Source organism: Giraffa tippelskirchi, chromosome 10, assembly GCF_054371585.1.
Source record: "Giraffa tippelskirchi isolate mGirTip1 chromosome 10, T2T-mGirTip1v1.2.pri, whole genome shotgun sequence".
Classification (NCBI taxonomy): domain Eukaryota; kingdom Metazoa; phylum Chordata; class Mammalia; order Artiodactyla; family Giraffidae; genus Giraffa; species Giraffa tippelskirchi.
Genome location: NC_137284.1, coordinates 93,920,528 through 93,981,475, shown reverse-complemented (window position 1 = coordinate 93,981,475; position 60,948 = coordinate 93,920,528). Strand labels below are relative to the sequence as shown.

At 39.9% G+C, this 60,948-nt stretch overlaps 1 long non-coding RNA gene across 1 annotated transcript; it reads left to right on the top strand.

Annotated features, from left to right (window-relative positions):
• The first annotated feature begins 9,163 nt into the window (after nt 1-9,163).
• Nucleotides 9,164-38,270, top strand: LOC145524164 (uncharacterized). Its single transcript, XR_014067268.1, has 3 exons — nt 9,164-9,621; nt 14,168-14,298; nt 35,901-38,270. It is a non-coding gene; the product is annotated as an uncharacterized LOC145524164 (long non-coding RNA).
• Nucleotides 38,271-60,948: the final 22,678 nt, after the last annotated feature.

Below are 60,948 nucleotides of genomic sequence, written 5' to 3'. Positions count from 1 at the left end.
TGATAATATAGGCCAAGTGGTTTATATTTTATGTTCCTTCCATAATACAAAAGTTTACTCGAGGAGGTCACTTTGAGTGAGATTTCAAACATTTCAAATATGCAAAGGGAGGTCCAGGATGTAAGGCAAGAAGAATCAGAGGTGAAGTCTTCAAGCCAAAAAGTATTTGGACAGCAGTGAACTAATCAGATCTCTGACCTGGAGGATTTATGAAAGACAGCAATAGGAGATATGGAAAAGACATGGGAAGATAGGCCTGTGGTTCCCAAACTTCTTTCATGTCTCGGTACATGTACATTGTAATGGTATTTGTATGGTATATTGGGTATAGTGGACTAAATGTTTGTGTTCCTCTCCACTCCTGATTTATCTACTGAAATCCTAACCCCCAATGTGATAGAATCAGGAGGTGGGGCCTTTGGGAGATAATTAGGTCATGAGGGTGGTACCCTTATGAATGGAATTTGTGCCCTTGTAAAGGGGACTCCAAAGAATTCTCTTGCTATTTTTCTGCCCTGTGAGGACACAATGAGAAGATAGCAGTCTGCAGACCAGAAGAGGACCCTCACTAGACCCTGACCATGCAACTACTCTCATCTCAAACACCTAACCTTCAGAACTATGAGAAATAAATAAATTTGTTGTTTATGGCTGCCCCATCTATGATATTTTGTTATAGCAGCCAGAACTGACTGTGACATGGGGATAGGGGAAGAGGTTCTTTAATGCATGAGACAGTGTCTGTATTCTCCAGGGACCTTTGAGGCACACTGATTGGGAAGCTGTTATTGGTTATTGTTCCTGGATAGGATGGCTCTCTGACTCAGATGTGTGTGTATCTCTCAACTTGACAAAGCACTGGAATCCATCTTTTCATATTTTTGTAGATCAACCACAGATGGCTTATATAATGATATAATCAATTTAAAGTCATTTTAATCTCATCTAATAATTTACTTCACCTTCATACTTAGCTTTGTTGTCTAGGTACAAATGCTAATCTTTTTAAAAATTTATTTTAAAAACTGTTACACAGTTTTTCAAGGTTATACTCCATTTGCAGTTATTATAAAATATTGGCTAAATTCCCCGTACAATATATCCTTGTAGCCTGGCTTGCACTCAATAGTTTGTATCACCCACTCCCCCACCTCTGTATCCCTACCCACCCCGACGGGTAACCAGTAGTTTGTTCTCTATATCTGTAAATTTGCTTCTTTTTTGTTATATGCACTAGTTTATTGTATTTTTAGATTCCACATATAAGTGATATTATACAATATTTGTCTTTCTCTGCCTGAATTAATAAATGCCAATCTTTATGAAGCTTTTTGATCTGAATCTGATAAAAGAGAAGCATCCTGGTAATGTTGAAGCACTAGTAATCATGAGACCTGGGTTTATTCCCGCTTATTCTCTAGGCCTAATCTATGCTAATACATCTCTTTCAGTTTCCTAATCTACCGAAGAGATAGCAACCATCCTACTGATAGGAAGTCTTTATACATTTTCAATGAAACATAAACTTATATAACTACACTATGTAAGACATTGTGTTGGATGATATAGAGGACAGGCAATTCCAGGTGTCACACATCAATACGATGTACAAAGGAAGAGAAGACAGTAGGCTTGTGTGTGTCTTTTGCAGAGAGGAAAACTTTCCCAGAAGCCTCCTGGGTTCCTTCCTGTCTGTTGGCCCATCTCTCCCTCAGCCAATCACAGGGAAAGGGGACAGAATTACATGAGTAATTTAAGTTAATCCTGCTGGATTCCTGACTGGCAGAGAAAGGTGGACACCAGAACAAGATGTGAAGACTCTGAGGTGTTGGGGAGGATAACAGAAGAGTTTGTCGCAGCCTTGAATGTCATCATGCTATGTGGGTAGAGAGGAATCATTCCAGGATCTGAGAAAAGAAGCCACAGGAAATCAGTCACAGTCAACACAACCCCAAGGATCCACAGCCAGATCCAGGGGTCTGTGGGGACCTTCCTTTCTTATTATCAAAAATTGACCGTTGAGGTCACTCTTCTCAATTTTCTTGTTCAGCTCAACTTAGCAGATATAGTTTAGTCAGCCCTCTGCAAATTTCCAAAAAAGATTTTTCTGTAAATTGAGTTTTAAAGTCCAAATTCCTTAGTGTGATATGTCAGATCCTTTATAATCTATCACTTATGGTCTATGATTGTACTAAGCCATTTTCTGTAAGGAACTTGAGCACCCCTGGAGTTTGGTACCTGCTCAGGTCCTAAACCAATCCCCTGAGGATACCCAGAGAGCACTGGATACAGTTTGCATAACCTCCTCTGGTAGGGCTTTCTAGAATAGGGTTAGGAAAGCTTCTCTCCAAGGCAAACCTTTCAATATCACAGTAATCCAAGTCTATGCCCCAACCACTAATGCTGAAGAAGCTGAACAGTTCTTTGAGAACTTACAAGACTTTCTAGAACTAACACCAAAAAAGATGTCCTTTTCATCATAGAGGACTGGAATGCAAAAGTAGGAAGTCAAGAGATACCTGGAGTAACAGGCAAGTTTGGCCTTGGAGTACAAAATGAAGCAGGGCAAAGGCTAACAGAGTTTTGCCAAGAGAAGGCACTGGCCATAGCTAACACCCTTTTCCAACAACACAAGAGATGACTCTGTACATGGACATCACCAGATGGTCAATACTGAAATCAGACTGATTATATTCTTTGCAGCCAAGGATGGAGAAGCTCTATATAGTCAGCAAGAACAAGACTGGGAGTTTACTGTGGCTCAGATCAAGAACTCCTTATTGCAAAATTCAGACTTAAATTGAAGAAAGTAGGGAAAACCACTAGACCATTCAGGTATGACCTAAATCAAATCCTTTACAATTATACAGTGGAAGTGAGACATAGATTCAAGGGACTAGATCTGATAGACAGAGTGCCTGATGAACTATGGACAGAGGTTTGTGACACTGCACAGGAGGCAGGGATCAAGACCATCCCCAAGAAAAGGAAATGCAAAAAGGCAAAGTGGTTGTCTGAGGAGGCCTTACAAACAGCTGTGAAAAGGAGAGAAGCTAAAGGCAAAGGAGAAAAGGAAAGATATACCTATCTGAATGCAGAGTTCCAAAGAATAGCAAGGAGAGATAAGAAAGCCTTCCTCAGTGATCAATACAAAGAAATGGATGAAAACAATAGAATGAGAAAGACCAGAGAGCTCCTCAAGAATATTATAGATATCAAAGGAACATTTCATGCCAAGATGGGCACAATAAAGGACAGAAATGGTATGGACCTAACAGAAGCAGAAGATATTAAGAAGAGGAGGCAAGAATATACAGAAGAACTATACAAAAAAGATCTTAATGACCCAGATAACCACAATGGTATGATCACTCACCTAGAGCCAGACATCCTGGAGTCTAAAGTCAAGTGGGCCTTAGGAAGCATCCCTTGAACAAAGCTAGTGGAGGTGATGGAATTCAAATCCTAAAAGATGATGCCGTTAAAGTGCTGCACTCAATATTCCAGCAAATTTGAAAAACTCAGCAGTGGTCATAGGACTGGAAAAGATCAGGTTTCATTCTTTTTTTTTTTTTTTTTTATAAATTTATTTATTTTAGTTGGGGGCTAATTACTTTACAATATTGTAATAGTTTTTGCCATACATTGACATGAATCAGCCATGGGTTTACATGTGTTCCCCTTCCTGGACCCCCCACCCACCTCCCTCCCCATCCCATCCTTCTGGATCATCCCATTGCCCCGGCCCTGAGCCCTTGTCACATGCATCGAACATGGAATGGTGTTCTGTTTCACATATGATAATATACATGTTTCAATGCTATTCTCCCAGAACGTCCCACCCTCACCTTCTCCCTCAGAGTCCATAAAATTGTTCCATGCATCTGTGTCTCTTATTCTGTCTCGCATATAGGGTTATCGTTACCATCTTTCAAATTCCATATATATGCATTAGTATACTGTATTGTTGTTTTTCTTTCTGGCTTACTTCACTCTGTATGATGGGCTCCAGTTTCATCCATCTCAGTAGAACCGATTCAAATGTATTTTTTTTAATGGCTGAGTAATATTCCATTGTGTATATGTACCACAGCTTCCTTATCCATTCGTCTGCTGATGGACATCTAGGTTGCTTCCATGTCCTGGCTATTGTAAACAGTGCTGCGATGAACATTGGGGTACACGCGTCTCTTTCAATTCTGGTTTCCTCGGTGTATATGCCCATCAGTGGGATTGCTGGGTCATATGGCAGTTCTATTCCCAGTTTTTTAAGGAATCTCCACACTGTTCTCCATAGTGGCTGTACTAGTTTGCATTCCCACCAACAGTGTAAGAGGGTTCCCTTTTCTCCACACCCTCTCCAGCATTTATTGCTTGTAGACTTTTGGATAGCAGCCATTCTGACTGGTGTGAAATGATACCTCATTGTGGTTTTGATTTGCATTTCTCTAATAATGAGTGATGTTGAGCATCTTTTCATGTGTTTGTTAGCCATCTGTATGTCTTCTTTGGAGAAATGTCTGTTTAGTTCTTTGGCCCATTTTTTGATTGGGTCGTTTATTTTTCGGGAATTCAGCTGCAGAAGTTGCTTGTATATTTTTGAGATTAATTGTTTGTCTGTTGCTTCATTTGCTATTATTTTCTCCCATTCTGAAGGCTGTCTTTTCACCTTGTTTATAGTTTCCTTTGTTGTGCAAAAGCTTTTAATTTTAATTAGGTCCCATTTGTTTATTTTTGCTTTTATTTCCAATATTCTGGGAGGTGGGTCATGGAGGATCCTGCTGTGATTTATGTCGGAGAGTGTTTTGCCTATGTTTTCCTCTAGGAGTTTTATTGTTTCTGGTCTTACGTTTAGATCTTTAATCCATTTTGAGTTTATTTTTGTGTACGGTGTTAGGAAGTGTTCTAGTTTCATTCTTTTACAAGTGGTTGACCAGTTTTCCCAGCACCACTTGTTAAAGAGATTGTCTTTTCTCCATTGTATATTCTTGCCTCCTTTGTCGAAGATAAGGTGTCCATATGTGCGTGGGTTTATCTCTGGGCTTTCTATTTTGTTCCATTGATCTATATTTCTATCTTTGTGCCAGTACCATACTGTCTTGATGACTGTGGCTTTGTAGTAGAGCCTGAAGTCAGGCAGGTTGATTCCTCCAGTTCCATTCTTCTTCCTCAAGATTGCTTTGGCTATTCGAGGTTTCTTATATTTCCATACAAATTGTGAGATGATTTGTTCTAGTTCTGTGAAAAATACCATTGGTAGCTTGATAGGGATTGCATTGAATCTATAGATTGCTTTGGGTAGTATACTCATTTTCACTATATTAATTCTTCCAATCCATGAACACGGTATATTTCTCCATCTGTTTGTGTCCTCTTTGATTTCTTTCATCAGTGTTTTATAGTTTTCTATATATAAGTCTTTTGTTTCTTTAGGTAGATATATTCCTAAGTATTTTATTCTTTTTGATGCAATGGTGAATGGTATTGTTTCCTTAATTTCTCTTTCTGTTTTCTCAATATTGGAGTATAGGAATGCAAGGGATTTCTGTGTGTTTCATTCTAATATCAAAGAAAGGCAATGCCAAAGAATGTTCAAACTACCACACAATTGCACTCGTCTCACATGCTAGCAAAGTAATGCTCATAATTCTCCAAGCAAGGCTTCAATAGTACATGAACTAAGAACTTTCAAATGTTCAAGCTGGATTTAGGAAAGGAAGAGGAACAAGAGATCAAATTGCCAACATCCGTTGGATCATAGCAAAAGTAAGAGAATTCCAGAAAAACGTCTACTTCTGCTTCATTGACTAGGGCTTCCCTGGTGGCTCAGATGGTAAAGCATCTGCCAGTAATGCAGGAGACCTGGGTTTGATTCCTGGGTTGGGAAGATCCCCTGGAGAAGGAAATGGCAACCCATTCCAGTACTCTTGTCTGAAAAATTGCATGGATTGAGGAGCCTGGTAGGCTACAGTCCATGGGGTTGCAAAGAGTCGGACATGACTAAGCAACTTCACTGCTATGCTGCTTCATTGACTATGCCAAAGCCTTTGACTGCGTGGATAACAACAAACTGGAAAATTCTTCAAGAGATGGAAATACCAGACTACCTTACCTGCCTCCTGAGAAATCTGTATGCAGGTCAAGAAGCAACAGTTAGAACCAGACATGGAACAATAGACTGGTTCCAAATTGGGAAAAGTGTACATCAAGGCTGTATATTGTCACCCTGATTATTTAACTTATATGCAGAGTACATCATGCGAAATGCCAGGCTGGAGAAAGCACAAGCTAAAATCAAGATTTCTGGGAGAAATATCAGTAACCTCAGATATACAGATGACACCACCCTTATGGCAGAAAGCAAAGAGGAACTAAAGAATCTTTTGATGAAAGTGAAAGAGGAGAGTGAAAAAGCTGGCTTAAAACTCAACATTCAAAAAACAAAGATCATGGTATCTGGTCCCATCACTTCATGACAAATGGATGGGGAAACAATGGAAACAGCGTGGGACTTTATTTTCTTGGGCTCCAAAATCACTGCAGATGGTGACTGCAGCCATGAAATTAAGACACTGCTCCTTGGAAGAAAACCTATGACAAACCTAGACAGCATTTTAAAAAGCAGAGACATTACTTTATTGACAAAGGTCCGTCTAGTCAAAGCTATGGTTTTTCTAGTAGTCATGTATGGATGTGAGAGTTGGACCATAAAGAAAGCTGAGCACTGAAGAATCGATGCTTTTGAACTGTAGTGTAGAGGAAGACTCTTGAGAGTTCCTTGGACTGCAAGGAGATTAAACCAGTCAATCCTAAGTGAGATAAATCCTGAATATTCATTCGAAGGACTGATGCTGAAGCTGAAACTCCAATACTTTGCCACCTGAAGCAAAGAACTGACTTCTTGGAAAAGACCCTGATGCTGGGAAAGATTGAAGGCAGGAGGAGAAGGGGACGACAGAGGATGAGATGGTTGGATAGCATCACTGACTTGATTAACATGAGTTTGAGCAGGCTCCAGGAGTTGGTGATGGACAGAGAAGCCTGGCATGCTTCAGTCCATGGGGTCGCAAAGAGCAGGACACAAATGAGCGACTGAACTGACAGGCTGACTGAGGAAAGCTTTCCTCCATTAGGGATCACCACAAAAGTAACAGTAGTATCACCACCACCAAGAACAAATTCTTCCATGGCACTTTCCAGGTGTCTTACATTATTCTAAGAACTTTAATTGTTGTTGTTGTTCAGTCGCCTGCCAATGCAGGAACACAGGAGATGTGGGTTTGATCCTTGGGTTGGGAAGATCCCCTGGAGTAGAAAAGGTCAGCCCACTCCAGTATTCTGCCGTGAAAAATCCCATGGACAGCCTGGTGGGCTAAAGTCCAAAGGGTCGTAAAGAGTCAGACATGACTGAGTGAATAAGCACAACCACTTTAATATATTCATTCCCAAGGAGATGCCTCTGAGGAGAAGGGTGTTACTATTATCCCCTCTAGGGTTACTAGGCTGCCTCCTCCATGAGACTGAGTTCTTGGGGACAGTGAATGCTCTGTTTATCACTGAATTCCTCAGGACCTAACACAGTGCTTGGCCAAGCAAGGGCCTCAGTAAATGTGGAATGAATCATTTGTATGAACTATCTATTTTTTGAAAGTCAGTGGATTCCCTTGCATTTAAAGGAAGCAACAGGAATATTGGATGCTACCCCAAAGCCTCCCAGAGCAACCAAAACCCAGGCATCCCCTCCCTCGCATGGAACCACCTAACCCAAAGCCCTGCAGTCTACCACCTCTTAAAACCTCAGCACAGAAATCTTCAGAGGATAATGGTGTGTAGAAATAACGATATGTGCAGGACTTGGGATGGACCCCATTTTGACTAACATTTATTTTCACAAACGACAATGCTCGAGGGGCTCTTTATAGCCCCTCTGGCTGATCCAATGTATTAGGTCTCTTTGTTGTTCCCTTATTAATAGTGAACAGAAATGTAAGACCGAAAACTGCCTGTCCATCCTTGTGAGCAAGAAATCCTCCCATATAATGGATATGAGACCCATCCCTGGGACCCTGCCTTCCAGATTACCTGCAGACTGTCAAGTATTTGTATCTATCTACCTATACCTCTGTCTAGTCACCTATCTATCTCCATCTACTTCTTACACACATTCCATGATCCCGACAGAAACAAGGTTGTTTGTAATAAAGATGGAGTGAAGTTTCGAAGCCAAAGATAGATCCTGCACTCTAGAGATTTTTCCTGTTCAGGGGCAGAGCAGAGTGTCCTGGGAGAGAGGAAGACTTAGTGGACCAGCTTGGATGGAACCTGCTCTCAGATCCCTGATCCTGAGACCCCAGAAGTGACAAAGTACAATAGAAGCTGCTGCTGAGGCCATTACCCTAGAGGTTGTTCCTTCCCAAGCTCAGGATTCTGGCTAAAGTATGGCAGGAATCACATCCCACTAGAAGGAAGCACAGAGGATGCTCTGCCTCCCAGGGGCATGGGCTGGGAGTGGGAAAGAGTTGGGGGGCACTGGGTCTGAGCCAAGTTTTCCCAGGCTGGGGTTCAGCGCATGCATTTCCTTGCTCTGTACTTGGTAGGAATCCTTGTCACCTCCAAAGCTTGGGCCACCTTTGCTGCAGTTACCCATGATGTGGATTTGTTTAGTACTGTGAGAATTTTCGGCAGATCGGAAGCCCTTATGGGTGTATCTCAGCGAGGCTGTGAGTTCCCCTGGGCTGTCCCCTCCTCTCCCTGCCTGCCAGCGCTGGGTTTCTTCTTTTCTTTTCAAGTAGATGCCTGGTCACCCCTCCCCTCTCTCCTTCCTTCCTTTTCTTTTAAAATAGTATCCACTGACTCAAGGAGGAGGGGCTTCTGCGCTGCTGGTAAAGGTCCGTTTTTTGAGGAGGTGCTGGCTATATGGTATGACCAGTTTGTGAACAGTCACCATGCTGTCCGCTCACTGGTCCCTTTTCTGTGTGTGTGTGTTATATGCCAATGAAAGTTCAAAAAATAATATTTACCTAAAATTATTTTTACTTGAAAATGTCTCAAATTTAAGCAACTTCCCCTATTTTCTTAAATTTTTTTTTGTTTGTTTTTTTTCTTCCCTTTTCCTCCCATATTCTTGTAGACTCTTATCTCCATCTAAATCTTGATATTTCAGTTGGAGGCCAGTGCTGAACCATCATGTCTGCTCCTCACAAGCAGTGACCTCTGCCCAAATGCTCCATCTTTATGTAGGAGGGCCATCAGGCTGGGCAGAATGTCATAAAGGAAACATACTTTCATGTGGACTAATTTGGAGGAAAAGGGGTCTCTGATCCAAGCTGCTGTGTGGAATTCTACTTAAATATTCATTGACTTGTGCATTCATTACCATTTATTCATGAGTTCATTTAACATTTGTTATCGAATATCATCTGAGTACTGGCACATGGATCCCTGTCTGCAAGGAGCTTGAAACCTATCAAGCAGAGAAGATGTCTACTTGTCACCATCACACAGCAGGAACATGAGTTGGACCCTCAGAGTCACACAGGGAAAGAAGAATGGGAGTTCAGAGCAGGAGGCAATCTTTTCCAGCTGAGCCTTCCAGAAGGATGGCCTCAATCGGCATGGCAGGTAGAACATGTAAGGCTCACAGGCAAAGGTACAAGAAAGAGCAGTCTAGCAAAAGAAATAATATATAGCAGTTAAAGTTCAGAAGAGTGAAATTTCCTTATTAGTCCGGAAAGGGAGAAGAGGCCGAGAGAGGGTGGGTGGTGACCAAGTCATGGTATTCCTGCCGGGACACTGGCAGGAAGCATTCTGGAGGAGTTGTTGAACCACTGGGAAGAGCCAAGCTGAACAGGGTGGGTGGGAGTAGGGGCAGGATTAGAGTACACCCCTAGGCTTTCTTATTTTGATTGACAGCTTTATTAAAGTTTACTTTGCAAACCATCCTCTTCAGTTTTAACCTTACACATGGTTCTCTAAGGCAAATGCGACCGTCCTGATGTATTCATTAAGGTATGCTGTGTCCTAATTAACACAGGGAAGCCTGGCATGCTGTGCAGTCCATGGGCTCGCAAAGAGTCAGATACAGCTGAGCAACTGAACTGAAATGAAGTGTCCTAATTGCTGTAACAAAATCTCAGTGGTTTCTTTCTTTCTCACATCATAGTCCCAAGCTGGTTGGGTGGGGGAGGTGATATTCTAAGCATTCATTTAGGACACAGCTACTTCCAGTTAGTGTTGCTGCTTTCCTCTTGTGTCTTGAGTCCTCCATTGGGTCTGAGAAGGGCTCACATCTCATGTGCCATATTTCATTGGGCAGAAGTCTGTCACATGACCCACCTTATGCCAAGGGTGATTGGGAAATACAGCCTATCCTTGTGCCCAGGGAGGTTAGTGGGTTGCGGATAAGTTTGGCCAAGACAGCATTACATTTGCAATGACATATTAGGATAGGATTTGATGAGCATGATAAAAAAACTTCAATGCTATTGTGCGTCTAATTTCATGTGTTATACATTATTTCTGTCATGAGATGCTTAGAATATGGCCTGTCAGCTGTAGGCAGTCATTGATGTTGTGATTACATCTCTTTTCTATGTTGTGTGGTTAGTGATAACTGAAGACTTTTACAAAACCAGAAACTGGCAGTTCTCCCTCTTGCTGTCTCCAAATTCCTCTATAATAATTCAGTTCCTCCTTTACTTACTGGGAAATTCTCTTGTAATTACACAGGGCAGCAGTTACACACTAATCCAGCAGTTACGCAGAAAAGAACAGAGAGAGATTAATAGATTGCTAAGGAATTATATTGGCTGACTTTGCCATTGCTGAGAACAACCAAAAAATTCACGTTTGAAGTATTTTGTCCATTTATCCTACTACCCCATCACTGTTAAAGCTTATATCTCATAATAAATGTTTATTTGTATAAACTTCAAAAGGAAAATTATTTTTTACTAAAAGTTTATACGTGTCATTAACAGGGTAGGGGATTGGTGGAAGGTCTGGGTCATGTAGTCGTTTGAAGAGCAGACTGATAGAGGCTCTGCTATCTCCAACATGGGGCTTTTTAGGTTGCCATCAACATCCAGCCAGGAGATGAGCGCATCAGATGGTGCGGGACATATTTGTGGGTTGGACCTGAAAGTGGTAAAGGTCATTTCCATCTACATTTCTTTGATCAGAACTCAGTCATGTAACCACACCTAGCGCAAGGATCTGAGAAAGACAGGCTCTGTAGCAACTCAGCAACTCTCTTCTATGTGGTGTAAGGAGAGTCATCAGTCTGGTGAGCGAGTTGTCTCTGCCATAGTGGGGCTACCAGCTTCTCTTTAAACTTGCATAGAGCACCCTGGGTCTGCCAAAAGGAGATGTACTAGGGATGCTGGCTTTAAGAAACAATGGAGACCTTGAGTGAATACAATGGTCCTAAAAGACCAAAATGCTTTGTTGTTGGACTGACAATATAAGTTTATTGAATTGATACTCTGAATTCCAAACAGGGGGATAGATAAAGTCAACTGTTATGTGGTGCAAAAGTCCAAAGGAGGTAAAATGCAAAATCAGATATGATAGTCATTAGAGCTGGTGACAAACACTCCAGCTGGATGGTAAGACAATACTCCCCACCTGCTTTGAAGTTAGGATGATCACTGATTTGCTTTGACCAATGAAATGTGCGCAGGAGTGTGTCATAAGTTACCATATTTCCTTCCCTGTGCTGTGGAGAACTTGGAAGGACATGTTGAGTTGAAATCTTGTCAGCTTGCCCCTGAAAGACTGGGATGAGCAGAACTCCCCTGGTTACTTGTGATGAGCATGGTGGGTCAAGCTGCTGAAATCTTGAAGTGATTTGTAACTACAGTTCAACCTGGTATGTTCTATTACATCAGGTAAAGGTTCTTCTTGAAAAAAATAGGCTGACATAAGATTTCGCATCAGATTTTAAAAAGTTAAACTTAACTTTATGGGACTGGAAATCTAAAGTTGCTTTGGGTGGAAGATTTTGCTGACATCAACTTTAAGTGACACAAATCAATCATATTTATTCATTAAAATACAATATTCAATTTGAAAATGCTTCAAAAGTGATGCTATAAAATTCATTATTATATAAAAGATCAAAGAGCAAACATTTTATCTAATGTTTAAGGTACACAGTTATAAATACTTGCTAATTTCTTTTTCCAGCTGTTTTAAAGTAAGATAATTATCAGAGGGTTAGATGTAGATTTTAGTAAAAGATTACATGTAATTCTTTTCTGTCTTTTTTCATGCTACTGTTCCTCTTTCCCCTCAGAGATTTTGTGCAGCTTTTCTTAGAACCTCCTCCTTTTTAATGGTATTGAAATAACTAGAATTAATACCAAAAAATCTTTTTCTTCTTTTGCTTCCTCAGTTCTGCTTTGAAAATTCTATGATTACCATATTTAAATTGCCATATCAGTCTATTGCCACCAGTGCCAAGATTTACCATGGATGCCTTATATCCTCTGCCCCAATATGACTCATGATGATCAAAGATGATGACGATACTAAGCTGTGTGCATCCACCTCAGTGTGAGACAGTAGGTCATGAGGCTTTCCTATCTCATAGGACAGCAGGAAGTTCAGCGTTTGGTAGGAAACAGGAGGGGATATACTAGTGTTTCCCAAAGGTCAGACAACATCAGAACTCTCCGGGAGACTTGTTCAAAATATGGATTCTTAGCTTCACTCCTGTCTCCCTGAATCAACACATCCAGAAAAAGAAACTGGGAATATGCATTTTAAACTGTCTCTCCAGTTTGAAGCTGGTGAACAGATGAGTCCATCTCAGCAAAGGCCATAGAGGACGCCGGAGGCTAACACATAGGGCAACCGGCCCTCCCTTCCCTTCCTCCAAAAAAATGTATAGCAAATGCCCCAGAGCCATCCTGCTAATAGGAGAGGAAGTTGATTATTTATTCCTCATTGGTTGAGGGTTGCTCCTGGCCACATAAGTTCTTTGGCATGTCAGGCCTGTGTTATGTTTGGGGTGAGCATGCTCTGGGGTAGAAAGACACAGGCACCTGTGGCTGGAAGCTGTTGGTGTGTGTGTAGGAACTATTTCCTGAAGACCTTGGGGGTGGGCAAGAGTATATGACTGGGTCACTGACAGTGTCTGCTATATCTAAGTTAAATCTCATCTTTTATTGTCACTGTTTTTGCTCTTTTTGGCAAAAAGTTACCTCTTGTTCTGGGCTTATGTTACCAGCTGGAACTGTCTATTTTGATCCCAACTGTATGATCAGTGGTAGCCTGTGATACATTTTGAAAGCCCTGCCTTACAAATTAATTCTAAAGATATCTGTTCATCTTACGTTTCAGAAAACAATGGTTTCAAAAATATCTGACCTATGAGTGATGTAAAGTCTACGTATAGGATGAAGCATAGACAGGACATTTGATGGCCAAGTCAGACTTTGTGATTAGACCTGTCACTAGTGACCAGTGGTGGTCTCAGTCAAATCTAGCACCCTACGCTTATATATTATGTGACAGGCCATCATGCTAATAAAATGGAAATGAACTGAAAGGTAGTTGACTCATTTAAGTAAACATTTAATGAGCCCTTGTTGTGGCTTATAATAAAGAGCACAGTGAAGGTGATTTTAGAATCATAGAATTTTAGAGCTGCTGGGAATTATAAAATATGTACTAGAAGTCTGTTTCCTGTATGGGACTAGGAGCATGGGCTTAGGAACCAGACTCCTTGGATCTAAATCCCAGTTCCAATGCTTGCAAGCCTGCCTTGGGCAATTTACCTTATATTTTTGAGTCTCAGTTTATTTTATATAGTTGTTGTTTAGTTGCTAAGTTGTATCTGACTCTTTTGCGACCCCATGGATGGTAGCCTGCCAGGCTTGTCTGCCTATGAGATTTTCCAGGCAAGACTACTGGAGTGGGTAGCCATTTCCTTTTGCAGGGGATCTTCCTGACTCGGGGATCAAACCCGCATCTCCTGCATTGGCAGGTGAATTCTTTACCACTGAGCCACCTGGGAAACCCTCTATATATTAGTACCTACCTCATAAAATTTTAAGGATTAAGTGAGTGAATGAATATACGTAAAGCTCATAAAACAGTGCCTGGAACATGGTAAAGCAGTAAGTAAATTTTAGCCATTAACTAGTTCTATCCTGTTTTACAGATGAAGGAAATCCAGCCCAGAGATGCCTAGTGACCTTCCCAAAGAGTTGAGACTGGAACTCATGTCTCCTCATTTCCAGAGCAATTTGTTTTCAGTATAAGTTGTAGAATGATGGCAGACAAACTCTAAAGGTGAGATCTTTATTATTATTTGAAAGATAACGTGGATAACATTTTGAGGGCAATTTAAGAAATCATAAATCTAGTATAACATAGTACATCCTATCTGTGAACATTAAATGTAGAAAGAATGAAAAGTAATGCATGGGGATTACCATGATATCAAATTATAATAGAAGCTTCCTGAAAGAGAAGAGCCTGAGCCTAGTGCCTTTAGGAAGCATTGCATTTTGTTGAGAAGATGAACTGGGAAGAAAAGGGCACGATGGCAGCAATGGCCCGGTGTGTGTGAAGCAGCAGCTCATGAGGAGATGAGCTGTGTTGTAAACTGAGTTTCCCACTGGGGGCTTGCAAGCAGGGTTCAGGTGTATGTTCTGTTTGGTCTATGGAGTTTGACAAAAATCTGAGTTGGCTACTTTATCTGTCAAGGTTCTACAGAGAAACAGAACCAAGTATATGTATGTATTATAGATTCTACTTCACTTCTAGCGATCGGTCTATTCAAATTATTTCTTCTTGATTCAGTTTTGGGGGGAATGTATACTTATAGAAAATTGTCCATTTCTTCTAGGCTGCTGAATTTGTTGGCAAATAATTGTTCATAGTGTTCTCTTATGGTTTTTTGTATTTCTGCAGTTTCAGTTGATATTTCTCCTTTTTCATGTATTTTGTTTATTTAAGAATATGTACATATGTGTGTGTTTGTGTGTGTATATATAAAGAGATTGATTGGTTTTTAAGAATTGGTTCATGTGATCATGGGGGTGGTATCTGAAATCTGTAGGGCAGACCGACTGACTGGAAATTCATGAGATTTCCATGTTACATTTTTGAAGCAGAATCCTTCATTCCTCCTCTCCAGGAAATGTAGGTTTTTTGCTCTTAAGGCCTTCCACTGATTGTATGGATCCCTCCCACATTATTGAGAGTAATCTCCTTTGCTTAAAGTCAAGTGATTGTAAATGTTAGCCACATCTACAAAATCTCTTCACAACAACACCTAGACCAGTGTTTGATTAAACAATGGGACACAACAGCCTAGTCAAGCTGACACATAAATTAACCATTACAGCTACAAACATCAAGAGATTTGATTTTATAAGGAAGAGTCAGATTTCTAGCTTGTTTGGAAACTATCTGGCAACTCTGGGCCTGTAAGTTCTTTGGATGAGGCTGAACTTCTGAGTTGCCTCAATCTCCATCCTGTCCATGGGTAATTTGGGCTTGTGTCCTGAACCCTAAGCAGGGTAGAAAAACCTGAGTTTGGTAAAGAAAGACAAGGCTTTGTCATGGGGGACACTGGATCTAAGTTCAGGAGATAATCCCAGGTATTACAGCAGCAAGAGAGGAGCTTAGAGACTTTCAGATCAGTGATCTATCTATGGAGGCTGCTTGGCAAGGGGAAGAGGCAGTGGTGGGAGTGGTAGGATCTGGTTTCTTTGTGTACTTTAATCTAGAAGCTCTCCCTAAATCTGACTTATGCTTGAGGCTGCTCAAAAGTTTGAAAATCACTCCTGAAGATCTGCATGGCCATTTTACAACTGAAGAAACTGTAGCCCAGATTCAGTTTGGTTTTCATGTGACAGGTGATAGAAAGCCTTTGATTGCTTTTTTCTTAAAAATTGCAGTATATTTGATTTACAATGTTGTGTTAGTTTCAGGTATGAAGCGAAACAATTCATATATATATATATATACTCTTTACTAAATTATTACAAGGTATTGAATATAGTTTCCTGTGCTATATAGTAGGACCTTGTTCTCTACCTATTTTGTATATAATAGCTTGTATCTTTTAATTCCAAACCCCTAATGTATCCCTCTCCCCTTTGGTAACCATAAATTTGTTATCTCTATAAAGATAAGAATAGAAATAAAAATATAAGATTATAAGAAAATGAGAAAGATAAGAAAATATAAGAAAATAAGAATACAAGATTATATTCTTATAAGAACAGAAATGTCTATTTCTGTTTTGTAAACAAGTTCATTTGTATCAATTTTTTAGATTCCATATGTAAGTGATATCATATGGTATTTGTCTTTCTCTGACTTACTTTATTTAATATGATAATCTCTAGGTCCACTCATGTTGCTGCAAATGGCATTGTTTCATTCTTTTATGGTTGAATAGTATTCTACTGTATATATATACAGTAGAGACACACACAAACACACAAACATATATGTATATACACCACATCTTCCTTATCTGTTTGTCTATTGATGGGCACTTGGATTACTTCCATGTCCTGGCTGTTGCAAGTATGGCTGCTATGAACATTGTGGTGCATGTATCCTTTTGAATTAGAGTCTTCTCTGGATATATGCCCAGGAGTGGGATTGCTGGAATATATTGTAAGAAAACCTCTGATGACTCTTAAGCATGAAAAGCCATGCCATCATATATAAGGTTCATCTGGCAAGAAATAACTGAAGCAGTGAGAGATTGGGAGCAGGAGGGCTGTGAAGAAACCATCTCACTCTCCATGTTGGAGTACTCACAGTCTAGACCAGGTAGTGGTTCTGAAAATAAAGAGCAGGAGTGGTAATTGGAGACAGGCCAGAGATAAGTAACAAAGGGGTAGGCAGAGGCAAAGGAATCTCCAAGGTATCAAGGTATCATCCTGGTTGAGGATCAGTAAGAAAATGATACTGGTGGCAGGAATTGGAAAACTTGAAAAGGATTCCATTGAAGGGCCAACTTCTTTCATATCACTTACTGTATTTGGGCTGCATGTTGATTTTTGACCGGTCTTAACTGACTTCATCCATTCCATGAAACAAATTAACGTCTTTGTCTCTAAGGATTTGTTGACAGCAGGTGCCAGGCGAAATCTAGTATTTGATGGGAACAACAGAAAATTTTATAATATTATCAGTGTGCTATGTACACTTACACTTTAGATTCTAAAAGATTTATTTAAAGACTTTAAAGTCTTAATGCTTACAGATAAATGATAAACTTTAAATACGTAGAAGATAAGCCTATGTAATATTAAATAACTTAAATTCTCATTAAAGAAAGTGTATGAAATAAATAATGTACATTTAACCTCTGTGATGAATTGTAGAAATAGCTTTAATTAGCTTTGGTGTGGCTGCCTTTATGCTGTTATGTCTATTAACACCTACCATGTGTGAAAGTGTTAGTTGCTCAGCCATGTCTGATTCTTTGCCACCCCATGGATTGTAGCCCACCAGGCTCCTCTGTCCATGGAATTCTCCAGGCAAGAATACTGGAGTGTGTAGCCATTCCCTTCTCCAGGGGATCTTCCCGAGCCAGGGATTGAACCTGAGTCTCCTGCATTGCATGCAGATTCTTTACCATCTGAGCCACCAGGGAAGCCCCAGCACCTACCACAGTGCCCTTCAATTAACAACTTAATTTTAATAAAATTTAATCTTAATGTAATATAATTATAATACAATATGTATTTTATTATTGAACTGGTCTTGTGCTCAATCTGGATTAAACTCAGCCCAATTTCATCCTTAGATAATTCTTAAATAGTCTTTTTCAAAGTGCTTTGTTTATATATATATATAATTCAGTTTATATATATATAATTCAATACAAAGGAATTCTCTAAGTTGACCACTGACCACTTAAACAAGCAGCATCTTTACTAATACATTGTATATATGCCATATTGTATATAGCATATATGTTATATATGCTTATGTTCTGTATAACAACATCATTGAAAGAATATGTAAACTATAAGACCAGTTAGAAGACTATAGGAGAATAGAGAAGCAGACGAGACAAGGATGAGTTTGAGAGGATGAAGACTGAAGACTGGATTTTAGGAGAAGACTACAGTTAGGGACAGAAGAAAAAGGAAAATCTAGCCACTCATAGAAATAAAGAAGAAATACGTAGTGAAACAGGAGAACCTGGTATCAGAGAAACCAAAGGAAAAGAGCTTTCCAGGAGAGGGTAAAGGTAGATGGTAGCTAACAGGTGAGAGGCAGCCAGTGCGAATGAAGGGATCATTGAATTTGGTCAGGACGTGTTTGGTCCTGATGTGGAGAGAACAGTTTCAGGGGCTGATAGTTGTCAAATCGAGATGACAGTGGATAGGTGAGGATGAAAGACATTGGTTGAAATTCAAAGAAAGTTTTGAGCATCTTTAGCCAAGTATTCTCTGCTGGGTCTGTTGAAGAGCCTCATTACCTCAATTAATGACTGATATAAACCTTTTAAGTGTCTATTCATACTCAAAACAAAGACGGCATTTTGTTGTTGTTGTTACATACCCAAGACAGGAGTTCATTAGTCAGGGAGCAGACAGCCTAATGATCTGCCCAGGTAGTTTGTAGTTGTGGTATTATTAAAATGGCTTGGATTAATATCCCCTTTACCACAGATTTATCTGTTCACAGAGACAACAGAGACTGTCAACTACAGAAATAAAATTTTGATCTCTAGATCTATGGATCTAAGAGAAGATCCATAGCAGAAAACAAGCCTGGCAGAAAACAAGGAATCAAGTCATAGAAATTACAGCAAATTCTCTAAATTGTAACTGATGCTAAACAGTATGAGTCACCATGGGACCATTTTAGAAACTCCTTGGGGGACCCCCTCACCACCTCTCCTATCACAAGCTTTCAGCTGTATCTGAATCTGTCGGCCATTCTCTCTCTTGAAAATATCCTGCCTTGGTTCGTCTGACACCAGCTCTTGTCTAGTTCTCTTCCTCTCTGACTGTCCCCAAGTCTCCTGGATTGCTTTTTCTCTGGCAGCCCTATAAAGGGTGCTTTCTCCTCCCAGATACAGTCACCACCTCTCTTCTTTCTTGATGCCTTTTCCTGGAAGATCTCATATCCTCCTATGGCATCACCTGTTTCCTGTCCTCAGGTGATCTCAAATCTACCTGCTCTGTTCGTTTCTCCTAATCTTCATTTTTATATTCCCAGCTGCCTATTCAACAACTCCTTGAAGAGGCTTCCCAGGAACCTTGAATTCAGTATGTCGAAAATCAAACTTGCATCTCTTTACCCAATGCCTCATTCCCCTCCAAACCTATTCTCGTCATGGTTGAAGGCTGTAGCATCTACCCAGCCATTTGAGCTAGGAAACTTGGAGTGATCCCTGGTGTTTTCCTCTGCCTACCTCCCATTTCCCATTTGTCTCTGAATTGTGGCCACTGCCCTTTGACGTTTTTCTATTCATTCATTCATTTGTTCATTCAACAGATGCGTCTATTGTGTGCCAGGTACTGGGGTCACAGCAAGGAACAAGGCAGATAAAGTCCAAGTTCTTAAACAGGCAGTGGACAAATAACTATAAAATGGTAGCTGGTATTAAGCTCTAGGAAGAAAAGTGAAGCAGGGTAAGGAGAGAAAGACTCACAGAAAGGAGTTGCCATTTTAGAAACATTGATTAGAGAAGACTGCTCTGAGGAGGTCACAAAGGAAGAGACATCTGAATAAGAGAGGTAATGATCTCTGTGAGTGACTGGACATAATCTTGCTTTCGCATTCTTAGTGGCCCTGCCTGGATTCAGGCTTCATCACTGCTCCCCTGAGAGTTATTGGGTTCCATGTTTCAAATTTCATATTTCTTGCTCTCCTGTGAACTCTCATTTCTTCCTGGGCCTGGAACATTCACCACATGGTCCAATACATGGAACTCTTTCTAATGATCTGAACATACCACCCTCTTCACCTGCTTAGACTTGCTTTATATGTGTTCTTCCTTTTGCCTGGAATGCCCCCTTCCTAACACCTCTGCTGTCTGCTGCATATCTTTGTAAACAGCCTTAAATCCTTCCTCTTTGTGACCCTATGGACTGTAGCCTGCCAGGCTCCTCTGTCCTTGGGGATTCTCCAGGCAAGAATACTGGAGTGGGTTGCCATGCCATCCTCTACGGGATCTTCCCAACCCAGGGATCGAACACAGGTCTCCTGCATTGCAAGCGAATGCTTTACTGTCTGAGCCGCCAAGGAAGCCCCAAGCAAGGTAAATAAGAATAAATCATTGAATAAAAATTAGCTTTAATTTTTTTCCATTTTTGGGTGACATCTTTGAAATTCCCACAGAAGTTTTATTTTTCCCTCCTCAATACTGCCAAAGCAGTATTCTAGTATTATACTAGAATCGTCTGGAAGGGTGAGCACATTTTTTCTCTAAAGGACAAGTAAATAAATATTTTAGGCTTTGCGGGCCACATGGTATCTGTCAAAATGACTCAGCTCTGCCACTGTAGGTTGAGAGCGGCTGTAGACAATTGTAAATGAATAAGCATAGCTGTGTACCAATAAAAATTTATTTACAAAAACAGGCAGTGAGCTTCAGTTTGCCGACCCCTGATCTATTGTCATCTTGTTTTAGATTGTAATTATTAGTTGATTTTTCTACTTGTACAACTAAATTATGAGTTATTTGAGGATAAGTACCCAGAGACTGTGTATTACTCATTTCGGTGTCCTAGCTTGTGTTTTCCAAAGATGGGCTACCGTGACATCTCCCATCCCCATCTGCTTTTCTGCAGTGTAACCTTCCACTTCCCTTCTAGAGATGAGGTCTCATTCCCCTCCCTTGGATCTGGGGCTTCTTGGGACTTGCTTGTCACCATAGAACATTGTGGAGGTGAAGCAATTTCTGAGCCTCTCATAGCACTAGCTCTGGGGGATCTCCCCCTGGAAGTCTAGCTGCCATTCTGTCAGAAGCTCAGAACACATGGAGTGGCCACCTATGGATGTTCAGCTTGGCAGTTCCAGCTGAGTCCACATTTGAGTCTTCGAAGTTCAGGACCAGACAGGTGAGTCCAGAACTTCCTGGAATTTAAGCGCCCCTCCCCCTTTCATTATTTCCAGTTCCTCAGCTGAGGCACCAGATGTCCTGTTGCAGAGGGGAACTGTGGCCCCCAACTAGCCATAACCAAATTGTAGATTTGTGATGAAATAAATGATTGTTATTTTATTCTCTAAGTTATTTTTTAATAGATATAATTGGCACATTGTGTAAGTTTAAGGTGTACAACATGTTGAATTGTTACATTTATCTATTGCAAAATGTTGATGACTATAAATCAGGTCACATAATTACCATTTCTTTTTTTGTGGTGTGGATGTTTAAGATCTACTGCTTTAGCAACTTTCAAGTAGACAATACAGTATTATTAACTACAATCACCATGCTGTATGTGAGATTCCATTAAGCTTTGAGATGGTCTGTTACATAGCAAAAGATAATTGGAATATAACTCATGCTCTGAAGTTTTGGTTCTATTTTTAACATCAAAGCAATAACAAAATTAAGAACCAGAATGTCATATTGTCTTTGTGTGATTGTTGCCTTAAAATGTTTCTGTTTGTGATATATAGAAGTTTAAGTTAACATTAATGTAAATCCTAGGGACCTTAAACTAACATTTGGAGATGCTTAAACTAAAAATACATTTTCCAGGCAAGGTTGGAAGCCTTCTAACTAGGAGTCTGTCTTCCAAGCAGGTTCCCTCTAGTGGTTGTTTTGTTGTTGTTGTTGTTGTTGTTTTAATAGGATTGCTTGCTCACTCTCTTAGTTTTTTAAAAAATGTGGATCATTTTTAAAGTCCTTATTGAATTTTTTACAATATTACTTCAGATTTACTTTTTTTTTTTTGACTGCAAGGCATATGGGATTTAGCTCCCCTACCAGGAATCAAACCTGCATCCCCTGCCTTGAAAGGTGAAGTCTTAACCCCTGGACCACCAGGGAAATTCCTAGGCATCAAAGCTGTACCACAGGACTTGTTGATTAGCATAGGAGATGTTAGAAATAATATTTCACTGGTGGAATCCACAGTGTAAATAATATGTGGTTAGTTACAAAGACTTAATGGTTCCTACCTCCCTTGATTAAATAAGCCACAAGAATAAACAGGAACAACAGGAAAACATGTTTGGAGTTAGGACCAAAGATCTAGAATACCATTTGTCCTATGTTTCTTACTCAGCGGATGCCATCTGATAACCCTAGGATTATCACTGCCTCTGACTTAGAGGGCCCTCTTCTTGCAGTATGCTAATTGGAGTATGTTATTTAGGACAGAGAACAGGGACTTCTCTTCGAGTTACCAGGTTTTGCTCCTGATTATGAAGCTATTTCTACACAGGGCAACATTTGGTCTGAGATTTCTACTATAACATCCACCCAGTAGTGAGTTTGTAGAGGCAAGTGTCTTCCTTCTAATCTGACAGTTGTTGATTGATTAAATTAGCTTCAGTTGGTTTGCAACACTGAAATGTTGCTATCCCTGTCCTAGAAAGGTGAACTCAACTCCAACTTACATTGGGTTTCAAATTTCAGGAGAAAAGAAAGTTCTTTTTTGTCAGGCAGTGTATCGAATGGGGACAATTGCTGTTGATGATGTGACAGACAATATACTAGGAGGCATTTATGAATCAGCACCATTTCTGATTGTGTCTGTGACTTCCCCTGGAAGATGACACAGCACCACCTTGCCCAGGGTTGAAAATTGTGCCTCATGAATGATGACAGAGAGATTCATGAATAGTATCAGTTAGCACAGAAGAATCTCTTACATACCTTTGAGTGCCATTTTGTTTCACTTCACATGTTACTTGACAACAAATTTTGATTTGCAGACCTAATGGATGTGGAATTGGCATTGATCTTTCAGATGTGCTATTTATTTGAGAGCAGTGTAAGCAAAGAGGGCTACAGAGTGTGTTAATGGCCCTAAAGGAGATGCACTCCAATGTATGTAATTACCCATCAGTCAGCCCATACTGTTAAAAATTTTATTTTATTAAACTGTAGTTGATTTACAATGTGTTAATTTCTTCTGTACAGAAGTGATTCAGTCATACGTATATATACATTATTTTTTTTATTCTTTCCCATTGTGGTTTATCACAGGATATTGAATGTAGTTCCCTTTGCTACACAACAGGATATATAATAAGTTGCATTTGTTAATCCCAAACTCCCAATTCTTTGCTCCCCTATTTCCCCTCCCCCTTGGCAACCACAAGTCTGTTCTGTATGTCTGTGAGTCTGTTTTATAGATAAGTTCATTTGTGTTATATTTTAGATTCTACATATAAGTCATATCATATGATATTTGTTTTTCTCTGTCTGACTTTCTTCACTTAGCATGGTAATCTCTAGGTCCAACCATGTTGCTGCAAATGGTAGTATTTCAATCTTTTTTTATGGCTGAGTAGTATTCCGTTGTATATATGTACCACATCTTCTTTATCCATTCGTCTGTCAGTGGACATTTAGGCTGTTTCCATGTCCTGGTTATTGTGAACACTGCTGCTATGAACATGGGTGTGCGTGTATCTTTTTGAATTATAGTTCTGTCTGGATATATGCCCAGGAGTGGGATAATCAGCCCATCTTTAAGAGGCCTCCCTAGCTGCAAAGAACAGAGGGTCACCTAGTTTGTCACTGCTGGCATCAGTGGCTGCTTCTTCCTTGGATTCACAACTGTATCCTCAAAGTCTGCTGAGGTGTCCCCCAGGCATCTCAGTGGCCCAAAGCTGAACACCTCATTGCTTCTGCTCAAACCTCTTCTTCTTTCTGTGTTCCCTATGTCAATAAATGACACTGACATCTACTCAGAGGCATAAGTCAGAAATCTGGGGCTTCTCTTTGACCCTTCCTGCTTCTCACACACTGCACCTGACCAACCTCACTTTCTGTTGATTCTAACTACAAAATAGCTTTCAGAATACCTCCACTTAATTCTGCCCTGCAGCCACACCCCTGATCCAGGGAGCCCCCCTGTCATGCCTGGATGACCTAATACTACCTGATTTCCTGCATCCTCTTGCAGTAGGATATCATTTGGTTAAAAACATATATTTATTTTACTCCTACATTTTTCCTGTTCCCCTTTCCCCATTTAAGTATGTGTAGTAAAATCTACACTAAATATCTACGCTAATGAATTGGGAGAAGCAGAATCTAAAAAATTCAATAACTTAAACTGTGTGGGTTGAGTTATTTTACGAGTAATGAAACACCTAGGGTGAGTCCAGGTAGCTAGCTGGCCAGGAGTTCTGTGGATCTGCAGGACCATCTTGCTGGTAGTGGTTCATGATAGGTTTCCCATCAGTGTGGACCTTTCTGAGTGTTCTGTGCCCACCTAGGACTTCCAGGACTATACCAGTGGCTGTAGAAATTTCCAGGTCTGTTGCAGAAATCTACCCTCCTCCCTGCTCTCTCATTTGGGGTTGCCTGCCATCTTCCCATCTAGCCTTGCTCTTCCTTCCATGTCATTCCCTCACACGTCCTAGGAATTTTATGATCCGCTTATCCTTGTTTGAGGATGGGGGCTGGACGGAGGACTGAAGTTTATGGTAGTTGTGTTATGGCTGAATTAGGACCACAGAGGGTGGGGGTGAGGACAGCTCCCTGGTCACCCCAGCAATTGGTGGTCAGTCTTTGGACTAGTATCGTTATAGTTTGGTTATATATGATGTTAGGGAAATATGTTGATATTGATATTTACAAACAGTATTAAATTACATGTACATACTCAGTAAAAAACAAAGAAACAAGCAACAAAACCTATAAAACGTGGCTTGGTCAAAGTAATTAGCAACTTGTGAAAACTGCTTACAATTCATACATAATTGCTATGCAACAAAATATTAAATAGACACACCCAGAAAGATTCCAGATGTGCTTTTCTGCACAGTCTTGATAATGCTAAACTCAAGTCACAAATGCACAGTTATCAAAGTTTTTGCGCGTGTTGCCTGATTCTCTGCATAGAATAAATAGAAGTTGCACTCTCTGCAACTATGTTAAATTCTTAGCATTTATGTATCTTCATAGATATTTTGCCCTAGAAAGTTGGATGAGATGTTTGAAAATGGATACTCTGCTGTGGGCCAAACATGTGATGCCCTAGAAGTCCTATTGGAGCCCTTTAAAAGTGGGGGAAGAGATGGAGTGAAGCCAATGAGTGGGCCCAGGGCTACTGAAGAAGAGTAAGAGTCATCCCTATTATCTTAAGGACCAAAAATACCACCATGAGCATGAGTTCACACTAAATCCATGGAAGCAGAGATCACTAAGTGAACAATGTCTCTTGAGGTGTAGACTCTAGAATCAGTTCCTCAGAACTAACCCCAGAGAGAGCAATCCCATGAAGTTGTAATAGTATCGCCAGAGCCAGGACTATGCAGGCCTTGAAAGACGCATACCCAGTAAAATGAGACACTAGCTTTTTGATGATCTTGATTAACATACTTTTGGTGTCAGGAGTGACATAAAGATTTTGCTAAAGTAACAAGATGACTGAAGCTGTGGAGACTATATACCTGAAAACAGAAAGTATAAAAATGGAGGCATTCAGATTTTCTTACTAATTCCAGCTACTGCTTATAAAAACTGTCATCTTTTATTTCCTTGAGTGTTAGTCATGCTTCTAAAAGCGTTACTGGAAACTGCCTGCTGCCTGCATCGCTGCAAAATTCATAGGGCAGGAAAATGGAAACATAAGTGGTTGTCTTTTTTATTATAATTGATTTCAGAAAATTATATTGACCTCTACTCCAAAATGTGGGCCATTATCTATTTCTAAATCTGTCAGTTATGCTTGGGGTTTGACCTTTGACCTGGTGTCCTTTTTTGCCACACGAGTAGAAGAAAATGTATTCTGAGAAAGAGGCAAGCTAAATAAAGGACATTCGTGGAAGCAAACCTGGTGTTTAGATATTTAGATGAAGCACAATTTAATCAAAATTAGTCATGCAGATATGCCCTCATTTTTGCTAATGATATTCTGGAGAATGCAGAGTAAACTTCTTTTACCCACATTTCGACTGAGAAATGAATACATTTGCAGGAAGTTACGAGAAGCAGGCAACATTAAAAGCAAATGCATTTTTTATTTTTCTTTGTTATAATTCTATTTTTTTTTAAAAGAGCAGTGCTTTTCAAATCACAGCATTAATCAAGAGAAGTATAATTCTGCATAGTTAATGGGGGCTGACTCAGCCATTTCTTTTTTCCAGTGCTTATAGTTATTGTTTGTGAAATTACTTTTGAAGCCAAACCCTTTCTAAAATGCCCCAGACTGGACTTCCCTGGCAGTTCAGTGGTTAAGACTGTGCTTCCAATGCAGGGGTCATGGGTTTGATCCCCGGTTAGGGAACTAAGATCCCACATGCCATGCAGCATGGCCAAAAAGAAAATGCCCCACATAATTCATTGTACCATAGATTCATGTGGTAAATATCAGTCCTTTACTGTGGAATCAAGTGAAATGTGGTCAACATTTTTTTTATTATTGCAAACATTTTAAGGAATGATTCGAGTTTGTGTGAAATCTTAGAGTGCACATGTTCAATTACTCAGTGTTTTAGATTTGGTTCCTAAGAAACAGATGCTGAGCTGAGGACTTCCGGGCAAGTAAGCTGGGCTCTCATCCTCCTGTATCAGTCAGTCACTGGCCGTGGGTGCCCAGGGGAGATGTAAGCACCCAGGCACTTAGGTCCTCTGCATGAGGTGGCAAAACAGCTTGGGTAACCCCAGAGCAGTGTTCTGAAGGAGAGTTAGAGGGGTGGGGCTACCATAAGCAAAGGCACATAAAGGGACTCCCAGAAACAATATGAGAGTAAAAGGATATGATCAGGAAGGAGGACCAAAGCTGTCCAATGCACTCAGCTCATGTTTACTGAGCACCTACTATGCTGATCCTGTTCAAAGCTCTGAGGATTCAGCAGAGTATAAGACCGTGGGGCTCCTGTGCTAGTGTGGAAGACAGACACTACCATAAGTAAGGTAATATAACAGGGGTAACATAACAGTAACATGACTCATGTTACGAAGACTATAAAGCAGGGCAAGAGAATAGACAGGGATTAGGGATGCTAGATCCAATATGGTAATCAGGGTAAGTTAAATAAACACACTATATACAAAATGTACTTAAGTTTCTATGGGTCTGTCCTTCAGGGAAGTACTGGCATTGTGTATTGTTTCTTCCTAGCCATGGGAACTCTTTTCACATGGAGCTCAGAGAAGGGAAGTAAGGCTCCTATTTGAATAAAACTATCACAATAGGTATTCTTGACATAGGAACAATAAACATAGAGTAAAAGGCCTTAAAAATTTTCCCTTGGCATTTATTCCTAAATTCTGAAGTCACATATAGAGGAGCAGGCGAAGAATACTGGTTTTGTATGTTAAGAGTCCTGATAATATCTGTTGGTAAGCTTCTCAATTCTGATTAAGAGCTTTAAAAAAAATCCAAGCTGTTTGGGGGAGAATGAGTAAAAGAGGAAGAAAACACAGTCATTTGGCTTAGAACATAAAACTACCTGACATTTTAAGTGGAAGACCCTGGACAATCTAAATGACACAGTAGACTTTTGAAAGAAGGATATGTGATGAAGTCGCAGTGTTGCAGAGGTGACAATCAAGGTCAAACGCTGTGTCTTCTGTTTCAGAGGTGACTGGACTCTTGGTCACTGACTCAAACTAAAACTTACAAGTGACTACCAACCTCTTAATACCTGGGGTTATGTTTGCAGGGGATCTTACTGGGGAGTGCCATTTTAGAAATTCTTTCCCCTGATTATTTCATCTCAGGCAACTTCTGGTAACCTCATTTGACTACTGTCTCACCACGCCCTAATTTTTCTTTGGTCTTTTGGGCCAGAGCAATAGGCAAGAGGTGGTGGTAGATGGGGCCAAATAGGAACTTGATAGAAGAAACAGAATAGTTTTCTTTCTCATTTATGCTCTATGATGAATGTTTCAGGGTTCTTCTAGTTGGGAAGAAATAAGGTAGGGCATAAATTATAATGGTCACACCGTGTAATTTTTAGTAGGTAATGCTTCCCAGCTCTGTTTTATTAGAAAAAACATATACAATGTTAAGAATTTAGACTAATGTGGATTTTGAAGTTTCATCAATGAGCATTAATATTATTATCAAAATGCTACATTTTATTATAATTTAAAAATTAAATGTTATTTAATCACCAAGTCATATCTGACTCTTTGTGACCCCATGGACTGAAGCACACCATCCTGATTAATATTGGTTAAATAACAGTCAATTAATTTAAATAATTTAATGTAATAATCTTAAATTGTATGACAATGCTGTTCAGACACCTATTTTTAAAGCAAAAAAAGTATTGTTAATGGCCAATGAAATATATTACAGCAAAAGAGATCACATATTCCCTCCTTTGTTTATCCTAACTATAAAGACAATCACCTGGGGACTGTAAAATTGGGATAAACCAAGAGCTATTTATCACTCAACAATATTTATTAATTACTGGAAAAATTTTAAAGTCTTTTACTTTATGCTTATTGTTTCTATGTCAAGAATACCTATTGTGATCAATGCTAAGAAATAGAGGAACAACAATAGAATGGGAAAGACTAGAGAACTCTTCAAGAAAATTAGACATACCAAGGGAACATTTCATGCAACAATGGGCACAATAAAGGACAGAAATGATATGGACCTGACAGAAGCAGAAGATATTAAGGAGGTGGCAAGACTACAGAGAAGAACTATACAAAAAAGATCTTCACAACCCAGATAATCACAATGGTGTGATCACTCATCTAGAACCAGACATCCTGGAATGTGAAGTCAAATGGGTCTTAGGAAGCATCCCTATGAACAAAGCTAGTGGAGATGAAGGAATTCCACTTGAGCTATTTCAAATTCTAAAAGATAATGCTGTTAAAGCACTGCATTCAATATGCCAGCAAATTTGGAAAACTCAGCAGTGGCCACAGGACTGGAAAAGGTCAGTTTTCATTCCAATGCCAAAGAATGCTCAAACTACCACACAATCGCGCTCATCTTACATGCTAGCAAAGTGATGCTCAAAATTCTCCAAGCCAGGCTTCAACAGTATGTGAACTGTGAAATTCTATGTGTTCAAGCTGGTTTTAGAAAAGGCAGAGGAACCAGAGATCAAATTGCCAACATCTGTTGGATCATTGAAAGAGCAAGAGAGTTCCAGAAAAACATCTACTTCTGCTTTACTGACTATGCCAAAGCCTTTGACTGTGTGGATCATGATAAACTATGGAAAATTCTGAAAGAGATGGGAATACCAGACCACCTTACCTGCCTCCTGAGTAATCTGTATGCAGGTGAGGAAGCAACAGTTGGAACTGGACATGGAACAATAGACTGGTTCCAAATATGGAAAGGAGTACGTCAAGGCTGTATATTGTCACCCTGGTTATTTAACTTATATGCAGAGTACACCATGAGAAATGCTGGACTGGATGAAACACAAGCTGGAATCAAGATTGCCAAGAGAAATATCAATAACCTCAGATATGCAGATAACACCACTCTTATGGCAGAAAGCGAAGAAGAACTAAAAAGCCTCTTGATGAAAGTGAAAGAGGAGAGTGAAAAAGTTGGCTTAAAACTCAACAGTCAGAAAACTAAGATCATGGCATCTTGTCCCATCACTTCATGGCAAATGGATGGGGAAACAGTGGAAACAGTGACAGACTTTTTTGGGCTCCAAAATCACTGCAGATGGTGACTGTAGCCATGAAATTAAGAGATGCTTTCTCCTTGGAAGAAAAGTTCTGACCAACCTAGACAGCATATTAAAAAGCAGAGACATTACTTTGCCAACAAGTGTTCGTATAGTCAAAGCTATGGCTTTTCCAGTAGTGTATGGATATGAGAGCTGGACTATAAAGAAAGCTGAGCACCAAAGAATTGATGCTTTTGAACTGTGCTGTTGGAGAAGACTCTTGAGAGTCCTTTGGACAGCAAGGAGATCCAACCAATCCATCTTAAAGGAAATCAGTCCAGAATATTCATTGGAAGGACTGATGTTGAAGCTGAAACTCCAATACTTTGGCCACCTGATGCGAAGAGCTGACTCATTTCAGAAGACCCTGATGCTGTGAAAGATTGAAGGCGGGAGGAGAAGGGGACGGCAGAGTATGAGATGGTTGGATGGCATCACCCACTCAATGGACGTGAGTTTTTGTAAACTCCGGGAGTTGCTGATGGACAGGGAGGCCTGGAATGCTGCAGTCCATGGGGTCACAAAGATCGGACACAACTGAGCAACTGAACTGAACTGAATGGGCAATGAAATATATTACAGCAAGGGATATCAGATATTTCCCTCTTTTGTTTATCCTAACTATAAAGACAATCATCTGGGGACTGTGAAATTGGGATGAACTAAGAGCCATTTATCACTCAACAGTATTTATTGATCACCTAGGTGCTAGAGATACAATGGTGAAGACCGCAGATGAACCCTGCCCTCATGGAGCTTACATTCTAAAAGCAGGGGACACACACACACACACACACACACACACACACACACACATTATGAAAAGTGTTATCAAGAAGATGAATGGAGCAATGGAATAGAGCTAGGATTGGCAAACTTTCTGTAAAAGGCCAGATAATAAATATTTCAGATGTGTGGTTATACAATCTCTGTCTTAACTACTCAGTTCTGTAGTTGTAGTGGGAAGGCAACCACATATAGTATGTGAATGAATGGACATGGCAGTGTTTCAATAAAATTGTATTTATAAAAACAACAGGTGAACAGGTAGTGGGCCAGTTTTGCTTGAGGGATGTTTTAATACTTTAAAGCCTCCTGGGGTAGAGAGGCACTTGGGTTGGGGATGGTGACTTGAGACCAGGGCATTTAGGGAAGAGTCCTTTGGGGAGAAGCATTTGAGAAGACAGCAGGATGATGAGAATCCAGCCAGGCGAAGCCTGGGGGAAGGGCGTTTCAAGCAGAGGGAAGAGATTTATCAAAGATTTGTGGCAGAAATAGGCATGTCCCCTTGATGTGGGTGGCTGTCTCATTTTTGCTGTGTGATTTTGAACAAACCACTGAATTCCTCCAGCCCTTTCCTCATGAATAGAAGTAAAGATAATAATACTCTGCTTATAGGCTTTTTATGAAGTAATGTTTGTATGAAAGCATATTCTGGACAAATTTAGGTAATATTGTTAATAACTGGGATTTAGAAAAATAAGTGTGAATAAACTTAAACAGAATTAAGATTTGGGTGTTAAAGTACTGATGATTTATAGTAGCTCTTCATATTTTACTACTGGTATCTTATTTCATCTGTACTAATATTTAGTAACCAGTTTACCCTTGGCCAACTACTTCTCGATTTTATTCACCATCTTATCAGTATTTTAAGATGTATATGTGTTTAAGAAATAGTTGTTGAATTGCTTTTTTATTTGTTACTCACAAGCAAAAAAATATTGTGAGACTCACAGACCTCAAAGTTTTATTTTATTTATTTATTTATTTGGCTGCACTGCTTATGGGATCTTAGTTCCCTGACCAGAGACTGAACCCTCACCTTTGGCAGTGAAAACGTAGAGTCCTAACTACTGGACTGCCCTCAACATTTTATTTCTGTGAGAGCCTCCTGGGCAACTGATGAGCCAGCAATCTGGCTAAGCTGGGCCTCAGAATTCCTTCCTCATGCAGTCAAAGGCCTGGGAGCAGTGTGGCCTATAAATCCGTTTGTGACCTGCTCTGTGTGTTGTTATAACTTGTCTCCTCTTGTGCCTCTTCCCCTAATGCATGTTTTACCCCAGGTGTAGGTCCCCAATCTTCAGTTTTGATGTCAAATACACGCCTCTGGTGTCGTCAGGCTATGAACCCATCTCTGCCCCACTCTGATCCTTTAAAGGACATCAGCAGGAGGAGAGAGAAGGGTACCCAGGAAACGTATTACCCAGGTCTTAGCATCACCAATGTGGAACTAGCCAGGGACCACTGCTTCGCTTTACACAAGATAAGAACTCAGCAGAATGAGAGCAGACCCACAACAGAGGCTTCTCTCTAAGCTTTTCTTTTTAAATTTTATTGAAGTATAGTTGATTCACAATGTGGTGTTAATTTCTGCTATACAGCAAAGTGACTGTATTTATTTGTAAAGTGACTATATATATATTTACATTTTTCATATTCTTTTTTTTTAATTATATATTATAGGCCCTTCTATAGACTCTTTTTTTTTTTCTTTCTTTCTTTTTTTTTTTTTTCTTTATTTTAGTTGGGGGCTAATTACTTTACAATATTGTAATAGTTTTTGCCATACATTGACATGAATCAGCCATGGATTTACATGAGTTCATATTCTTTTTTATTATGGTTTATCACAGGATATTGAATATAGTTCTCTGTTCTATACAGTAAGGTCTTGTTGTTTATCCATTCTCTGTATAATAGTTTGCATTTGCTAACCCCAAACTTTCAATCCATCCCCCACCCCACCTCCGTCCCTTGGCAACTGCAAATCTGTTCTCTATATCTGTCAGTCTTTTTCTGTTTCATAGATAAGTTTATTTGTGTCATATTTTAGATTCCACATATAAGTGATATAATTCAATATTTGTCATTCTCTTTCTGACTTATTTCACTTAGTATGATAATCTCTGGGTCCATCCTTGTTGCTGCAAATGGCATTATTCATTCTTTTTTATGGTTGAGTAGTGTTTCATTGTATATATGTACTACATCTTCTTAATCCATTCATCTGTCAGTGGACACTTAGGTTGCTCCCATATCTTGGCTATTATAAATAGAGCTCCTATGAACACTGGGGTGCATGTATCTCAAAGTTTTTCTTTTTCACCAAGGAAATGTCCATCAAAAATGTGGGAGTGAGAGAGAAACTAGATTCTCTTCTGTATAGTAATGTGACTTCCTGACTCTGTGGAAGGAAAAATATTGATTTTACTAAATAGTTTCTTCCTCATTATGGGTCTAGACTGTTCATGAGCAATCATGTTTGTCCCTGAAGGATGTGTGAATGGACTTGGTGTAATGGGTCAACTTTTGAAATAATAGGTATTAGGAAACAGGTGAATGGTCTCAGCTCACCCTTGTGGGGAATCTGCAAAAGAAGAGTGAGTGGGAGGGCTATGCTCACTCTGGACAACCCCTCCCCTTCCAACCGCTGGTCATCTAGAGGACCATGAGGGTGTCAATGTCTAACTGTTGATTGTCTTGCTGAAGACCCTGCTGAAAGGCCTGGATGAAGGATGTGCTCTAGTTATGGGGAGGAGGGTAGATTCTGGGATGAAAATGTGTCCCTTTAGGTGAGGGGCACAATTTTCCAGAAGAGATGATTTTTCTTCTGAAAACTAAAGGCAAGAATCTCTTTGAGGGAGATGCTTAGATATGAGGGCATTGGATTCAAGACGTGATCAGATTGAGTCTGAGCCCAAGCAGAATCCTGTTGTGAACAGTCAACATCTTAGGTTCCTGTTGCCTTTGGACCCTGAAGGAAGTCTAACCTAACACTCAGCTTGACCTTTTCCTGCCTAACCTGTTCCCTTTAAAATGACCTTGTGTGTATTTGTGTGTGCACTCAGTTATGTCCGACTCTTTCCCACCCCATGGACTGTAGCCCCCAAGACTCCTCTGTCCATGGAACTTTCCAGGCAAGAATACTGGAGCAGGTAGCCATTTCCTTCTCCAGGGAATCTCACTGACCCAGGAATAGAATCCGTGTCTCTTGTGTCTCCTGCACTGGCAGGTGAATTCTTTGCCAGTGGATCCACTGGGGAAGCCACTAAAGAAGTTGTCCCAAATACCTGGTGTGGATGAACTGGGGTGGGGACAGGATTGCAGGGTCAAGGAGCAAAAGGGAGGTTCTTTGTTGGGTTTGCAGACCCAGCAAGGAGCAGTAGGACCATGAGTTGGGTCTTCAGTGAAGAGAGGGGCACCAAGGCTGTCAGTCTGAAAATGAAACTGTTTGTCTTGGAAGTTTCCCAACTCTTCATCCTTCTGTCCAAACATGGGAGCTCAGAAAGTAGGAGGGGAAATTTCAAGTGTAAGGTATAATTTATTGATAACAAGATTCCTTGAATTTTAATTTATGATTAAAACTTTAAGCTGGAACACTATAATTATGGTGACATTCAGATATTAGCCAAGACATTAGGCAAAAAAAAGTTTCATTCAGAGGTAAGAAATTTGATTGCACTACTGAAATCTTATCTCCTGGACCATTATTCACTGCATTTACCATGAGGTCAGTCCTGGCAGAAGACAATGGCAGAATTTACTGCCTAAAACTCAGAAAAGCAAGGATAGACATGTCGCTGGCTAAGTGGTGGATGGCCAGAGAATGTGCTTGTGTTGAATAATGTATTTCTGAGCTCTCAAAGGGGGGGCCTCCAAAGAGCACGTGAATACATTTAACAGGATAAGATACAATCAGAGATGATTAGAAGCATCAATGAAGCTGATTACTAGACAGATCAACAAGAACGTGTTTTCTTTAAAATACATGAATGTTTATACCTCGACAGTCAAGGTATCTATTTTAGTGTGCTAATGGATTTGATATTCAGTCCACACACTATACAGCCTTATTTTGAAAGCCACAGTTGCTGCAATCAATCGTTACAAACACTCCCTTGCATAGCTCTTTCACTTCACGAGACCTGCCTGGCAAAACCAGTCCTGGATCAACCCAACTCTGCTCTGTACCTGTACAGCTAAATGTGTGAGCTGAATAACACACCATCACCTGGATGTTAATTGAATTAATGACCATTAACCTAAAGTGGGCCTTTAACACCACACTTCTCCATCCATTTTTCCATTCTCCTGGGTGACTTTTCTTCTCTCTCTGTTCCCTTCCTTTTCCTCCTCTTCCTTCTTGTTAAACTGAGGGGTAACTTATGCTCAGTGAAATGTGAAGATTATAAGTTTGATGGTTTGACAAATGGATGCACTGTGTAGCCCACACCCCCATCAAGATATAGAATACTACCATCACACCCAGAAAGTTCCCTTAAGTCTCTTGCCAGTCCATTCCTGTACCACCACCTCCAGAGAAAACCACTGTTCTGATTTCTATCTGGAGTAAATATCTCACACTTTACCTTTCTCCTCAAATCTCTAACTCTTCTTCCCCATTTTTACTCTCAGCTGATGATTGTTGTTTCCTACTTCATGGAGCAAATCAAAGCAGCAAGAAGAGAACTTTAATGTGCTCGCCTTTTCTTCTTCCCATCCACCTGCACGGCATCTGCATCCTTCCTGTCTGCCTGGATGGACCATCTGTGTGTGTGTGTGTGTGTGTGTGTGTGTGTGAGTCACTCAGTTATGTCTGACTGACATAACTGTTTGCAACCCCATGGATTCTAGCCCGCCAGGCTCTGTCCATAGAATTCTCCAGCAAGAATACTGGAGTGGGTTGCCATTTCCTTCTCCAAGGGGTCTTCCTGACCCAGGGGTTGAACCTGGGCCTCCTACATTGCAGGCAGATTCTTTACTGCCTGAACTACCAGGGAAGCCCGTGGACCATCCCTGTTTCTGTCTAAAGCTGAGCCCTCCCATCCTCTCATAGGTAGTCAAGAACAGCATGGTAGCAGTTCTTTCCTTTTCCTCTCATCTAACTTCCCACACACTACTGGATCCACTCCCATCAGCATTTATTTCTATGCTATTAGGTTGGTGCAAAAGTAAGTGCAGTTTTTCATTGTTGAACTTTGCTGTTCGATATTGGAGTACATTCTTAAATGTGGTTATATTATACATCAATTTAATGCACATTTCTTTATTTTTTTTTGCTAATGACTTATTACTTGCTGTTTATTTTACATTTATTTTAGACTAGGAAAATGACATTAGACAAAAAGAAAACTTGAGTGATTTTCTTATTCAAGTTCAAAATGGCTTGGAAAACAGCAGAGACAACTCGCAACAACGACAATGCATTTGGCCCAGGAACTGCTAATGAATGTACAGTGCAGAGGTGGTTCAAGAAGGTTTGCAAAGGAGACAACAGCCTTGAAGATGAGGAGCACAGTGGCTGGCCATCAGGAGTTGACAACAACCAACTGAGAGCAATCATTGAAGCTGATCCTCTTACAACTACACGAGAAGTTGTCAAAGAACTCAACATTGACCATTCTATGGTCATTTGGCATTTGAAGCGAATTGGAAAGGTGGAAAAGCTCTATAAGCAGGTGACTCATGAACTGACTGAAAATAAAAAAAAAATCATTATTTTGAAAGTGTTGTCTTCTCTTATTCTATGAAACAACAATGAATCATTTCTCAATCAGATTGTGACATGTAACAAAAAGTGAATTTTATACAACAACCAGCGATGACCAGCTTGGTGGTTGGACCTATTAGAAGCTCCAAAGCACTTCCCAAAGCCAAACTTGCACCAAAAAAGGTCATGGTCACTGTTTGGTGGTCTTCTGTTGGTCTGATTCACTACAGTTTTCTGAATCCTGGAGAAACCATTACATCTGAGAAGTATGCTTTGCAAATCAATGAAATGCACTGAAAACTGCAACACCTGCAGCTGCATTGGTCAACAGAAAGGGCCCAGTTCTTCTCCAGGACAATGCATGACCACATGTCACACAACAAGTGCTTCAAAAACTTAAAGAATTGAGCTACGGAGTTTTGCCTCATCCACCATATTCACCTGACCTCTCGCAAACTGAATACCACCTCTTTAAGAATCTTGAGAACCACAATCAGCAGGAGGCAGAAAATGCTTTCCAAGAATTTTTTGAATCCTGAAGCAAGTATTTTTATGTCACAGGAATAAGCAAACTTATTTCTTGTTGGCAGAAATGTGTTGATTGTCAGTTCAATCGCTCAGTCGTGTCTGACTCTCTCAAATCCTTTCTATTTAGGCTTTACTCCTGCCACTCCATGGAGACTGCTCTTCTCAAGGTCACCAAAAGACCTCTGCACTGTAAAATCCAATAATAAACTTCTCAGGTCTTTGATAGGATTTGACACGCTTTGCCCCTCTTTCCTCCCTTGATAAAATGTCTTCATTTGGCCTTTGCAGCACTTCCTTGGGTTTCCTCCCTGCTCAGTTCTTCTCAGGCTCAGTTTGGTCAGTTGATTCTTGTCTTCTTCCTTAACTTGACGTCATCATGCTTCAGGCTCAGCCGCATACCCTTAGGAATCAAGTTGGGCTCCTGACTTTAAGTGCCACCGTATGACTGTGTCTTCCAGATTTGTGCCTCTAGTCCAGATGTCAGACCTGAAATCCACCCCTATGTTATCCACCTCCCACTTGACATCTCTACTTATATATCTGATGGGCAACTTGACCCAATCATGCCCATGACTCAACTCTTAATCCTCTACTACAATGATGAAGAGTGAAGTTGTTCAGTCCTATCCGACTCTTTGCGACCCCATGGACTGGGGCCTACCAGGCTCCTCCATCCTTGGGATTTTCCAGGCAGGAATACTGGAGTGGGTTGCCATTTCCTTCTCCAGGAGATCTTCCTGACCCAGGGATTGAACCCTGGTCTCCCGCATTATAGGCAGACGCTTTACCGTCTGAGCCACCAGGGAAGTCTCTTAATCCTCTACTATAAACTACTTTAATTGTTGCTATTGTAGTTCAGTTGCTCAGCCGTGTCCAACTCTTTGCGACCTATGGACTACAGCATTCCAGGCTTCCCTGTCCTTCATTGTCTCCCGGAGTTTGCTCAAATTATGTCCATTGAGTCAGTGATGCCATCTAACCATCTCATCCTCTGTCGCCCTCTTCTTTGGCCTTCAATTTTTCGCATCATCAGGATCTTTTCCAATGAGTCGGCTCTTTGCATCAGGTGGCCAAAGTATTGGAGCTTCAGCCTCAGCCTTAGTCCTTCCAATGAATATTCAGTGTCGATTTCCTTTAGGGTGGACTGGTTTGATCTCCTTGCTGTCCTTTAGTTGTAGCTTTGCCATTTGAGTTGATGGCAATTCTTCTTTGTGGTTGCTCAGACCAATATCTCTACATTATTCTTGACACTTTTCCTTCACTCATACCCCACATCCAATCCAGTAGGAGATTCTGTTGGCTCTCTATGGCTGATAGTATTACTTTTCACCTAATAATCCATTTTCTCTCCTGATGTGCACCTCCTTGCAGGATTAAATATCCCCATTTTGTTGAGTTTAGGTGTAGCCATATAACTTGCTTTAACTGAATAAATGTGGACAGAACTGATGGATATGATTTCCAGAGGCTGCTCTAAGAGCCAGCAGGTGATAGCCCATGATGGTCCAGACAGAGGTAGCTCTGCCAGTCTGAAGCCAGAGCCAAGTCAGGGAGCAAAACCACAGCCGACTCACACTGGACATGAAGTGCAGTAAGCTGCTCCTTTGGGGGTGTCTTGTTAATGCAGCGTAACTGTCTCTTTTGACCAATATGCTCTCCCTTCTATGCCTGGTGAATTAGAGGTTCTTGATGTCTCATTGCAGAAAGAATTCAGCAAGAGACAAAGTGACAGGTAAGAAGGGGATTTAGAGAGAAACACACTCTGCAGACAGAGTGGGCCATCTTAGAAGGTGAGAGGCCCCCAAAATATAGCATGGTTAGTTTTTATGTGCTGAGTAATTTAATAGGCTAATAAGTGGGAGGATTATTCCAGTTATTTCGGGGAAGAGATGGGGATTTCCAGGAATTGGGCCAATGTCCACTTCTTGACATTTTATGGTTGGCCTCAGAACTGTCATGGTGCTGGTTGGTGTGTCACTTAGCTTATGCTAATATATTACAATGCATGTTTAATGATGCCCAAGGTCTACTGGAAGTTGAATCTTCTGCCATCTTGGACCTAGTTGGTTCTAACCAGTTTTCATCATATCCTACAGCTAGGTCATTCTTTTAAAGGTTATATCCTGACCCTTTTCCACCTGTTTCATTTCCACAAGCATCCAGACTCTGATCATTTCTACTATTACACTGGCTCAAGCCATGGTCATCTCAAGCCTGGATTGCTACAATGGCCTCTTAACTGGTCTCCCTGTGTCTTTCCTCAGCCTCCTGTGATCAGTTCTCAATAAAGCAGCCAGAGAGATCCTATTAAAACCCTATTCACTTCCCTGTTCAAAACTCTGTAATGGGACTTTGCTGGTGGTCCAGTGGTTAAGACTCCATGCTTCCAATGCAGGTTGCACAGGTTCAATCTCTGGTTGGGGAACTGAGGTCCCACATGCTGCATGGCTCAGTCAAAAATTAAAAAAAAATTCAAAAATGACTTTATTAAAAGGAAAAGAGAATAAAAAAAAAAAGCTCTGTAATGGCTCTTCATCCCACCTACAGTAAAAGCCAGTCCATGAGGCTTAAGCAACCCAGCAGGTTAGGTGTACCATTACCTCCTTCCTTAGCCTCATATTCTCTGCCTTGCTTGCTCCTTAGGATTCAGTCTTGCTGGTCTCCTCACTGTCAGCTCAGCAAGCAACTTCCCACCTTAGGGCTTCCTCACAAGTTTCCTCAAATACCACCCTCTCAGTGGGGCCTGCTTGATGCACCTCCTATCTATAATCGATAATTGTACCCCTTTCCTCTGCTACCTCTGCACCTCTGATCTTCTGCTCTGGTTCCCCAGAGCACTTGTCACCGTTTAATATTATTTGCTTTCTGCATTATATTGAGTGTTTCTAGTTTCTTGCCTGTCTCCCTTATTTGAATGTATATTTCACAATGGCAGATCTTTGTCTGTTGTGTTCACTGATTATACTACAGTAAGTCACCTACATGGACTTACAGAAACGAGTTCCCATCCAAGAGCATGTTGGTAAGTCCAATTTGTTCATACATCCAACAAAGTTAGCCTAGGTACCCAACTAACACAATTGACTATAATAGTTCTGTATTATAATAGGTTTACGATACATTTCACGCAAGTAATACATACAAAAACACAAAAAGTAGGGAAAACAGTTTTTGATCTCACAGTACAGTACCTTGGAAAGTACAGTAGTACAGTACAGTAGCTGGCATACAGGAGCTGGGATTGAATGAAAAGTCAAGAAGAATTACTGACTGAAGGAGGGAGAGGAGGTGGGATATTGTAGAGCTGAAGTACCATGAGCAATAGTAGATGGAGTGCAAGCTGCAATTTCACTCACATATGACATTGATCGAATTCATGTTTGCATCTTTGAAAGTTCACAACTTGAAAGTTCATATGTAGGGGACTTACTGTACTTGGCTATTTCAGGGATAACGCATGAAAGCATTGAATACTTAGGCAAATTACAGAAACTATTCACTGTAGAAGGCAGTGAAGCTAGAAAGAGGAGATGGTTATGCAAATCAGCACCATGAGACTAGGACCCAGCATAGCTCAAAGTGCCAGGAGACAGGGGTGCTGGGTGGATAACTGGCAATGGTAAGATTTATGGCTCTTCTTGTTAGGAGCAAAACAAAGAATTCTTGCTTCACCGCCCACATAGGACTTGGGTTTCTTATACTTCAGATATCCCATAGTTGGTTACATAGTATGCTGGTTTTAGAGCCAACCTCACTTATTATATAACAGCTTCCCATGTATGAATACGCAGCCCATCCCCACTTCGCCCATCCATCCATGGCCACAAATCCATAGAGGCTCAGTCTTCCCATATGGGTGAACAACACAGACCACTGATCTTTTGGGCCAAGAACCTAGGATAATGCCTGGCACATAGTAGTTGCTCAATAAATTTGTTGACTAAAGGAATTCAGGAGAACAATCAAGTCCAGAAAGTCCTGGACCATAAGTTTCATATTTGTTTACTTTTTGATAGGTGAGGCTAAACTGTAGAACAAGTTTTGTTCATTTAAAACAGCTTTTAGATTCCTCTTCCCCTCAGTCCCCCTTCTCAATCTGTAATAATATGACAGACTTCTCAGAAAAAAAGGGGAGGTTCAAAGGAAAATGAAGTCTGTTGATATAGCCCCCAGAAAGTGAGATCTTTCATGATGTGTGAAAAAGTGCATTAAACAGGAAATGGGGATTACAGCTAAGTTTTCTTAATGCTTTTATTTTCTAAAATACACCCAATGAATATACATATATATTTAAAATTTAGAATAAAATATCATCTTTTATAAAATAGTGAATTTTTAAAAATCCTGCCTGAATCTCCCATTAAACAACTAAAAGTTCCAGTAAAAGAGGAGCAGATTGAAGGGGTGATGGGCAAGCTTAGTGGCTTATGTAGATCTTAAAACAGAAGGGAGCCCAGGAGGGAAATATGGGTGAAGAAGGAATTAGATGCAGGCTTTCCTCCAAACCTCAAATCATTTGGAAGAGTAAAAAGAAAACCAAGAGATGGAAAAGACTCTTAGCTGACCAATCAACAATGTCTGAGCACCTACTGTATGCAAACTGCTATGCTAGATACTACAGGAGAGATTCCAATGAATACGACAGGGTTTCTATCACCATATAAACTTGTATTTTAGAGGAGGAAATAGACTCTATAGCAAGTGCATCCTCCTTTTCTTCTGGAGGGAAGAAATCTTGTAAAATTGTGATGCTAATTCTTCTCAAAGTATCCTTTGCAGACCAAATACATCAGGAGTATCAGGGCTGATAGTGAAAATGCAGGTTCCCAGGCCTCTCCATCCTTGATGAATCAGCATGTCTGAAGCCTAGAGCCAAGGGATTTGGCTTTTTAAAAATAATTAAATTATTTATTTTTAGTTGAAGGAATATTGCTCTATAATATTGTGTTGGTTTCTGTCAAACATCAACATGAATCAGCCATAGGTATATATATGTCCCCTCCCTCTTGAACCTCCCTCCCATCTCCCTCCCCATCCCACCCCTCTAGGTTGTCACAGAGCCCCAGTTTGAGTGCCCTGAGTCACACAGCAAATTCCCACTGGCTATCTGTTTTACATAGATTAAAGTATGTGTTTCTGTGTTACTATTGCCATACATCCCACCCTCTCCTTGGGATTTGGCTTTTAATCAAGCACTTGGGGCTGATTCTTAGGCACGATTTAAAATGTTAGAACTCCTGCCGCTTTGTGGTAGCTACTAAATGAATTCAAAGAGAAATTACTTTTGACTGGAGGGTGAGAATGGATGGTTTCACAGAGGAGAATTTGAGTCAAGGCTTTGGCTGAGTTTTGCTACCTGTGGCCAAGGGGACGTGCTGTTCCAGGGCAAGGAATGGCTGTTCCAAGGCAGTGAAACTCATGAGGAACCAGTGACTGCAGCACAGGGTGGAGATGACGGTGCTGAGATTTCTGGCAGACACGGGCTACAGGCCCACCAGGCAACATGTTTTCCATTCTGCAATTTCACTGGCACCTCGTCCGTGCCCAACTAGCATGACGGTGAAGAAGAATGTCACCTCAGAAAGCTGGCTTGGCTTGGTGCCCACTTGTCCCCGAGTGAGCGCAGCTCACCCGCTTTTTGCCTTCTGTCAAGTCAGCTGTTCTCTGAATTTAAGTAGAAGCTTGAGAATGTCTTGGGCTGGAATTGTGCTGTTGTCACTGCTTGAGATACCACAAGTGGACTGCATTTCCAAATAGAAAGCTGCCCTCTCAATGCCTGCCTCACTAGGGCAGGCAGGCCGGCGGGGGGCCAGGCCAGCACCGGGGACACCAGGCAGGTTTGCCATGTCTGGTGGTGCCTACAGAGACTGAGTGATGAGCAGCAGGGAGATCAGAGTTACCACAGAGCACGAATGCCCAGACCAACTGTTGGGTCTGCAAGTGGGTTGGTACCTCCCTTTGTAGGCCACCTGGATGTTGTTAATCAACAGCCAGCATTTGATGACCAACACTACTGCTGAGTAAGCACTGTCTACTTCCACCCCTTTCTCAGTTTCTAGCTGATGCTATTTGAGGTATACCAGAAGGGAGAGTCTGGTGCTCATTTCCCCCTGGGGCCTGGGGCCTGGGCGTACCACTCTGTACCCACCGTGACAACACCACTGAAGTTGACTGCCTGCCATTATCATGGTGGAGCAGAAGAACACGATGAGCTGCTAAATGCAGGCACCATGTGAGGAACGTGGAGATGTCCCCTCCTGGAAGGAGTGTGGGCTGTCAGCCTTTTGGGGTCTGCCTCAGCCTCAGAGGGCTGCCTCTCCCAAGGCCACGAGCACATCCAATGACTGAAGGCAGGTGTAGAAAAGCCTGGCTATTTGGCCCAACTCAGATGGGCCTCCTAATCCTGTTTTCATTCATTTCCTTCCACAGGTGCCAATCCTACAGGCATTCCCCCCAAAACACTCAGAGTCTTAATTCTGTTTCAGAGTCAGTTTCAAGAGGATGCAGCTTGCAGCACATGAATCTGAGTTTGAGCTTGACTAATGAGGAGCTCTGTGACCTTGGGGAAGCAAGAACTTATTTTCTCTAAGACTTCATTTCCTTATCTGCAAAATGGGAATCCTATAAACTTCTTCATAGGATGGTTGTAAGTGCATTCACACAGCTGGTGCAGTGTAATAACTCATAAATTCTAGATCTCATAATATTGGGCAAGTTATATAACTTCAGTGAGCCTTGGATGCTTTATCTACAAGTAAGAACAATATCACTTGCATCTTGGGACTTCTTTTTAAACTGAAGTAATATAATTGATTTACAATATTGTGTTAGTTTCAAGTATACAGCCTAGTGATTCAGTATATCTCAGGATTTTGGTAAGTATTGTATGATAGACATACTGTGTTTGTTAGGTAGTTGATAGATACATCCTTTCCCCCTATTTTTCCTTTAAAGTATCAATAGTACCTTTATGTGGTGGTGGTGGTTTAGTCACTAAATTGTGTCCGACTCTTGTGACCCCATGGACTGCAGCCTGCCAGGCTCCTCTGTGCATGGTATTCTCCAGGCAAGAATACTGGAGCAGGTTGCCATTTCCTTCTCCAGGGGATCTTCCTGACCCACGCATCGAACCTGGGTCTCCTGCATTGCAGGCAGATTCTTTACTGACTGAGCTAGGAGGAAAGCTACCTTTATGTAGTGAATTGGAAAAATAATTCCTGTTTGTGTTCTTTATTGTTTGCCCTTTTTCTTTATTCTGAATACATTCAGATTTGGAGGAGGAAAACTGACTAAAGAGCAGAAAAGTGGAGCTAGGTTGGAGACCTGGTTTTGTGGCTCTCTTCTCTTCAATCATAGGCCAAAGGCGAACTCCACCAGGAAACTCACCCTGACTGCCTCAACACATTCTGCAAACTGCTCATACGAACTTTGATTTCCTCCTTTTTCCTTGGTTCATTTTTGTAATCCTTCTGGGAATTAGAGGATTTTTATTTTTACATTGTAAATCTCTGAGAAGCTGGGTGCTGCTGCTGCTGCTGCTGCTGCGTCACTTCAGTCGTGTCCGACTCTGTGTGAGAAGCTGGGTACCTGTTTTTTAATGAGGGTCCCTCTACCTGAGCATTGTTATCTGTGTTCCCTGGGAATGTTTATTGGTTCCTGTACTAGTTAATAGTGACCCACTCTTCCAGTAATGCTGAGTATTGCTCGAGCTCTGGAAGATGCTGACTTGGCAAAGAATATGAGAGCCAGATGGGGTCTTCTGAGCCACCTCATCCAACTCTGTCATCTTACCCATAAGGAAAGTTTGTTTATGTCAGCTCTGTTTTTAAATAGCTTCTGTGGAATTTTTCTAGTCCCATTTTGATTATGTTTTCTCTATTTTATAACTTGATAGTCTATTGGTCTATTTTTTGTATCTGATTTAAAGCTTGGTCAGTTCTAGGAACACTGTCTTGTGCTGACACCTACTGGACAGTTTGGAAAATAACCAGTTCCCAGAACACTAGCAAAACAAAGTTAGGAACAGAGGCAGAGAAATTATGTCTTCCTCATTGCATTCATTTTTAATGACCATCTTTCTTACAACTATCCTAGTTTTACATTTTTATTTCTGTCTTCTCCAACTTAACCTAATGTCTCATATTAGATTTTAGATTTCTTGGATGTGAAGATTCTGTCCAGTTAAGATGCTAAAAACCTATAGTACCTTTAAACAATGTCCTTCTGTAGGTTTACTTAAGGTTTAATGATGAGCAATAATCATGGTCATTACCCGTGACCTTAATTCTTCAAGCACTGCATCTCTGAACAGCTGGCATGCCAAGGAACAGCAAGAGGCCATCTGATCTAGATCAAAACCTCTCACCAATGGTAGTAAGAACCATCCAGGATGAAGAATGTACATTCTTTCCTTGAAGGTTTCTCCAGGGATCACCATCCCAGGGAAATTCATTCAAGTGTTTCACTGTCCTAATGCACCTCTCTCCTGCTTTTGAAGTTTCCTTCGTTTGCTCTCCTGAGGTCTGGCAATGATTAACCAAACCTTACTCACAAAATATACCAGTAGATTATATTCTAATAACCTACTTTCCCACTCCTTTTCACTGTACTTTTCTTTAGTTGATAATTTAATTTTTTACAGTATAATACTTTTTAGTGAGTTCTATAGTTTTCTTCATGTGGTAGATATATACAATTGAATATTCAGCCATAAAAAAGAAATCCTACTATTTACAATGACAACATGGATTAACTTGGAGGGCAAGATGCTAAGTGAAATATGCCAGACAGAGAGATAAATGCTATATGGAATCTATGGGATCTAAAAAAAAAAGTCAAACTCATAGAAATAGAGAGTAAAATGGTGTTTCCCAGGAGCTGAGGGTGGGGGAAATGGAAGTAGGTATTGATCAAAGGGTACAAACTTGCAGTTGTGAGATAAGTTCTGAGGATCTGATGTACAGCATGGTGACTGTACTTAATGATGCTGTGTTGTATACTTGAAATTTACTGAGAGTAGATCTTAAGCTTTCTCACCACACAAACACATGCACACACAACACACACACACAAATACACACATACAGTAACTATGTGAGTTGGTGGTTGTGTTAGCTTGGTTGTGTAAATATTTTATAATGTATATATATATCATAAATTGTGTTGTACACTTTAAGTATATGTAATTTTATCTATCAATTACATCTCAATAAAGCTGAAAATAGAAAAGAGAGAAAGGAAGACAGCATCCATGGTCTCAGCCTGATCTCCTTCATTACCACAAGCGGAGAACTGATAGATCCTATTCATTATCTGTGGCTTGGAGGTGGAGCCTCTGATGTACTGGGACCAGGTAATCTTGGAAGGTACCTTGATACCTGGAGTGAAGAGGTCAGGTAGGCTCAGGGAGAAGAAAGGGCATGGATTTGGAACTCCACAAGACTTAGGTTTGAAAACGTTCTCTGCCACTTTCCTGTTGTGGATCTCAGGCTCCTCTTTCCCTCAGATTCTTCATCTGTACATGAGAACAAGACCACTCTGATTGGTGCTTGTGCTAAGTTAATGACACAGTGCTTGACACACGGTAGTTATTTCTGTGCAAGGTATTTCTGTTCCCTGTTTACTTATGTCTGGCCCTGTGTGCTGTCTGAAGAGCCCCCCTGTTACCAGTTCTTTCATGTGATGGATGCCAGTTCTGAAGATCCTCGGGGCTGAAGCCTTCTTCTCTTCAAGCTTTCTGGTTGCCATACACGAGAAACCAGTATCTCTGCTTTCCTCTCACACTTCTCTGTCATCCTTTGGTCCTTGAACTTTCAGACTTCTAAAAATGGTTCTGGGGGCTTATTTATTTAACCAGTAGTTTTTGAGCTCCTGTAAAGTGGTAGCAGCATTGGTAGAAGAGTGAAGAGAAGATACAAAAATTCCTGTCCTCAAAGAGCTTTTATTCCAGGCAAAGAGGACAGAGAAGCAAGTAAAGTAGATGGTTTGTCAGATCCACTAAAATAGATCATAAATGCTAAGTAAAAAATAGGCAAGACGTGTGATGAGGACTGTGTGTGTGCGAGTGTGTGTGTAATTGGGTTGGTGGTTCCCTTGCTGCTCTTAGAGCTGTTGGGAAGACAGTGCTGCCCTGGGAGCCCTAGGCTTCTTGTGGTGACATAAATAGGGTTAAAAGTATGCTGAGGTTGGTCCTGATGGTCTCAGGGAAGATAATGGCATGGACTGTGAGAAGCATGAATGGATCCCATCTTCATTCATGTGAAAAGTGATGTGGAAGGGAACAATGTGGGGAGGGCTTCCCTGATTTTAACTAGAGCAAGAGGAGTCAGTAGGCTTCCCTTTGATTTACAAAGTCCTGATTTATGAAGTGGGGGCTTTGTAAATGTTGACTTCTTGAAACTCAGACCCTGATAAGCATAGAAAAAGAAGAAGGAAATCAGATGTTGTTTTCTTCAAGGAGCCCATCCCATCCTTTGGAACATGAAAGAATCATCCCCTGAGAAAGCACATCAGGGGACAGCCCTCTTCCTTCAGTGGCTACTGTAAGATGTGATACCAGGAAATATTGCTAAGACAGTGTTGAGCAAATGAGACAGAGCAGAAGGGACATTGGCTTGGAGAGGAAAGTCTGCTTTTTCCGTTTGGCCAATTCTTGGCTTGCTGCACTCATCCTTCCAAGTCTGTTTCTTTTTCACTTTGATGACAAGGCTGATCTCTAACATCCATTTCTGATATAAAATCCATGACTTTAAGAAGTTAGAATTTTATCTCTGTTGGAATTTTGAACAGAAGGTGGAGGACTTGAAAGCATGGCAGAGTTTTCATTTCATTTTTCCTTTTCAGTTGATTTTGGAAGAAAAGGATGTAGGGAACGAAGAGTTGGCTTTTGTTATTGGTTTAGAGAAGTAGATTAGATTTCTTGGATAATAGCCTAACATATCAGAGTAGATCTTTCAAAGACTGTGAAGAATTTGTTTGGCAGGAAAATTGCTGATTCATTCAAGACAGTTTTTTCATCTCAGTCTTCTGGAGGAGGAAGAAAAGAATTCTGGTAAACCAACTTAAATGCCCCCATTGTGCAGATACCTGTTCCCTCTGGGCTAAATTAGGTGCTCCCTCCTCTGTTTCCACAGAGGTAAAGAGCAAGCTAGAACCATGGGATAGAGAAAGGCAAATGGACCCCTGCAGGAGCAGCGTTGCATATAAGATGAACACTACTTAAGTGTGTGATGAATGAATGAATAGATGGAAGAATGTCAGGAAGGAAGACCAACCAATAGGTAAAGGGAACTGGAGAAATCAGGACACGTGACTAAGTTTTCATCAATCCTGGATCAAATTTAAGAATTACTAAATGTGGTTTATGAGAACATAGAAAAGAAATCATCATCAGGACCCAGCCTGGCCTCAACAGGACTGGTCTTGCTAGCTATCTCATTTTTAGTCTCTATCTAGACTTGTAGGTTGGGGGCAACCAGTGGATGTAAGTCTATCTTAATTTCAGAAAAGCAACTAAAGTCCCCCTTGATCTTTTTTGTTTAAGATGGTGAAATCAAGTCCTGATGATCATACTATTAGATTAATTTACAGCTAATAGAAATAACTTTATTCAATTAGTGTTGTGTGTATGTGTGTTAGTCTCTCAGTCATGTCCAACTCTTTGTGGCCCAATAGACTGTAGCCTGCGAGGTTTCTCTGTCCATGGAATTCTCCAGGCAAGAATTCTCCAGGGGATCTTCCTGATCCAAGGATCGAACCCAAGTCTCTCACATGGCAGGCAGAGTCTTTACCTGAGCCACCAGGGAAGCCCCAATTAGGGTTGATTATGACATTTTTCTGACTGGAATGAGGTATCTAATGGAGTGACTCAAGGTTAAGGTCTTGGTCTTAACTGTCCAACTTAAAAAGAAAAAACATTTTGAAATAATTATAGATTCATAGGAAATTGTAACAAAGAACATATAGGGAGGTTGTATGTATGCTTCACTCCATTTCACCCAGTGGCAACACTTTGCATAACTATAGTATGATATCACAACCAGAAAATTGGGATTGGGACAATCCACCGAGCTTATTCAGATTTCACCATTGTTGCTGCTGCAGCTAAGTCGCTTCAGTCGTGTCCGACTCTGTGCAACCGCATAGACGGCAGCCCACCAGGCTCTGCCGTCCCTGGGATTCTCCAGGCAAGAACACTGGAGTGGGTTGCCATTTCCTTCTCCAATGCATGCAAGTGAAAAGTGAAAGTGAAGTCGCTCAGTTGTATCCGACTCTTAGCGACCCCATGGACTGCAGCCCACCAGGCTCCTCCATCCATGGGATTTTCCAGGCAAGAGTACTGGAGTGTGCTGCCATTGTCGTTGCATTTTCTCAAAGTGTTTGTGTGTGTAACTGTATTTATATCTCTGTATAGTTCTGTGCGACTTTATTAATGTGTGAATTCATGTAACATTATCATAATCAGCATACCACTTGAAAACCACTAATCTGTTCTGCATCTCTGGAATTTTGGTATTTCAAGAATGTTGTATAAATGGAATCATACAGCATGCAATCTTCTGAGACTGGCTTTTCCCACTCAGCCTAATTCCCTTGAGATCCATCCAAGTTATCTTGAATATCAATACTTTGTTGCTTTTTGTTGCTGAGTATTATTCCATTGTATGGAAATACTACAGTTTGTTTAACTGTTTATTTGCAGGAGGATATTTAGGTTGTTTCTCGTTTATGACGATTAAAAATAAAGCTGTTATGAGCATTTTTATATAGGTTTTGTTAGAACACAAGTTTTCATTTCATTAGGATAAATGCCCAAGGGTGCATTTGTAGGATTACATGGTAATTATATGTTTAATTTCACAACACTTTGGCAAATTATTACCCAAAGTAGCTGTACTATTTTACATTCCTATCAGCAATGTGAGTGATTCAGTTTCTCTATATCCATGCCAGCATTTGATGTTTTCAGTATTTCTAATTTTAGTCACTTTCATATGTGTGTAGTAATACCCCACTGAGGTTTTAATTTGCATTTCTCTAATGGCTAAGATGTTGAACATCTTTTCATATGTGTATTTGCTCTCTGTATATCCTCTTCAATTAAATGTATGTTTGTGTCTTTTGTGCATTTCTAATTGGGTTGAATTGGATTATTTCTTACTGTTGAGTTTTGATAGCTCTTCATATATTCTAGATATGAGTCTTTTATTGAATATATGATTTGTAAATACTTTCTCCTGATCTGTAATTTATCTTTATATACTCTTAACAGAGTTTTTGTTTCTTTTTTGATGCAATTTAATAGAAATTATTTATTTTTAATTGGAGGATAATTGGCAGGGTCTTTGGCCGAGCAAAAGTTTTACACTTTGATGAAGTCCAGTTTATCAAATTTTTCTTTAAGGGATCATGTTTTTGTTGTCAAGTCTAAAAACTCTTCTCCTAATCCTAAAGGTACTCTTCTGTTTATTACCTAAAAATTTTATTGTTTTATATTGTATTGGTCAAAAAGTTCATTCGAGTATGTCCATAAGTATGTATGGAAAAACCCGAATTAACTTTTTGGCCACCCAATATTTTACCTTTAAGTCTACAATTCATTATAACTTAATTTGTTTAACTTTTAAATTCAACGAGGTTGAATATATGGTAGGCATGTAGGTGACACAAGCAGCTGGAATACAGTGATGAAACTAGTAAGATACAATGGATAAGCATGCAATATCAGAGACAGTTTAGTGTGATGACTAAGCAAGTGGGCTCTGGAGCCAGACTGCTTAGATTCAAATGCCTGAGCTGCCTAGAAGGCTTCGAGGGAAGTTCCATAATCTCTCTTATGTCTTAGTTTCTGCATCTGCAAAATGGGATTAGTGAAGAGTACTTGCCTTATATGGTTGTTGTGAGAGCTTAGCAAGAAAATGAAGAACACTTAGATTCAAACTCCAAGAAATGACACCTATTATTATTATTGAAACCAGACATTGGTTTAAACGTTGGACAATTACAGGGGAGATATGACAAAATAGGGAATCGTGTGAAAAAATCCAGTATATATAGAGAAGTAGAGAGATAGACTTAACTTAAAACTTTAACTTGAATGTCTGCTCAATTTTTGTCCAGTAGTATATGTTTATAAATATATGTCTTCATCCAGAAATGGCAAGATTTATGCAGGATCAAAATGACAAGGCATATAAATCCATTCGGTGGAAACCAGAGTCCATTTAGGACTGTGTATGTACTCAAAATGCAATTTTTTTCCATATTCTTGTTGAGAGTATATTAATACACAGCAAAGTCATTGTTTTAGGTTATCAGTTACAAGAAAACAGTCAATCAGTATTTCTGTGCAAGTGTAATAATCCAGCGTAGGCTAAAAGGGCATTGACAGAGTTCATTATCATAGACTGATGTGAAGTCAAACTACATAGTTGAAATTCTCAACTTCTTATGGTGAGGACTTCTGGGTCCGCAGCGCTCAGTACCACTAACAGAATGTTGGGGCATGGATCATAATTATGGTGTCTGCTGCTGCTGCTGCTAAGTCGCTTCAGTTGTGTCCGACTCTGTGCGACCCCAGAGACGGCAGCCCCCCAGGATCCCCCGTCCCTGGGATTTTCCAGGCAAGAACACTGGAGTGGGTTGCCATTTCTTTCTCCAATGCATGAAAGTGAAAAGTGAAAGTGAAGTCACTCAGTCGTGTCTGACTTTTCGTGACCCCATGGACTGCAGCCTATCAGGCTCCTCCACCCATAGGATTTTCCAGGCAAGAGTACTGGAGTGGGTTGTCATTGCCTATTATGGTATCTATCTTTGCTGAAAATGAGGAATGAGGGAGATGTAGACATAAGATGGTTGAGTAGATGGAGAAGGGGTTACCAGAAGTGACAAGAGGAATCTATTACAAATATTAGATATTAGAAGGGTGTGGAAGAGCAAGCAGACAGTGCCTCAAATTACTAGAAAGAAGTGGGACCCCCTTGGACTGTGTGATCATTACAAGAAGCAGTGGAGGGTCACTGGGAATTCACATTGTCTCTCAGTGCCTGGGTTTCCCGTTCTGCCACATAATAAAAATAGTATCTGCTCCAAAAACTCCATGGGTTGTTGTGAAGAATACATTTACATGAAATTTCCTTAAACAAAACATGAATATATGACATTGTTATTGTTTCACGGTGGATCTTTGGTCATTATTTTTACAGAATATATTCTTTTTAAGCATTTTTATTTTTATTTTTTTATTATTATTATTTTTTAATTAATTAATTTATTTTAGTTGGGGGCTAATTACTTTACAATATTGTAGTGGTTTTTGCCATACATTGACATGAATCAGCCATGGGTTTACATGTGTTCCCCATCCTGAACCCCCCTCCCACCTCCCTCTCCATCCCATTCCTCTGGGTCATCCCATTGCCCTAGCCCTGAGCATTTGTCTCATGCATTGAAACTGGAATGGTGTTCTGTTTCACATATGATAATATACATGTTTCAATGCTATTCTCTCAGAACGTCCCACCCTCACCTTCTCCCTCAGAGTCCATAAGACTGTTCTATGCATCTGTGTCTCTTATTCTGTCTTGCATATAGGGTTATCATTACCATCTTTCAAATTCCATATATATGCATTAGTATACTGTATCGGTGTTTTTCTTTCTGGCTTACTTCACTCTGTATAATGGGCTCCAGTTTCATCCATCTCAATGGAACTGATGCAAATGTATTCTTTTTAATGGATGAGTAATGTTCCATTGTGTATATGTACCATAGCTTCCTTATCCATTTGTCTGCTGATGGACATCTAGGTTGCTTCCATGTCCTAGCTATTTTTTTATTGGAGTATAGTTGATTTACAATGTTGTGTTTGTTTCTGCTGTATAATGAAGTGAATCAGATATACATATAGACATACAACCTAGACAGCATATTAGAAAGCAGAGACATTACTTTGCCAACAAATGTCCGTATAGTCAAGGCTACAGTTTTTCCAGTGGTCATGTATGGATGTGAGAGTTGGACTGTGAAGAAAGCTGAGCACTGAAGAATTGATGCTTTTGAACTGTGGTGTTGGAGAAGACCCTTGAGAGCCCCTTGGACTGCAAGAAGACCAACCAGTCCATCCTAAAGGAGATCAGTTCTGGGTGTTCATTGGAAGGACTGATGTTGAAGCTGAAACTCCAATACTTTGGCCACTTGATGCGAAGAGTTGACTCATTGGAAAAGACCCTGATGCTGGGAAGGATTGGGGGCAGGAGGAGAAGGGGACAATAGAGGATGAGATGGTTGGATGGCGTCACCGACTCGATGGATATGAGTTTGGGTAAACTCTGGGAGTTGGTGATGGACAGAGAGGCTTGGCATGCTGAAGTTCATGGCATTGCAAAGAGTCAGACATAACTGAGCAACTGAACTAACTAACTAACTATACTTTAATAAAAGTGTAAGTACCCAAGGTTAGCAGATGTAAACTATTATAAACAGAATGGATAAACAAGACCCTACTGCAGAAATAGAGGAAAACAATAGAATGAGAAAGACTAGAGATCTCTTTAAGAAAATTAGATATCAAGGGAAAATTTTTTAAAATTAATTTATTTTTTATTGAAGGATAATTTCTTTATAGAATTTTGCTGTTTTCTGTCAAACCTCAACATGAATCAGCCATAGGTATGAAGTAGATTGAGAGTTGGACTAGGTATACATATATCCCCTCCCTTTTGAAACTCCCTTCCATATCCTTCCCCATCCCAGCCCTCTGGGTTGATACAGAGCCCCTGTTTGAGTTTCCTGAGCCATACAGCAAATTCTTGTTGGCTATCTCTTTTGAACTGACTCAAATGTATTCCTTTTTATGGCTGAATAATATTCCATTGAGCATATGTACCACACCTTCTTTATCCATTCATCTGTCGATGGACATCTAGGTTGGGCATAATAAAATACAGAAATGAGAAGGACCTAATAGAAGCAGAAGAGATTAAGAAGAGGTAGCAAGAATACACAGAAGAACTATACAAGAAAGATCTTAATGACCTGGATAACCACGATGGTGTGGTCACTCACTTAGAGCCAGACATTCTGGAGTGTGAAGTCAAGTGGGTCTTAGGAAGCATTACTACAAACAAAGCTAGTGGAGGTGATAGAATTCCAGCTAAGCTGTTTAAAATCCTAAAAGATGATGCTTTTAAAGTGCTGCACTGAATATGTGAGGAAATGTGGAAAACTCAGCAGTGGCCATAGGACTGGAAAAGGTCAGTTTTCATTCCAATCCCAAAGAAGGGCAATGCCAAAGAATGTTCAAACTACCATACAATTGCACTCATTTCACACGCTGGCACATTATGCTTAAAATCCTTTAAGCTAGGCTTCAGCAGTATATGAACCCAGAACTTCCAGATGTACAAGCTGGGTTTCAAAGAGGCAGAGGAACCGAGATAAAATTGCCAACATTTGTTGGATCATGAAGAAAGCAAGGAGTTTCAGAAAAACCTCTACTTCTGCTTCATTGACTACTAGAAAGCCTTTGACTGTGAGGATCACAACAAATTGGAAAAATCTTAAAGAGATGGGAATACCAGACCACCTTACCTGCTTCCTGAGAAACCTGTGTGCAGGTCAAGAAGCAACAGTTAGAACCATACACGGAATAGCTGACTGTTTCAAAGTTGGGAAGGGAGTACAGCAAGGCTATATATTGTCACCCTGTTTATTTAACTTCTATGCAGAGTACATGATGTGGAATGCCAGGCTGGATAAATCACAAGTTGGAATCAAGATTGCCAGGAGAAATATCAACAACCTGAGATATGCAGATGATACCATTCTAATAGCAGAAAGTGAAGAGGAACTAAAGAGCATCTTTTTTTTTTTTCTTTTTATAAATTTATTTATTTTAGTTGGGGGCTAATTACTTTACAATATTGTAATAGTTTTTGCCATACATTGACATGAATCAGCCATGGGTTTACATGTGTTCCCCTTCCTGGACCCCCCACCCACCTCCCTCCCCATCCCATCCTTCTGGATCATCCCATTGCCCCGGCCCTGAGCCCTTGTCACATGCAACGAACATGGAATGGTGTTCTGTTTCACATATGATAATATACATGTTTCAATGCTATTCTCCCAGAACGTCCCACCCTCACCTTCTCCCTCAGAGTCCATAAAATTGTTCCATGCATCTGTGTCTCTTATTCTGTCTCGCATATAGGGTTAAAGAGCATCTTGATGAGAGTGAAAGAGGAGAGTGGAAAAAGCTGGCTTAAAACTCAACATTAAAAAAACTAAGATCATGGCATCAGGTCCCATCACTTCATGGCAAATAGAAGGGAAAAAAATGGAAACAGAGACAGATTTTATTTTTTTGGATTCCAAAATCACTGCAGATTGTGACTACAGCCATGTAATTAAAAGATACTTGCTCCTCAAAAGGAGAACTATGAAAAACCATACAGAGTATTAAAAGGCAGAGATATCAGTTTGCTGACAAAGGTCCATCTAGTCACAGCCATGTTTTTTCCTCTAGTCATGTACAAATATGAGAGCTGGACCATAAAGAAGGCTTAGTGCCGAAGAATTGGATGCTTTTGAACTGTGGTGCTGGAGAAGACTCTTAAGAGTCCCTTGGGCAGCAAGGAGATCAAAATAGTCATCTGAAAGGAACTCAACTCTGAATATACATTGGAAGGACTGATGCTGAAGCTGAAGCTCCAATACTTTGACCACCTGATGCAAAGAGTTGACTTGTTGGAAAAGACTCTGATGCGGGGAAAGATTGAAGACAAAAGAAGAAGGGGGCAGCAGAGGATGAGATGGCCGATTCAATGGACATGAATTTGAGCAATCTCCGGGAGACAGTGGAGGACAGAGGAGTCTGGGGTGCTGCAGTCCATGGGATCACAAAGAGTCAGACACAACTTAGTGACTGAACAACAACAGCAACAACTGTACAGCACAGTATCCTCTGATAAACCATAATGGAAAAGAATATGAAAGAATGTATCTTATGTATAACTGAATCACTTTGCTGTACAGTAGAAATTTAACACAGCATTGTAAATTGACTACACTTTGATAAAAAAGAGAATAAATAGCTGAATATTAGCTCAGGTTCCATTATGATGTACAAATGTAGATTCACTTAGTTACAGTGAAAATTGTGTGTGTACACGTGTGGAATAGGTTGAATAAGACACTATTTCTTTTTAAGCTACCATAAATTTGTCTATTTTTTTGCAGAAAGCAGTATTCTTTCAAGTTTGCTGTTATCATTATTACCTTCAATTTTTAGCTATTTAACCAGAGTTAAAGGAGAGTATTTTGAGGGAAAAAATCCAGTGACCACAAAGTCCCTTAATCAAGTATGAAAACATGAGGAGAGAAATGCTAACAGTGGGCAAAATAAAGACCTTGGAATTATTTCAAGTTTTCTTAATTTGAACGTTTATTTGCTATTCATATTTGATTTCCCCATTGCAACTTCATTAAAATAGGGTAATATGGGTGTCAAGAGAAGAGAAATATATTTATTTAATGATTTGAGAAAGCACTGGGAAGGCTGTTTTGATGAAAATATTTCTCAGAGCTCTGCCACATAATTCTGAAAATCCACCATTAGAGAATTCTTCTTTTGGGAGTACCAATTATCTAGGAGCGATACCTATTAAGCTGCTGTCAATCAAGAACACATATACAAGGCTACAAAAGATTATCACAAAGCACAGGCTCTGGAGTCAGAGGGAACAAGGATTGAATTTGGTTTTGGCACTTTCTTACTAACTGTGAGATTCTGGGCAAATTACTTATCTTTTCTGAGTCCCAATTTCTTCATCTGTAAAATGGGGTTAATAATGACTACCACATGGAAGACACAATTTAAATGAGCTGATATATTTGAAGAACCTAATATAAAACTTAAAGTAGGCTCTTAGTACATTGCAATGAAAATCATTAGCAATAGTAGGAATGTTTCATTTGAATTGGGGTCTGCATAGCTTTGGCAGTACACGAGGAAATTCCACGAGATATACAGATTCAGATAATTTCAAAGGAGTCCATTTCCAGATTTTATACACACACACACACATACATAAATGACTCTTTGTGATTCCATGGACTGTAGCCCGCTAGGCTCTTCTGTCTGTGGAATTCTCCAGGCAAGAATACTGGAGTGAGTTGCCATTTCCTTCTCCAAGGGATTTTCCCAACCCAAGGATTGAACCTGGGTCTCCTGCATTGCAGGTGGATTCTTTACCATCTAAGCCACCAGGGAAGCCCTTATATATATATATATTTCTTTTCTTTTCTTTTCTGTATTTATCTGCTTCTTTACAAATGCACCTATATCAAGCTGCTTTTCCTTTTCTATCTTCCACAATCACCCTTCTTCTGCTTTACAGGAGAGGTCTCATCCAACCCAAACCATATTTTCACTTGGGTGTGGAAGCCTCTGGGACACCAAGCAGAGGCAACTAAAACTACAAGTATTTGAGAGCTCCCTTTAATCGAAATGGCACCATTAACCAAAAGTAATAGGGTATTGTGTCTATCCCTGTCCTGTGCTTATCTCTGTTAAGAGCAATGCATAACTATTATGGAATGAATGTATCCCCACAAAATTCATATGTTGAAATCTTCACTCCCAATTTAATGGTATTTGGAGGCAAAGCCTTTGCAAGATAATTAGGTCCTGAGGGTAGAGCCCTCATGAATAGAATTAATGCCTTTATGAGAAGACACATGGGAGCCTGCTCTCTCTGTCTCTGTTATATGGGGTTGCAGTAAAATGGCTCTCATCACATACCAGCTCTTCTGGGCTCCAGAACTGTGAGAAATAAGTGTTTCTTGTTTAAATGGCATAGTCTATGGTAATTTTTTATTGCAGCCTGCATGGATTGAGACAATACCTTAAGCAGATATGCTGATTATATATTTGGATGTTTTTTATTTCAAGTATACAATGGAATTATGCACTGTGGGGGGTTGATTTTTTTTTTTTTTTTGGTCTTAACTGGCAAAGAAGGTATCGTACCTGAGAAAAGAAACTCTTGAGAACAGAGTAAAAAGAACATTTCTTGGAAATATTGAAGACAGCAGCACCTTATTTGCCCAGGTGACAAACTTATGATGGATTTCTGTACTTAGCTAGTTAGCTATCTTGAAATATTCAAGATTGGTAAGAAGCATGCTGGGAAATGCCACTCTGCTATGAAACACCCTTTCTCTACAATTTCACCATCTCGGTAATGAGGATGAGCTCAGTGAATATGCTCATTTACCTGCACTTTAGTCTAGTCTCACTGGTATAATTTGCATGATTTCAAGGTGAAAAGACTCACAATGCTCATTTTTTAAATGAAAGTTTTTAGGTGAAACTTTTCTCTCTGTCACTCATCAGTCACTTTTATGCTCATTTATTAAATCCTACGATATGCTTATTACATGTCTTAGCTTGGACTACAGTAACAGAATATCAGAGACTAGGGGGCTTCAACAACAGAAATATATTTTCTTTTTGTTCTAGAGGTGAAGTCTGAGATCAGGATGCCAGCATGGTCCAGTTCTAGTGAGGTCCTTCTTCCTGGCAAAACTTTATGACCTTCTCACAGGTGCTTTTCTCCAAATAAAGTCACATTGTGGGGTGGCATTAGGGCTTCAACCCAGGAATGTTAGGGGGCTAATACTTAGTCCAAAGCATTAGGCTTAAGTAACTCAACAGGAATATGTTGTAGATTATACTTTAAATAATGTGCTCAACAATCCTTAATGCACAGTTTTTAAGCCTGTAATTATTCACGACTGAGTTCTTTTTCTTGTAGTCAATTTATATAAAATATTTAAACTATATCCTTAATAGCAGAACATCTATTTAGCTTCAAAAGCAAATCAAAATCTTCCCCAAATGCAAATCTGTATAAAAATGTATAAAATGACCTAAGCAAAATATGTTACATATTTGGAAAACCAGCTTGATTTAATTAGTATTAATCTCTCCTTTTCAAATGTTAATATACTGATTCCAATTCTGTGAAATGTGTACTTACATCAACATATTTGACTTTAACCAACTTTGGGAAGAAATCACTTATATACCAATAAATATCCTCTACTCTCTGTGTCTTTTTCTGTCATATCTTTACTATGCATTTTGAGATGTCTTTACAAATGAAATGCAATATTCATATATGTATTTTTTTTTACAAAGAGAAAAGTCCTAAAATACACAATTTACAATTTTGTTTTTAGCCCTAATTTTACCTGTTTTAGTTCCATAAGCAAGATGCCTCTTAGAAAAAATTGAACAGTATAATCAATAGCATATGATAAGACTTAGTTAAGATATTTTTGGTCATATTTCCTAGAAATTGAGAAAATTATAAACTCTAATGCTTGAGTTGTTTTTTTTTTTTTCCAATTCTTTGCTTTCACTAAAATAAGAAGAGGATTTATCCAAGTTGTCATTAGGTAGAAAATTAAAATATTTCTTTGATAAAAATCACTATGCTCTTTTTGACTTATAATTAAGAAGGCACTCAAGTAACAGAGTGATATTTCCATAAGAAAATGCCTAACATTCTCATTACTTATTAATTAAGTTTTCTAAGGGCTTATGTGTATAAAAATTAAAAGAAGGAATAGAATGTTTGCTGAATCCTGGGTCATTCAAATAGTAAGTCAAAGCCAAAGCTATAAGAGGAATTTATTAAAAAGATCTATCTATTCACTTAGATTAATTTTCCAATAAGACTTTACTTGCTCTGTTTTATAATTACTTCTCAAAATATGTTGTAAATTTATATTGCTTTGGCCAATTGTGTACTAAAATCATTGTAAAGGCAGCTCAACCTAGAAAACTTTAAAATTACTTAGAACTTTGTAGTCGTAAAAAATCACAATGTTTAAACTTCAATCCATAAAAAATTATTTTTGCTATTGTAGAGAAGTTAAAAGGATGATCAGATAAAATCTTTCAATTATAAAAATATATCACATTAATAAGATTCTCTGGGGGAAAATATGAGATCACAGAGAAAAATTTTCCAGTTGTTAAAAAAGAGCTTGTCTGGGAAATTTTTAGTGAGTGGGAATAGATGTCAAATTGCTTTGGCATTTAGAGTTTGTTGCGCACAAATTATGACACAAACTTTATTTAAGAGTGAATATGTACAATATGCTAGAAAGTATATATTTTGAAGCTATTCAAACTTACCATGAAAAATTTTATGTATCTACTTGAAAAATGTAGGGGATAAGTAGTTTTTCAAAATTCTTTTAGAGAGTATGAGAGAAAAAAGTTTGAAGATGAATAATTTAATGTATCAAATCTTTACAGTTTTAACCATTGATGATAATGAACTTCATGGGGAAAAAGTGGACAGAAAACTTTAGAGCACAGAGAAAAGGGCAGACATAGGTATGCTGTTGATATGAGTTCTTCCGACCATAAAATAGAGCTGGAGAAATAGTAACAAAATAACCCCAAAATTGTAGTTTTCAAAATTCTCATTTTTTGGCCAGCACCTTGAGACATGGCCTCATCCATTATTTATGAACTTTGCAAGCAGATTTATGTTGAAGTCAGTTCTCTCCTCTGAAGGGATTAATGACTCCATTATCATACCCATGATTACTAGGTACCTGAAACTGGGCTGGGTGCCTGAGAAGCAAAGATGAACACACAAAAAGGTCCCTTAAGGAGTTTACAGCACAGAAGGAAGCTAGAAGTTGCTATAATATTCTTGAGTTGTAAGTCAATGATCACGTGCTTTTGAGTATTTTTCATCTATATCCTATGATTCTCTGTGAAAAAATTAGAAGTATACGTCATTTGAATTATTTTAAAAGAAGGTGGTGATGGATTTGTGATAATTGTAACAATTCCTTAATGTGTATAGTATTTTATAGTTTATAAGATGACTTCATCAGAAAACTAAGATCATGGCATCTGGTCCCATCACTTCACAGCAAATACATGGAGAAACAGTGGAAACAGTGATTATTTTGGGGGGGCTCCAAAATCACTGCAGATGGTGACTGCAGCCCTGAAATTAAAAGACGCTTACTCCTTGGAAGAAAAGTTATGACCAACCTAGACAGCATTAAAAAGCAGAGACATCACTTTGCTGACAAAA